The 70,165-nt window shown below is 31.0% G+C and overlaps 9 protein-coding genes across 18 annotated transcripts; 3 read left to right on the top strand and 6 right to left on the bottom strand.

The window, feature by feature from the left end:
• The first annotated feature begins 2,300 nt into the window (after positions 1-2,300).
• LOC130945066 (uncharacterized) lies at positions 2,301-4,818 on the top strand. 2 transcript variants are annotated; one of them, XM_057873727.1, is made up of 4 exons: positions 2,301-2,393; positions 2,482-2,588; positions 3,637-3,851; positions 4,402-4,818. In XM_057873727.1, exons 2-4 carry the CDS (start codon positions 2,499-2,501, stop codon positions 4,673-4,675), a joined length of 579 nt encoding a protein of 192 aa, XP_057729710.1. In that variant the 5' UTR covers positions 2,301-2,393; positions 2,482-2,498; the 3' UTR covers positions 4,676-4,818. The 2 variants fall into 2 exon arrangements, with proteins under 2 accessions (XP_057729710.1, XP_057729709.1); XM_057873726.1 differs by having other exon boundaries at positions 2,308-2,588.
• Positions 4,819-6,707: 1,889 nt separating this feature from the next.
• LOC130943334 (protein arginine N-methyltransferase 1.5) lies at positions 6,708-14,599 on the top strand. The gene is made up of 23 exons (XM_057871175.1): positions 6,708-7,056; positions 7,954-8,071; positions 8,409-8,518; positions 8,947-9,036; positions 9,154-9,219; positions 9,400-9,479; positions 9,585-9,660; positions 9,759-9,845; positions 10,007-10,082; positions 10,449-10,540; positions 10,627-10,662; positions 10,788-10,856; positions 11,082-11,150; positions 11,251-11,304; positions 11,427-11,501; positions 12,168-12,260; positions 12,336-12,439; positions 12,956-13,004; positions 13,089-13,175; positions 13,292-13,397; positions 13,593-13,680; positions 13,974-14,067; positions 14,165-14,599. The coding sequence occupies exons 1-23, from the start codon at positions 6,919-6,921 to the stop codon at positions 14,246-14,248; spliced, it is 1,941 nt and encodes a 646-aa protein (XP_057727158.1). The 5' UTR covers positions 6,708-6,918; the 3' UTR covers positions 14,249-14,599.
• Positions 14,600-18,427: 3,828 nt separating this feature from the next.
• Positions 18,428-20,090, top strand: LOC130944345 (guanine nucleotide-binding protein subunit gamma 1-like). Of its 2 annotated transcripts, none has more exons than XM_057872634.1 (4): positions 18,428-18,739; positions 18,838-18,890; positions 19,166-19,210; positions 19,595-20,090. In XM_057872634.1, the coding sequence occupies exons 1-4, from the start codon at positions 18,509-18,511 to the stop codon at positions 19,680-19,682; spliced, it is 417 nt and encodes a 138-aa protein (XP_057728617.1). In that variant the 5' UTR covers positions 18,428-18,508; the 3' UTR covers positions 19,683-20,090. The 2 variants fall into 2 exon arrangements, with proteins under 2 accessions (XP_057728617.1, XP_057728618.1); XM_057872635.1 differs by having other exon boundaries at positions 18,443-18,739; positions 19,598-20,090.
• A 456-nt stretch (positions 20,091-20,546) lies between these two features.
• LOC130944343 (uncharacterized protein At2g24330-like) lies at positions 20,547-24,951 on the bottom strand. Of its 2 annotated transcripts, XM_057872633.1 has the most exons (6): positions 24,719-24,951; positions 23,773-24,043; positions 23,097-23,241; positions 21,897-22,006; positions 21,386-21,815; positions 20,547-21,219 (listed from the first exon to the last, which is right to left on the bottom strand). In XM_057872633.1, exons 2-6 carry the CDS (start codon positions 24,028-24,030, stop codon positions 20,903-20,905), a joined length of 1,260 nt encoding a protein of 419 aa, XP_057728616.1. In that variant the 5' UTR covers positions 24,031-24,043; positions 24,719-24,951; the 3' UTR covers positions 20,547-20,902. The 2 variants fall into 2 exon arrangements, with proteins under 2 accessions (XP_057728616.1, XP_057728615.1); XM_057872632.1 differs by having other exon boundaries at positions 21,386-22,006.
• Positions 24,952-25,873: 922 nt separating this feature from the next.
• Positions 25,874-32,587, bottom strand: LOC130946643 (polyprenol reductase 2-like). Of its 6 annotated transcripts, none has more exons than XM_057875463.1 (8): positions 31,828-32,587; positions 31,480-31,561; positions 28,073-28,265; positions 27,562-27,899; positions 26,577-26,811; positions 26,396-26,491; positions 26,216-26,287; positions 25,874-26,107 (listed from the first exon to the last, which is right to left on the bottom strand). In XM_057875463.1, exons 3-8 carry the CDS (start codon positions 28,238-28,240, stop codon positions 26,003-26,005), a joined length of 1,014 nt encoding a protein of 337 aa, XP_057731446.1. In that variant the 5' UTR covers positions 28,241-28,265; positions 31,480-31,561; positions 31,828-32,587; the 3' UTR covers positions 25,874-26,002. The 6 variants fall into 6 exon arrangements, with proteins under 6 accessions (XP_057731446.1, XP_057731444.1, XP_057731445.1 ...); XM_057875461.1 differs by having other exon boundaries at positions 31,484-31,561; XM_057875462.1 differs by having other exon boundaries at positions 31,480-31,552.
• A 7,659-nt stretch (positions 32,588-40,246) lies between these two features.
• LOC130946591 (cryptochrome DASH, chloroplastic/mitochondrial) lies at positions 40,247-46,696 on the bottom strand. Its single transcript, XM_057875386.1, has 13 exons — positions 46,329-46,696; positions 44,288-44,427; positions 43,955-44,176; positions 43,724-43,849; positions 43,518-43,592; positions 43,160-43,276; positions 43,033-43,079; positions 42,626-42,702; positions 42,447-42,522; positions 42,103-42,172; positions 41,827-41,950; positions 40,953-41,002; positions 40,247-40,730 (listed from the first exon to the last, which is right to left on the bottom strand). Exons 1-13 carry the CDS (start codon positions 46,615-46,617, stop codon positions 40,533-40,535), a joined length of 1,611 nt encoding a protein of 536 aa, XP_057731369.1. The 5' UTR covers positions 46,618-46,696; the 3' UTR covers positions 40,247-40,532.
• Positions 46,697-49,553: 2,857 nt separating this feature from the next.
• On the bottom strand, positions 49,554-56,179 carry LOC130946087 (glycosyltransferase BC10-like). Its single transcript, XM_057874770.1, has 10 exons — positions 55,784-56,179; positions 54,892-54,990; positions 52,220-52,320; positions 52,060-52,131; positions 51,845-51,935; positions 51,237-51,317; positions 51,034-51,096; positions 50,215-50,337; positions 50,085-50,123; positions 49,554-49,685 (listed from the first exon to the last, which is right to left on the bottom strand). Exons 1-10 carry the CDS (start codon positions 56,177-56,179, stop codon positions 49,554-49,556), a joined length of 1,197 nt encoding a protein of 398 aa, XP_057730753.1.
• A 5,115-nt stretch (positions 56,180-61,294) lies between these two features.
• On the bottom strand, positions 61,295-62,153 carry LOC130943319 (fasciclin-like arabinogalactan protein 3). Its single transcript, XM_057871147.1, has one exon. The coding sequence runs from the start codon at positions 61,936-61,938 to the stop codon at positions 61,300-61,302; it is 639 nt and encodes a 212-aa protein (XP_057727130.1). The 5' UTR covers positions 61,939-62,153; the 3' UTR covers positions 61,295-61,299.
• Positions 62,154-62,624: 471 nt separating this feature from the next.
• Positions 62,625-68,813, bottom strand: LOC130946925 (uncharacterized). Of its 2 annotated transcripts, none has more exons than XM_057875823.1 (12): positions 68,624-68,813; positions 67,899-68,103; positions 67,541-67,746; positions 67,288-67,446; positions 67,071-67,202; positions 66,805-66,955; positions 66,646-66,684; positions 66,466-66,540; positions 66,313-66,372; positions 64,633-64,697; positions 63,737-63,827; positions 62,625-63,246 (listed from the first exon to the last, which is right to left on the bottom strand). In XM_057875823.1, the coding sequence occupies exons 2-12, from the start codon at positions 67,989-67,991 to the stop codon at positions 63,196-63,198; spliced, it is 1,122 nt and encodes a 373-aa protein (XP_057731806.1). In that variant the 5' UTR covers positions 67,992-68,103; positions 68,624-68,813; the 3' UTR covers positions 62,625-63,195. The 2 variants fall into 2 exon arrangements, with proteins under 2 accessions (XP_057731806.1, XP_057731807.1); XM_057875824.1 differs by having other exon boundaries at positions 68,634-68,786.
• Positions 68,814-70,165: the final 1,352 nt, after the last annotated feature.

Genomic DNA, 70,165 nt, shown 5'->3' with positions numbered 1-70,165 from the left:
AGAATTATTTCAAAAGATATCCAATGAAAAAGTAATTGGTAAACAAATGATATTTTCTTTTAGCATACATGGTCTTTTACAGTAATAAAATACAAATGGAAGGAATTAAATTTTATATTTTTATATTAGGAATAGAATTTGATATTTATCATAATAAAATTATTATTATTATTATCAATATAAATGGGTTACCATTAGGGTAACAACTTGCCACTAATAAAATCATTGAATAATGAATAAGAATTAGAAGGGTATCAATATAATTAAAATGTTTAAAATTATTTTCGATTGATAATTAGTTTAACAATGTATTAAATATTGATTTTATATAATTATAATAAAGATAGTAGCAGGTTTTTTCGGACGTTTTCTAGGATCAGCTCTTGAGAAGGGAAATAAGAGGCACGCATTAAATATTAATTTTATATAATTATAATAAAGATATTTTCCTAAATTAGTATAAATACGCATTATTCATTAAATGCATTTATTTTGGAAGGAAAATTGATTCATGAGGAAGTGACACCTCATTTTCATTAGTTGGGGAAAAACCCAGTTTTAGTATATTAAGTAGAAGTAGATAGATAGATAGATAGATAGATAGATAGATAGATAGATAGATAGAGTGTATATATAGATACATAATATCTGAGAAGATTAATAAATCTTACCTAAAAAAATATAGTTAGAGATATCTTTTGCTTGAGATAATAAAAATAATACGAATACGTTTATTTTTATTAAATTAACATTAGAGTGTATATATAGATACATAATATCTGAGAAGATTAATAAATCTTACCTAAAAAAATATAGTTAGAGATATCTTTTGCTTGAGATAATAAAAATAATACGAATACGTTTATTTTTATTAAATTAAATTATTAATTTAAAGTATATTTATCTAAATTTTAAATACAAATTTTTATAATTTTAAAATTTAAATATGTGAATAAAATTATATTAATAAAAATATACTAATACAATTCAAATTGTATAGAAATAGGAACAATTTTATTTGTGAACAAACTCATTATTTTCAATAAACAAAAGAAGATAGTATATAAAATAAATTTTATGAGATAAATTATATTTTTAAACAAATAATTAAAATAAATAAAATATAAAATTATTAATTAATTAGATTTTATGAACTAATTTCATAACCTTAATAACTTATATACTAATAGAGCATATTAAATTTTTTATAATAATTATAATTATAATTTTATTAAAAATATATTTTATAAGTTATAATTAATATGTTTGTAGTTTTAAAAAAATATATTAATTATTTATTAATCTTATCAATATGCATTAAATATTAAGCCGATTAAATTGAATTTTAAATTTTGATAGTATTTTTGTTTGTTTGTTAAAATTATGTGAAAATTTGAAACTCTAAACATCAAAAGAATATTATAACATCACCAAAGAGAGTAAAATACAACACTAGGTTGACTTGGGAGATCTTGAGTGTGAACGAGGATCATCTTTTAACCCTTAAATTAAACTTTCTTTAATTTTCAATTCAAACACGCAATTCTTTCTTACTCTCTTCAAAACTCAAGGTTAACTCTTCTTTTTATACGGTATTTATTCCAAAAATATTATTTATATATAAAAAAATCAGTTATTATATATTTATTGTATAAATAAATATAATATTTAATTTATTTTAATATATATTTAAATTTTAATATATATTTTATATGAATATCTAAATAATTAAGTTATATAAATTAAAATATTCAATTAAATGTGCGAAATAGGAACTATAACATAATATATATATATTGAATCGAATGCACACAAAAATAAAATTAAAAAGAATAAATTTTATATTTCTATCAGTATCATTGGAAAGATTAATCATTTTAATGCAATTAAAACAATTAAAAATTAAGTGAAGTTGGATTGAATTGGATTAAATTTTAAGTTAAATAACTTATTCAAATGCTAACAAATTATTAAAATATAGATTTTTATAAAAAAATGATTTTAGTAGTAGTGCGACTTGTATTTTTTACTCAAACGGTCAAACCTGATCCATCAGTTAAAAACTAAACTTATTTATACTTTTGTGTAAAAAAATAATTGACTTTAATTTTAATGTATTTGATACGAATTTATATATTTTTTTAAATAATAAATTTAAAAATTCATTGTAACTGTCTTACCAAAAAAACAAAATTTCAAATTCAAAGTAATTATTTTAAAATTTAATTTTTATGTATTTAAAAATTAAATCTTTATTTATATATATATATAGAGATCCACTCTAGGTGAACAGAGTTTCAAGATTATCTCTAATCCCTCCCTTTATATTCCTTTATTCTCTCAATAGAATCTTAAAAACCATTAAACCTTATTTGTTTTGAACTCAGAATCAGGTAACTTCCTTTTCCGCTGAATAGTTTCCTCTCACATTCTAACTTTTCTTCTAAAAGGTTACCCTTTCGTTGTTTTCTCCTTTTGAAGAGTTTATCGCACTCACCATGGCTGTCACTGTCAAAACCATGGCTCTCATTGTTTCGTTATTCGGTTGCCTCTCTTTCATTCTCGGTGTTATAGCCGAAAACAAGAAGGTATTGTTCTTAATTTTAATGCAATGATATAATTCCTATATCAAATATCGTTTATATAAAAATTTCAATTTTTTTAATCGCCTGGATTATGGATTTTGAAATTTTGATCCATTAGTAAGGATTGAAAATTTAGGTATGCTTGTTTGAAAATCTGGTTTGAAAGTTTTGTGCTAAATATCTTTAGATCAATGTATCTGGATGTAATTTGTGTCTATATGCATCACATTATTGAAACAGTAGGGAAGTGGGATGAAACATGAAAGATGTATGTACACTTTAATATTTTAATTGCATTATAAAAAATAAATCTTATGCTTTTTTTTCCTATAAAAAATAATTATAAACCACTCATGTATGCTTTATTATGGTGAAGTAGTTTTCAACTTTTGACTTTCTGATTCTTCGGTTTACAAATGTTCAAACATGCTTGACTTTAGTTGGTGCTATCTGACGTGTTTCTAATGAATTGAGAATATGTTAATGTAGATTCTGCTGTGGCTGAAATTGAGAGAACATTTTCTGTCTTCTTGATACTAAGTGGATCTTTTCTCTTGTACCCAATATAGTCTATGATTCTGGAATATAAATTTGTTTTGGTTTCAGTAAACTGTATATTTGTTTTATTTTAATCTCTAAAATTATGTAAATTAATGGTTTTAGCTCTTGAATTTGCAGAAAAATTATTATTTGATTTAGAGCTCTTGGCTGATTTATGCTAGGCCTTTTAACCATCACTTTAAAATCTAAGTTGAACCACTCTTTGAAATTTTATGGACTAGAACATCAATTCCTTAATTATAGATACTAAAGATGAATATTCACTAGAATTTTGTATCAGTGTTTTGCTCTTGGGTTGGGATAAACATAGATATGTCCTGGGACAAGGCAATTTGCTATCAGTTTTATCCATGTTGTTGACCTCATCAAGTGGGATATGATTTTTTTTTTTTTTGTAATTGTTGTTTTATTTATTTTATTTTGGGAATAATCTGTCTTTTATAGCCTCTAAAATTTGTTCTGTGTTTTAATCTTTTTTTTTTTGTTGCAGCCTGCAGCTGGAACCCCGGTACCTGGCAAGGGTGTTGTCACTTGTAAGTTCCCAGCTGATCCAACAGTCGCATTGGGATATCTTTCCTTTGCATTTTTTATTGTATCCACTGTGGCCGGATTTATGTCTCTCTTTTACCCTTACAAGGGCAAGTCGGTTCCACAAACTGTTCTATTTAAAAGCACTAGCTTCTTGGTCTTCTTCAACATTGCAGTGTAAGTGCTGTTTCCTTATACTTTGTTTTTTCTCCTTTTGTTCATATGATGCAATTTTCACGTGCCCATCTCCTTAATAAAAATAAGTGAATGTTTGGTTGAGGGGAATGTCATAAGAAAAGAAATTTGAAGTGGAAATTTTCATGGCTACACTCTGTAATTTTATATATCAAACCCATCTATCGTCCGAATTTATGGGAAAGCTTGAGTTATTCTATTTGTATGAATGAATTTATCATCCAAATTACTTGTTTCTAGTGTCTTAAGGATGGGTCTAGATTGGTCAATGCTAATGTAAAATATCTGTTGATATGCTTATTATTAGTTGACTCGAAACTTAAAATTTATATACTTTGCTGATGTTGGATATAAAACTATTCTTGGGTTCCTAACCATCTCTGCCATTAAGCTTAATCTCTTTGGTAGAGACAGCAAGCGATACTTCAAGCTTAACTGAAATTCATTTCCAATTATATAAATGTTCTTAACTTGCAAAAATGAGATGAACAGATTTTCTTTTTTTTCTAAAATGTTGTGTATACATATATAGGTTCACGACCGGACTAGCTGCAGCTATGCTGTTATGGCCGACGATCACTGAACAGATGCACCTTAAGCGAAACGTGCACAATGATCTCACCTACACTTGCCCTACTGCTAAAACCGGTCTCCTTGGAGGTGGCGCATTTCTATCGCTTGATTCTTCCCTCTTTTGGCTGATTGCTCTTATGCTAGCTGGCAATGCCCGGGAAGATTTCTTGGATGAAGAAGATAAGGAGGGTGAAGTTTCCTCAAGTGCTTATGCTGCGCATACATTGGCTTGATCAAGTCCCTAGGTAGTAGAGGAAGAAGTATATCTGTATATGAAATTATGAATGCACCTTTAGGTACTTTAATAGTTTAATGTGATGATGGATTATGAACTCAATATAAATAACAAGCTTTAGTACTTTGAATAACAAGCTTGGTTGATTTTTCAACTTTTGTTTTCCGGATTTTTTATTTTAATAAATTAAATAAATATAATAATTACCGAAATAAATAATTTAAAAAATTATTACCAAAATTTGTTCTTCTATCTTTCGTGACACGTGAATATCTTGTTTTACTTGTTTCAAATTTTTAACATGCAATTAGTATTTAAAAAAGTCAGTAGAAGATATTAAAATGAATATGTTTGATCGATTAGTACTAAAAAAGAATACATGTTAAAACGTTTATTTCCTTATTCTTTCTCTATTTTATTTATTTCTCTTTTTTTTTCTATTTTATTTATCTCCTATATTTCAATTTTTATAAGTGAGCAATTACCGTATGAATTTTTTTAAATACTAATTGTATATCCATTTTAATGTCTTCTATTAACCTTTTTAAATACTAATTATATACTAATCATTTTGTCAAATCATTTCAGAGAAGCACATAGAACAAACACATGATAAACCGAGCATTAACATAAAATTCAACCAAATAAATAAATTTTAGGAAGAATACCTTCAAATTATATGAGCGGAAGCACATGAGGCTGATTAATTTGGTTATGGAAGTGGTGGGTGTGTTGTCCTGGGTTATAGGATAAGGAGGAGCTAGACCAATATGTGGGACAGCTTTTTTGGTCAGAGTTGTTGATGAGAAATCAGATCTAACGATTTTCTCTTTCAGCTTTTTATGAGTAAATCGGAGGGTCCGTTTTGCATAGAGAGGAGACAAGGAAATTAGATCCTGCGACTTATACATGCGGATAGTTTATTTTTATAATCCTTAAAGGTAATCGCATGGTCCGTTTTGTTTGTTAAGGAAAACTTGGTCCGCATGGTTACTACAAGTTCCTTGGTCTGATTTGCTTATGGCAAGTCCTGGGTCCGATTTGTTTGTGAACTGACACCATATGCATGTAAAGCTCTCCTTTCCTCTATAACACTGTCCAGCACCAACAACCCCTCCATAACTAAATTTCCGAGCACATGATGAATACTAACAAATTATATTTATGGCAAAAATTTATGTGTTATGTGTAAAAATTTTTATATTATAGATAAATTTTTTTGTACTATGTGTAAAATTTTTGTGCTATATTGATAAATTTTTTGTTATATGCGAAATATTTATGTGTTATGTGCTATGTCAATAAATTTTTGTATTTTTCAACAAAAAATTATGTGTTAAAAAAATACGAAAAAAGAAAAAGTGATAACAGGTGTATATATTTTTTTGTTGGACTTGTGTTAATTTTGTTGAATTTGACTATAAAAACATTCTAGCATCACCAATAAATAAGTTAAATCACAAAAAATGTATTCGAATAATTTTGTTACTGACAAAAATGCACTCGAATTTCGTTATCGAAAAAATATCCTCAAATAATTTTAAAAGGCAACAAAAATACCCAATATTAAATATGTATTCTTAAAAAATACTTTAGATATTGAATTTTGATGCTTTTTTTACAAACATAATTAAAAAAAATGAGATATTTTTATCTCTAAAAGTTGGTAATTTTTCACTAAATATATATTTTTTGTGATTTTTTTATCAATAACTAATAATATTTTTTAAAAAATAAGAAAAATATTGAGATCAATTTTTTATCTAGTTTTTGTGTGTATTTTTTAAATTATTATCTAAACATTTTTATAAAATTTTGAATCAAATGCATAAGCAATTTATCAAATATAAAAATAATTTTTTAATATTTTTTTGAATATTTAAATTATTTAAAAATATTTTTATCGATAAAAAAAATAAAATACATTTTTTTCCGTGACAAAAGTATTCTAAATGTACTTTTGATAGTTGTCCTTATATCAGAAAATACCAAAAGGAAAAGTTCATTAGCCCATAGGAGTGAAGCCCAAAGCCCTAACCAGGAATCAGAACCCTAATGGGCATTGGCATTGGTGGTGGTGCTTCGCTCATTTTCAGCTTCCTACAAAAACCCTACCAAAACCCCTTCTTCCTTGACTCAACAATGATTCTTCCTTCATAGCTCTTCCTTCATTCTTCTTAAACAGCTATTCTCATACACACATTTCTCTCTCTGAAACCAAGCAACGGTAGCTCAGCGAAAATGCCTCTCGGAGAAAGGCAAGGTGACAAGAGCGAGTCACGCTATTGTGGCGTCGAAACGGACTTCAACGATGACATGCCTCACGTCCTCGCTTTCAATCTCTCGTCCGGTGGCTTCGATTTCGTTATTGCCCCTCTGGTTCGTCTCCTAACTAACTAACCAACTGTAACTAACTCCAACTAACTTAGTTTTAGGGTGCATTTTTTAATTGGTTAGGTTTTTATGGTGGCCAATTAGCCACTCACACTGTGCAACTTTTAGTTGCGCGCATTTTCTGTGTGTGATTGGTCAGTAAGCTCACCTATAGTGAAATCTTGTTCCGTGGGGCCTTTTACGATGAAACATTGCTTGTTCTATTGGAAGCTTCTGGAGTTTCATTGAATGGGTCTCTTGAGCTACATTTTACCAATACAATTTTATAAACGCGAAGAAATGGTTGGCGTGGTTGAAAAATTTGTTGCCAAACTTAGTTGATTAAGAATCTTAGCTGATATTGTAATGGAAAGCTGATTAAGAAATGGTTTCATGAAACTATGTTCAGTTCACTGATTTCCTAGTTATATGAGTTACTCGAAGAAAACGATTAGTGTCTTAAGCTTTTCGAAGACTAGTAGTGGACTTGCATTGTGTTGGATGTGTTTCCTACGGTAGCCAATTAGCCAGTTATATAGCGGCTTGATGCTGCCATTTCATATGTGACTGGTCAGTATGCTTACCAAAAGAAACTTTGTCTAATGGTTTATTTTGGAAGCCGTTTCAACTTGGTTTCGCTTGAAGAGCTTGTTAGACTACATTAGAGAGACATAATTTTTAAATATGTAATAAAGCTCCCTGATGAAATCGTTTCCTTCCATTGAAGCTTCATTTGTTTGTTTTTATCTGCTAAATTGATATTTATCTTGCAAATGACAAATGGAGTCTGTAAAGTCTAATTTTTAATTGATGGATTTTTATTATATAATTTGTGTTCTGGTGCTGACACATCTAGTTTCTTAGTGTGCTTTGGACTTATATGATTTTAATGGTGCACTTCAGATGGATCCTGCTTATCGGCCAAGTTTAGTTCAAAAGGGTAGTGCAGGGTCTGGTGTTCCACCATTTGCTGGGTCAGACCTGGTCATGAGTCCATCCCAGTGGAGCAGTCATGTTGTTGGTATGAGTTCTATTTATTTTTACAGGCATTCCTTATCCTTACAAGTGGTTTGGAAAGCTGTTTGAATTGGTCTGTGGTGTTTAAAATCTGATTGGATTATGGCTTATTTTTCTTTTTAATTTTTAGACTGGTACAACTCACACTTATTAATATTTTATGATATAATTTTTAGTAATGTTTGTTACAATTAATAGTTTTTTGTGTGTGTTATTTTCAATTAAATATTATTTTATGCATAGTAAATAAGCTATTTATATATTTATTTTGGTAATGAAGCTTCTAAACTGTTGGATTCACGACTCATGAAGCTTCTCAATATGTAATTGCAAATTTTCAGGAAAAATTAGCTCGTGGATAGATTTGGATTCAGAAGATGAAACCATTAGGATGGATTCTGAGACCACTCTTAAGCAAGAAATAGCTTGGGCCTCTCATCTCTCTTTACAAGTATGCTTTGGTACATCCGTATTGCAAGAAATTTGAAATTTGTGTGTAATTGTGTTCCTTGATGTTGAATCAATTCAAAACTTATTATTATGCTTGAATTATTAAAATTAAATATTCATTTCTCTTTTCAACATATTTATTGGACACTGGATTTAGTATACTATAAATCAGACTGTCCAGTTATTTATTATATATTTTTATTTAGACATTATGGTGAAGTACCCTATACAGGGACTATTAACTTTGGCACTTCTCCTGGTGTGCTTAAAATAACAAAGAAGTTACCTTGTATGTGTAGCAGGGGATTCTGTCTGATTTTAATTTTAGTTTTGAAGTTATCTGCATCTCATGATGTTTTGTCACACTTAGGCTTCTAGTTGCCAACAAAATGATTTATTATTTATTATTATTTTTTTAATGTTGTGCAGGCTTGCTTACTTCCAGCCCCAAAGGGAACATCTTGTGGCAATTATGCTAGGTGTGTAAATCAAATTTTACAGGGCCTAAGCAATATGCAGGTGCTATTCTAAGTTCAAGCTCTATGTCCAAATCCAATTCATTAGCCTTACTCTTCTTTATGTTAATTTTTTACCATTCTCACATTTTTTTCAGTTTCTTTCTTTATTGTAATACAGTTGTGGCTTAGGATTCCGTTGGTGAAGCCTGACGATGACTCTGCCGATGGAAAGAATGATACTTTGGTGAGTAATATGATAAAATGATGCTGTGAAGGTCTCATGTTCATCAATGTGTGGCTGGGTTGAAGTCATATATTGTACCATGTACTCCTTTTGTTTCAATGTGCATATAAGCTTTACGTAGTGATGATATTTATTATGACAAATTTAATTTTAGGATCCGATAATCTTGATTTTCTTTAGGTTGACTCCTGGGAGACCTGGAATTCATTTCGACTATTATGTGAGCATCATAGTCTATTGTCAGTTGCACTGGATATTCTGTGAGTATTGTAGACTGCATTCCTTTGATTCATTATATTTCTTACTTTAGAATTGCATTTATGCATTATTTATATGCTGAATGTATGATTGTTCTTGTTCATCAGAGGTACTCTGCCTTCAGCAAATTCACTGGGACGTTGGTTTGGGGAGTCTGTTAGAGCTGCTATAATAAATACCGAGGTAGGGACATTTTCTGGCTTTTAACGGATCATTCAAGCATCAAGTTTGGTTTTCCTCATTCTTGTCTAAATGCATAATGGATTTACCTGTTTTTCCAGGCCTTTTTAACTAATGCCCGTGGTTATCCCTGTCTCTCAAAACGCCATCAGAGATTAGTTACTGGTTTTTTTAACCATTCTATACAGGTAAACCATTCAAATTTGAATATTGGTTTTTGATAAATATGAATTAACTGGAAATTAAGTCTTAGAACCTGTATTGCTGCTCAGTTGATCACATGTTCACAATTTCGTAAATTTGAATATTAGTTTCCTTTTAAATATACCGACTTTGTACATCTGTGTAGATCATCATATCTGGAAAATCAGTTCACCCACAAGCAAATGTAGCTGCAGATGCTTCTCAGAATCATTCTGATGAAGGTAAATTCGTTTATTTTTTATGCACATGCTATTTTTCAAGATATAATTTCATTTTACTTTTCCTGTAAATAAAATGTGTAGATGTTTAACTACGTATTGTTTCTGAGCAGCTTTTCTCTCGTTCTTTTAATTAACTTTTCCAACGGTTAGTTTAGCAGTTAGGCTTCAAGAGCTATCATTTATATATGTTGTACTCTTACATCCCTTGTCTTCCTGTTTCTGTGTGTGCTTCTAATGCTTGTATGTATATAAAGGAAAAGTTGTAATCTTGTGCTGCGCTGTTTTCACAAATTTTGCATCCTGGTTTTTGGCCTGAAGTTTACTTTTGAGTTTTATACTCATTTTTTTTGTGGGGTTGAACTACAGGTTTGCAAAGACATGCCTTGCGGCCATATCTAGATTATGTTGGATATCTGTACCAAAAGATGGACCCCCTGCCTGAGCAAGAACGTTTTGAGGTATCTACTTTTACATGTTTTGAAGGGATAGGCATTGCATTATGTGCTATTATCTTTTGCTTGACCCTCTCAGCATCTTATGCCAGCTTGGTTACAGGGATTTTTTACAGTCACCATTGCAAGTAAGTATTATTCATGCTATTTCTTGCTACTCAATTATTTTACTAAGTTTCTTATTATTGCTGCAACGTTCCTCCGCACCTTCTCTGATAATGGATTTAATTTTTTTTAACCAATTGTTTTGCAGCCTCTGATGGATAATTTAGAGGCTCAGACCTATGAGACTTTTGAGAAAGACGCAATGAAATACATCCAGGTATGGAAATGGAAAATGGTTTCAACTTAGTGCATCCATTCAAATATATTTTTCCTGCAATGTTCCTGGTTGGATCACGATATTGGGCTTTTTCCCAAACATTGAAGGCTTTACTATAATGTGGCATTGTGTTCAAGATCTGAATCTTTAGTGTGTGACGCATAGCTGCAGCTAGGTTTGTTTTTTAGGGGCATAGTTGTATTCTGACCGTTACCTTTTTTACAGTATCAAAGAGCTGTATCTAAAGCTTTGCTGGACAGGGTTCCTGATGAAGAGGCGTTTACAAAAACTACAGTAAGATTTAGTTCAATGTTTTATTCATGACGATGTCTTTATTTTCAATTGCTATCTCTCGGCCATTAGAAACATGAAGTTGTTTTGCTGCTGTGACTAGGTATTGATGGTTGTTGGCGCAGGGCGAGGGCCTCTTGTCCGTGCATCATTACAGGTGTAATTTTGTACCCTAATTGATTTATGTTCGGTTCGCTATTCACTACATTTGGTTTTTGTTAAATGCAAATGTGGGTGTATTTCTTGTTCTTTCAATTGATTCTTTGCATTCTTGTGTAGGCTGCTGAGGAAACTGGGCGGAAGCTAAAAGTTTTTGCTGTCGAAAAGAATCCAAATGCAGTTGTCACTCTCCATGTTAGTTTTTTGATCTTACATATTTATCCTTGCACAGTTTTAGGCCATTATGATGCTATTTGTATATTACAAGAAGTATCAAAATTTTTAAATACATTGGTTTATCTGAATTTTGATGGCAGTATTGCCACTACGATGTGATGTTACATGCATCATGTTAATTTTGTATTTTGTATGCAGTTAACAATTTTTACATTCTTTAATCTTGTGCTAAAAGTTTCTTTGTGGTGGACTTTGTTTTGTTCTATATATATGATGAGTTTTGTTCATGTGCCTTTGCCGTTTAGTTAAAATGTTTGGTTAGGGTTTGATCACTGTTCTCCTTGAAATGGCCTCTTTTGGCTGATAGATCGTAACATGTTATAACACTCAACAACAGCAGTAACTGCTAATCCCTTTACTACACTATTACTAACATGTTTAAATTGCTTTTGACAATAGAATATCTTGTTCTCGTATCTTCTATTTTATTTTTTAACTTTTTGAAGTTCCCGTCTTCTTTTTCAGTGCTCAAATGCATAGACTTCCTTTTTCTGCTCCTTGTATTTTCCATTTTTATGAAAAGAAAAGAAAGAATATTGCATAATGTTCCAATCTCTACTACTGTCTTGCGAATGTTACAGTTTTCTTACTATTATCTCAGACATGACACATTTGTTGGAACAGGCGTTAGTTAAGTTAGAGGGCTGGGAGGATTCTGTTACCATAGTTTCAAGTGACATGCGCCACTGGAATGCCCCTGAAAAAGCAGATATATTGGTAAATTTCTTTGCTCACTTTGTCATTTCCTTTTGTTTGCAATCTAGTCCCTGACTGCTTTTTTGCTGAATCTAGGTTAGCGAATTGCTAGGTTCTTTTGGTGACAATGAACTCTCACCTGAGTGCCTTGATGGAGCTCAGCGCTTTCTGAAGGAAGATGGCATATCAATACCATCTTCGTAAGTAAATTCCTTCATATGTTTAGTTTAGACATATCTGTTCCATTTTTCTTTTGGGGTTATTTAATTTTGAAGTGAAGTATTCTTTGTTCCCAGCGGCTAGTGTGTATGAGCTAAAGATGCTGCATATTAATTGGTTGGTCTTTTGCTGGTCACATAGTTTAAGAATTCTTTATCTATCTTGCACAGTGGTTCCTCTGACAGTTGCTTTCTTGTCTAACAATGACCGTTGCAGCACCCTTGGATTTTTCTTGGAACATTTCACCACCATGAATTTATTTAGCTTTACAAATTTGCAACAAATTTTCTTCATCTCATTCTCATCAACATTAGGTAGACAGCATTGAGGACTTAAATTGTTAGTTGACAATATCCACCGAGATTCACTTGTGTGAATTGATTAACGAAATTGAGTGCTTCCAGTGAGTCATTAATGGTTGAGAATTTTTTGTATTTTAAACTTATTTATTTATTATTATTTTTTAACCAATCATTGTTAACTGCTACTGCCTTCAGGTACACAAGTTTCCTACAACCAGTGACAGCCTCAAAGTTACATAATGATGTATGCATACTTTTGCTAAAAGAAATTATTCATATCTTCATATAGATTTTGTATGTTGAGTTTATGTTTGTGGTTGTATTTCAGATTAAGGCACATAAAGACCTTGTACATTTTGAGACTGCTTATGTTGTGAAAATACACAATGTAGCAAGACTGGCACCAACTCAACCAGTGAGTATCTTTTCTCGCAGTTAGTTTATCAATTTATTTATTAATAATTGCCTGTCTCATGAATTTATCATTAATAAGTTCTACTCATTTTGTTGATTTTGATTTAATCTGTGCAGGTTTTTACCTTCACTCATCCCAAACACTCTGATAAAGAAAGCAATCAGCGCTATAAAAAGCTGCAGTTTGTGATACCTAATGACACTGGGTCAGCAATGGTACATGGTATGTGGTGTGTATTCATTATCAGAGTGAATAAGTTTTGTAGTAAATCATTTATCCAGATTTGATTTTTCTTTCAAAATATTTACTAAACTTGTGAGTCTTTCCTATTTCAAATTTTGTAAATAAAAGAATAGTAATGACATCGGTGTTCACCAACAATTATGGACACTAATATTTTGTTCATCTTCATGATAGGATTTGCTGGATATTTTGATGCTACTCTTTACAAGGATGTGCATCTTGGAATTGAACCTTCAACGGCAACTCCAAACATGTTCAGTTGGTATTGATGTTTACTTCCTGTGTATTCTATTTTTCAAACAAGTTTGGAGTAGCTTTAAAGGAAAGTTTATGCGGTGTATTTTTATTCTGTATTCAGAATTTTATGGAGAAAAAAGAGAAAGCATGAGGTGAAAACAAAACAAGATCTTATTGTTTTTACTGTTTATCACAAAATACTGAAAATAAAAATAGAAATGAAAACACAAACCAAACACATCCTAAGAATGTGAAAAATCTTTTCCTTTTGTTTAAGCCAATTTCTCATGTTCGGGTCTTGTTTGATTTTATACACAGGTTTGCAATATTTTTCCCACTAAGGACCCCTATTTGTTTGAGTCCGGGTTCAAACCTTGATGTACATTTTTGGCGTTGTTGTGGTCCAACGAAGGTGGATTCTTTATTATTTTCAGTTTTCACCCTAATATCTCCATTTCCATTTCTTTTTTGTATTATTCTGACCTTGATGCCTTTATTGAATGTGACAGGTTTGGTACGAGTGGAGTGTTACATCCCCAACTAGTTCTCCAATTCACAACACTAATGGACGCTCATATTGGGTTGGCCTTTAGGGGCTTTAACCTAACCTGAATATATACATGCTTTTGTAGGTGATTTGATATTTCAAGATCTTAACTTCAATCTCAATACAAACTGTTTTTCATTGGATCTTAGTGGATCTGTCCATTTTCATACATATTAGGAAATTGTGTTGTACAAACAGATATCGAGTTTACCGAAAAAAATATAGAGATTATTCTCCTTAATGCATGCATCAGATGTAATCAGTTTATAGCATTCATATAATAGCCACATGTTCTTTTCTGTGGGGTGTTTAGGACTGATAAAATCTGCAAAGAGAAATCGTAGTCTATAAAAAACAATGAGAAATGTCATAGGAGATTTATCGTTTTTAGTTATTATTTTTAGTTATCAATTTAATATTTTTAGTCTAATAATTTAATATGTTTTAGTCCATGTTTTTAAACATTAATTGTTAATTATTGGTAAAAAATAATAAATTTTATTAGTTTTCTAGCATTCCTTCAAAACTATCTAAATTTAAGTAAATTATCATTTTTACTATAATATTCAAGAAAATGTCAGATGAATTTATTTATGAATGAACACAATTAGTTTTGTATTTTCAAAAGTTGGTTTCAGCATAGTAAAATCAAGATATTAATTTTCTTTATAGGTAAATGTGATATATAACATTAATTTAAATTAAATTATTATATAATATAAAAATATTAATTAAAACATAAAAATGTCATATTTCACGAGAATATTTTAGATGTTCGCAGAGCAAATAATTTTTACTCTGTTCCATTTATATTGGGACACATTAGCAATGCTGGAAAGAGAGAGAAGCTAAAATTAAAATATATATTTTATAATAAAATTAGTAATGAAATGTTATGATTTATATTTTAATTAATATTTTTATATTTTTATATTTATTTATTTATTTCATTTAGGTTTTTATATTAACTAGTTAGTATATGTGTGTGTGTTAGATACAAATTTTTTATTTTTTGTGTTTATCTTTAAATGTTTTAAAATAAAATAAAATGTTTAAATATTTTATACACAAAATATGTTATATTTTTTGTCATAATATATATATTGAAAAGTATATTCTAAAATTATGAAAATTTTAATTTATAATTTTGTTTTTGAACATGATTAAATATCAACTTTTTTACGATTTTGTTAGAGAATCAATTTTTATAAAGCAACAATCAACGAACAAAATAATAAACAAGTAAGAATTAAGAGTTTGAATTGATTTAGAAGAAGAGAAAGAAAGATTTAAAGAAAAAAATATTGACTAATTGTTGATAAAAAAAATCGGTTCTAATCTTTTTCCCTTCTTCTATATAGTTTCTTCAGTAATTAATCAAATATTCATTATCTTTCACTCAATTATACACTTCACTGGTTACAATATTTATAGTTTCTTAAGTAATTAACCAAAATAGTTTTTTATAAACAAGATCATTTAAGTGTTAAAATAAACAAGTACTACATAATTTTAAAATAAAGAAATATTAATAGCTAGATAGATAATATATTTTTATTTCAACTAATTTTTGAAGAAATCTCACTGCTAATTTGATTTATATTTGAAAAAATTAAGCTTAAATTTAGAATTTAATTTATTGGTTAAGTCACAAAACTTATTACTATTTATAATTTTTTATATTGAATGGAGTTATTTATTTATTTATATTTCGATAATAGATCAAATTTAATAACATAATTATTATTATATGTTAAGTTTAATAAGATAAAATTTTAACTTCAAACTCAAAAAAATAATTTATATTTTAGTGTGGAACAAACAATATAACAAGAGAAACAAATATATCCATCTATTCTCTACGTAGGTGGGGCCCCTAACACCAATGTTTTGGTATAGTTATAGAATTATTATCATATTATCACAATAGCAAGTTATTATTGTTACATGAGATGTAATAATCAAAGAGACAAGACCAAGGAAAATGATAGCTTGTGTGCTGTTCTCTATTCGGCAGAACATCACCTAAAATCTCAGCTGGCAAAACTATCTCCTGTTACACACTTTACACCTATTTTACAAATAAACAAATGAATAAAATAAAATAATAAATAAAAAGGAGCCGCCTAATTATCATGCCCATGGTGTTATGTTTTTTTTTTTTTTTTGGTCAGGACAATTATGATCAATATATTATATCACTCTACACTTCCACTATTAGTATTTTTTGGATAATTTTATTTGTCTAATACATTAACAAATGTTATTTTACTTAGAAAAAATAATAATATTATTGTTGATAATGATAATTAGGGATGGCAAAATTGATAATGAAACCCCTCATTGGCTCATTCAAATGAAGATCACAATAAACAAGTAATAAATTGGACAATAATTGGGAACAACCATTATAAAACATAATATAACTTCAATTTGCACTAGAACTTTATTTTTCTACCGACAATAGGGTTACTGTAGGAAAGAAGTATCTAATTTCATATAAACTTCCATGGAGCCAAACAATCAAATTTATGGATAAATATTAAAAAGGAGTAAAATGACAAAAAAATCTATGAAGATTATTTATATTTCGAATAGATTAATTTTTTTTAAAAAATATCAATAAATTTTTTTAGAATAGTATATATGAATATACAATTTTTAAATTAACTTTTATGATTAAGATAAAAGTTTTAATTTAAATTAATTTGTCCACGTTTATTATCTTAAAAAATTTTATTAATATCTTTTTAAAGACTAATTTATTCAAAATATAAATTCTTAAAAAATTTATTTGTCACTTTATCCCTTAAAAAAAAAGGGCAATCGTGCACGTCGAAAATTGTCCCTTTAATAATAATAATAATAATAATAATAATAATAATAATAATATTATTATTATTATTATTATTATTTATTACCTTTGGAAGAAGAATAACCATATAGGTGGGTGCCACTTGATAATTAATCACGTGATCCTTTAAGTAACAGGTCCATATCTTTGTCAAACCAAAAAAATTGTTAATAATGCTTTGTTTTTATTTGAAAGTCTGAAGAAGTGCACTAATGCCATTAAAAAATATAACAAGCAGAACAACACAAATCTTGTGTAGTAGTTGAGAAATATGTCTTCAAAAGTATTGCGGTAAACTTATAGTTTTTTAAAGAAAATAAAGCATTAAATAATTTTTTGTAATTTTTTTTTTGATAAACTTATATATAGGTTCTTAAAAAGAATATCAAATTAAATAAGTTTATAAAAAAAATATAATAGTAGATATAGGTCTCTTGTAGAATGAGACGACTGAGAAAAATGAATTATGTCTAAGATAAGAAAATTACAATTCATCAACAATTTATTTGACATTTTTTTCGAGAAATTTAGTTGATACTTATATTTTCCCAAAAGTTTAATTGGACCAAAAAATTTGAGACTTATTTTGCTTGATTTTGATATCATACCAATGAATCACATGATGCTAAAATAGTCAATTGTATTATATAGATACAAAATATTAGTTATTTCATATAAAATAAAATATATATTAAAATATAAAATAATTATATATTTATAATAAAATTTTATAAATAATATAATTAAACTTGATTTGAATTTATAATTAAGCTTCATAAAATAAAATTACAAAATCAATAAGTCCTATTGTCCTAAACCCTATAAATATAAAACACAGCAGATATTGATTTTTGATGTTTATAAAAAATTTAATTATATATATAGTGGTAAATGTTTTAATTAATTCTTAAATTGATATAATTGGATGCCCTTAGTGCACCTGAATCGGGTCAAACTGGGTACATGTGCTTAATTAAATTGAGACTTGGATTTTTACAATGTCAGCTCTTTTAAAGGAGTAATATTATATTGTTAAAAAATATTATGATTTTTTATTAATATTTTATTAGTAATAATATATACTCACATTTATAAATATTTTATACAAAAAAAATATATAATTTATATTTATATTTTTTAAAATTTATAAATATAAATTAATAAAATTTATTTATTAAAAATAATTTAATATTTATGCTAACCAAATAATAAACAAAAATACTAAAAATGAGTTTCTCTTTTCAAAATATATAAACCCATTTATTTCACACAAATACTTACTTCCATGATTATCTTAATTTCTTATGCAAGGCAAGTGGTCCACACTTTTAAGTATAAGCCATGTTCCTACCCTCCCTTTTTGACTCAAATCCTTCTCTTTCTTCCAATTTTTTTGCATATATAATTCCATTTGTAGAATAATCAACTTATTGGTAATATCAATTAGCAGAAATGGAGGACGATGAACGGCAACAACAAGAACAACAAGAAGAAATGTCAACTGAGAATGGAACAACATCAAAAGGAACTGAGAAATCTAATAGTAGTACTCATAATCATAATCATAATCATCATCATCCTTTAGCACAAGCTGCAGGATCTTGCTCTTTTCCTGGATTCTTTGGAAAGCATAGGATGCAAGCTGCAATATCCCACCTTAATAACCAAATCATTATCATTCAGGTCAACATCTTCTTCTTCTCCTCCTCTTAATTTTGTGGTCAATTATTTCCTTTTTGTTATACAACTGTAATCAGTCTATTATTGTTATTATCATGTAGGAAGAATTGGAAGAGCTTGAAACAATAGGTGAATCCTCCACCGTGTGTGAAAAGTAAGCTAAAAAAAAAAATCATTCTTTCTCCTTTGATTTTGTTATATATCCACTCCACATTTTTTTATACCAAACTAACATATATTTCTTTATAAGTAGATGGAGTATGAGATGTAGAAATTATATTAGTTGAATTCCACACGATATCTAATAATTAAGAAAAATGAGTCAACTCAGTGAATACTTTCTAACAAAAATAATACTAATAATTAGGTATTTTTCTTATTTCAATGGTTTCTAATTACCTAACTTAATATCTATTTGTGGTTGTGCAGTGTCATTTCAAGCATTGAATCCATTCCTGATCCACTCCTTCCAATGTAAGTGATCATCTTGATCCTAGCAACATTAAATCTAAATGAACCACGTTGCTTAATATCTATTACAATCATGTTAGGTGTACATTAAAATCAGCTATTAAAATCAATTAATATAGAATACATGTTGTAATATAAAATACACATTAAAAATTAAAAATGTTTGTATAACTTGTCTTATTTAGGATTCAGTAATTGTTACGACAATTAATGAATGCTAAATAAGACAAATTCTGACTGTTTCTTACTTTCTTTTGTCTTCCTAGCATTACCGTTAAAAATAAATTAAACAACATATGTATTTATATACAAATATATAGTGGCTAATTTTGGTGTACAAAAATCTTAAATGTGAATATGATGAAATTAATGAAACATATATGTTAGCAGGACTAAAGGGCCAGTAGATGCTACCTGGGATCGATGGTTCGGAGGAGGCACCAACAATTCCAGAAGTCACAAACGTTGGATTTAGAACTCTGACGATAGCATAATTCAGCATCTGGAAGATTGAAAAATAAAAATAAAAAGGCGATTCAAGTGTACTATAGTGTTGATGAATGTGGTCGTAAAAGTTAGATCTTAATGCCGTTGATGTACCAAAAAGATTGATAATGATGTAACTTCTTTCTCTTTGAATTATTCATTTTATCCTTTCATCTTTCTTGTTATTACTGTAATATACTACTATGTAATATTTATACAACAGCTCATGGCTATGCCACGCTGGAAAGTCAGTTATGCCAGGCTGGCAAGTTAGTTACAATTAGTTTCTCATCCTCTCAACTGCTCTCTCCAACGAGCATTGTAAGTTTGTAACTGTTTTTCCTCACATTGTTCAAATCAGAACTTGTTTAATTGAGTTCGACTTCTTTGATCTCAACTTGCTTCGTATCCTCTCCTTTTGATTTTCTACATTTTTGCGAGTTTATAGTTGTTGCAATGGTGGCACCAAACTCCGGTGTGAATCGTCCTGCCGAGAATCCAGATTAAGTGCTCGATTTTCTCTGTTGACGGAAACAAGCCGCTCTATGCACATTGCCCTACACTGCAAGTCATTCTTGAGCCGCCATATCTCTACCATTTCAGGTGTGCGTGGGAGAGCATCAAGATGATGAAAATAATTTGATGTTACAATAATGAGTTATAATATACAGAGATATGCAATATGTTTTTATCCTGCACTCATCAATACTTGCATTTCTAAATATTCATAATTTATGATTTGTTTAAAATTTTAAACAATCTTAATTGCTATAAATGTATACACAAAATACCAAATAAAAAGTCGCAACAAAGAAATTCTAGTCAAGTACTTCAGACAATAACCTCATCAATGTTAACCAAAACCTGAGGGAATGCCTAATGCACATTCAGAAATAAGATTTCGCTTTCATAATTTCTCAGGTACAATCCAATCCAAGCTTTAAACTGGAGCACTGTCAGAATATAATATTACAAAAGGAAAAAGAAAAAGAATCACCAAAATGCCAAAACTGCCGTAATTCACAAGCAATACGTGTATGTATCATAATCACAAGATGTATCAAAGTATATCAGCACTTCTCCTGTTACAAGCACCAACCAAAGAAACCATTTGCAACCATGCTCTCTGTATATGCATCAGCCCCTACCCTGAACAAGTAGCAAGATATATCATCCAAACCGCAAAAACAACACCACAACAATGCCCTTTTAATCAGCTTTATCTTCCGAACTCGTCCTTTCTGATACTTCCTCAATCTCAGGGCTAGCATTAATGGGGCTATTGCTTGTGATTGTGCTCTCAGTTGCAGAAGCAATAACATCTACGGGGTTATTGCTTGTGAGTAGCATGCTCTCAGCTGCAGAACCGCTAGCATATTTTACTGCCTCACTTTCATAAGCTTTCGGAGACCCCATTCTTGGGGATGCCCGGGAGATATTGCCATCTAATTGCTTTGGTTGATTCAGGGCATGACAGTGGGGGCAATAGTATGTTACATATGGGAAATCCTCCTTCCGAGCTAGACCTGAAAGGACATAAGTATATAAGAACATGCAGTTCTTGTGCCACTTTACTCATATAAGATTATTGAACAAAACAAAAAAGTAGCACTGCTACAATCATCTCTATTATGCTATGAATGCAAAAGCACAAAAGGGTATAATGTCCCATCCAAGTTCCAATCTACTAACCATTATGCATATGGCAGTTGCCACATATGAGAGCATAAGACTGGGTAGGATCCTCGCCCACAAGCAACGCTGCAATTTTAGCAAGCCATCCTCCATCTTGTGAGGTTGAACTTTGTGGTTGGTGATGCTCAACAACAAGCTGATTATACTCAGAAGTCTGAGTTTGATCAAGTCCCCCGGATCCTCCAACTAAATGTTGTTGATCAGGATTAAATGGAGTAGTTGCCTCTGAACTAGAGGATCTAGCGTGAGGTTGTTTTCGATTTCGAAGTCCACTTGACTGTACAAGTTCAACATCATTGCTCCTCCCCATTGTAGCACTGGGATTTAATTCATCTCCCATATACACCCTCAAACCTGATTCTGCACCCAACTTAGATGCCAAAACAGTTGCCGCAGCTGCTTTTGCGGCTGGATCTGGGTCATATCTCTGCAAACCACAATTATGATATACAATGTAATAAACATGATATTGAAAACCATTGTAACAAGCCTTGCTACAAACAATCACCTGAATGAGCTGTTGTGTAGTGTAATAATTTGTCTTTTCCTTCAGCTCATCAATTTTTGCTTGCCTTTCTTCTCTAAGCCTTACAAGAATTTTCTCGTCCCTGCGATCACCTATTAAAAAAGCACAAATAATTATTTGATCTGATTTACCTGGGGCATATTCAAATTCTGAAAATAGGTTATCAGTGCATAAATAATAAATTAGAATCCAATTTTAAAACCGTTAATCATTAAAACTGCTCCTTTTAAAGCATTATGGTAATGAATTTTTTCAATAAACTGTTAATATCAGATGCTGCTCCTTCAATCATTCTCCCCCAAACTTAAGTTTCATTGGAGAGCAAAGAAGATTATACTGAGCTATCAATTTGACAGCGAAGATTTAAAAAAAAAAAAAAAAGAGTAATTATCCAAATTATTTCCTAAAGTTTTTAAAATAGACACTTTAGTCCTCCAAAATTCAAAATACACAAAACAGTCCCCAATATTGATCTCCGTTAGACAATACACCCCCTCCAATTTGATCTGAAGAGTGAAGTACAACAAAGTCCTCGAAGAGTTTAAAAATTTCAAAACAGTTTCGAAAAATTAAAAAATTCCAAAACAGTCATTTTGATTATGGATAAAATTAGAGGATTGTATTGTCTAACGGAGGTAAACGTTAGGGACTATTTTGTGTATTTTGAAACCTGAGGGACTAAAGTCTTCAATATTAAAAACCTCCGGAACTGATTTGGGTAATCACTCAAAAAATAATAATAAATAAATGAAAGCATTCATTGAAGAATGAACTAAAGAAAAGAGTATGCCACTGGCCCTAACAACTATTTAAGTACTTTGATGATTTGATCAATGAATTCAGTCAGCAATGCAGAGAAACTCAATTTTGAAGCTTTCTGATTCTAACTTTCAGATAAATGGCACAAATTCTGATGAAATGAGAGATTTAGAACTCTTTCCATATATACTGTATCTTGAATAAGACCACTGGAAGACATTGAATTTGGATATCACAACACAAAACTAAAGATTCTATTGACTGCCAACTAAGCAACACTGATGTAAACTAAATCAAAGTAGAACACACCCTATTCATCTTAAGTTTTGCTTGTTATTTTGTTAAGATATGTACATGCGTGCACGTCACACATACTAGCTTCTGCAAGATGTGTATGTTAAAAAAAAATATTATGACACTTACAAATCCTCACAAAGCTAACAAAGGTTGAATATGCTGCAGATGCTAATACAGGCAAAAGAAACATTGGCGAAACCCGGACTGCCCTCATCTTCCAATTCATATCCACAGATCTTGTTGTCATGATAGCATAAACTACAGCAATGACCTGAAAGTTCAAACCATTTTAAGCAAAATTATTGTATCTTTTGTTTCCAATACAAGGGGAAAAAAAGGTTACTGTTTAAGACCATGAAAGCAACTTATTTACATATGTTAACCAAATACACACTTTATTAGCTGTTAAAAAAAAGCTAATAATAATAATTTATAAGTAAAACAAACTAATAAATTGAATTGAACAACCACTGTAACTGATTATTATTGGGTTCCTAATATGTAAATAAGTTGCTATGCAGTTCTTATGGTCATAAAAAAGTGCAACTTTCACTAACACAGATCGAAGTATGCCAGCAATGCAGTTCAACATTTTGACTCCATGTAATATTCACATATGCTGAGGGAAAAAAGAATGCTTCTCCAGAAGCCACTCAAACTATCATCTTAAATGCACAAATTATGATAATCTGAAATACACATTAATCTTTAGATTTTGAACGCTATCTAGTAATGCATGGAAAACTGACAAGAAACACTGGCTGGAAGTGTGATAAACTGTCATATAGCAGATATTCCATACCTCTAATATAACAGAAAATACAATTACATTCCAAGATATCTGCCTCCAGGATCGTGACCTCCTTTTCATTCTAGAAAGAACTGCAGCCTCTTCTTTAGATATGTATTGGAGCCTCTTCTCAAAATCATCCCCATGTAACCTAAATAGTCCATTCCAAATTCCAGAAAGGAACCCTCTGCGCTTCTGTCTCACATTTTTGGTGGCAGTAGTACTTGGCTCTTTCTTTTCATCTTCCCCAACTGCTTTATCATCAGCCATCCCTTTTTATTTCCTGTAAAAATCAAACATTTTTCATAATAATGTGCGTTTGTGCCTGTGTGTATATTCAATTAGGACTTTCACTATTAACACACTAAACTTAGATAGCTACAAGTGAACCTTTTATAAGGGGATATGTAATTCAAATCATCATCCCTCAAAAGCTGCGTTTTAAGCAGTTTCCATTCCCTCGCATAGCTCTAATTATGCTAAGCCGGAACAATTTGGATAGTAACCCATTCAATCTGAATTTTCTTTTCCTCCATTTAATTGAATAATCAGGGACAAAATAAGTGAATTCTAATATTGCTCCAATTCGGCTCAACTATGGTATTCACTACTACTTATATTGCTGCAAGTGAACAATTTCTACGATCATCACAAAATGAATAAATACACAAGAAAAAGAGCAATTTCTTTGAGAAATATCAAATGCAGGTAAGCACAATCCAAAAAGATACAATTGAACTAATTCCCACTCCTTTACAATGCCTCGATTGCGTTCATTTCATATTATAACACTCAATTCCAATTTTTCCTTCATTTTTTTTTTTCTTTTGTCTTTTTTCTTCTCCCGTTGATAAATTCAATAATAAGAAGGCGATGGGAGATGGCCGTGAATTGGGAATACAAAAGATCGTATCAACAACGGAAGAACGCCAATCTGAGAAGGTTGTAGAAATTTTACCTTGTATTCTTGTTTCGCTTGGGATCTAACGCGATGCAATGAAGCAAGGTGATTCGATGATGATATTGGAAGCAATGATCAAGATTCAGAAGATGATGATAGCATTCAGGAATTTCGCTTTTCGGGGTTTCTACTTTTCACACACACACACAGAGACACGCAAACACGCACGCACGTTCAGGCTGCCTTTTTGAGACTTCATCTCACCCTCTCTCAAAGCTCCTGTAATGCCTTGTTTGGTGAGTGTTTTTTTTAATTTGAATTATTTTTTTAAAAAATTTAAAATAATTATATTTAAATATTTTATAAATTTTTTTTATTTATTAATTATATTTAGATATAATAATATAAAAATAATTTTTTTTATTTATTAAATAAAAAATATTAAAAAAATAACTTATAATTTTTAAAATAGTATTTTTTTTAATATTTTTATTTTTATTACTAAAAATTTATCAAACACATTAAAAAAAATTATTGATTAATAGCGCCAAACAAACACTTAATTCATTTGCAAGGCAGTAATATAACTAATGATTTTTGTTATAAGTAGATAATTGAAAATTCTCAGAAATTTTGATAAGTTTGACCGAGTTATTTTTTAAATTATTAATTTTATATAAAAATAACTGTATATAAATATATATAATATTTAATATTTTAAGTTAGTTCTTAAAAAAATTTTAATTGTAAAATTTGTTTTAAATACATTTTAATTATTAAATTAATTTTTTTATTTTTTATTTTATTAGATATATAATTTTTACGTTAAATTTGATAAAAATTTAGATAAATTAGTTTTTGTCAATATTTAAAAAATCATAATAATTTTTATATAAATTTCTTCGTATAGATGAATAATCTGATATAAAAATTAATTTGCCTAATAAAATAATAATTTACAGAATAATTGTGATTAAAATTTATTAAAAATTAAAAAATTTAATTAAAAATATTTTAAAAATTGATTTAGGTTATTTCTCATAGAAAAACAAAAAAGTAGTGTTCATATTTTAGTTAGAATAACTAAAAAAGCATCAGAGGCAATAGGTGCCTAAGTAAGAAACTAAGAATCCGGAATATTTTAGTTGTTTAACTTGTTTATCCATTTTTTTTTACTTTACACGATTCTGGAAATGTTATCTTTGGGAAAAAAAATTATAAATAAATTTCGTGTGTAGAAATCCCAATAATATTAAATACAAGTATTTTTCTATAAACAAAATAAGTTCATATGAACAGACACATCTAACATGAAAAGTATTGTCTATTTGTCTCATAATCTCAGAGAATATATGGTATAACAGCAAACCGACTACTTGGATAATCTTCAAATTTCTGATGATACCACCTATGTGTTTCCACTGCTGCAAATGACAAATTTGCCAGCTGAACCAAGTGAAAGAAACATGGCAAAGGGAAAAAAAATCAACTAAACATTTTTTCCACCTTCAAGAATTAGAAAATCTTGCTAATCTAAAATTTATGTATTATTACCACAAAAACAAGAAGTAACCATATGGTTAGATTGGACCATCCAGTAGCAACTACAAAACTGCCGTATATAACCTTCATTATTGTGAAACATTAGGCATATTTAACATCATGGATTACATAATAACATAAGGAAAACAATATGGGAGAAAAGGAGGAAGGAGGGGGGAGGGGGAGTGTTACCATTTCAGAGAGATAATGTGGAGAGGAAACAATTTCAAACCAATCACCGTGAGGAATTGCATATTCCTCTGCTTGTCTTGAATTTCGAAGCGAACCCTAGCAAAATTATAAAATTCAGACAAACACGACAGAAATTTAAAAGAATGTTAAGATTTTAATGTCAAGTTTCAAGTGGACATACAAGAATCTTATGGCATCTTTGTTGATGAATCCAACCCCAAAAAAAAACAGTCGCGCCGATCCAATGTCTCCATCCAAGTCTGAAAAGAGGATTTACAACTTGCCAAAGTTCTACCTCCACTGGTGGCATATGATCCTTGCCTATGACGATGAACTTGGTGACTAGATTTACTAGGAAGTAAAACACATCTAAGGCGCAATCAGCACATAGTGACAGTGGTGCTGCTAGGTAGAAGCTAGCTTTGTAAAAACAAACAAACCAATCATTCCCATTTTAGTGTTTGCTTGTATCCAACCAGTGAGTGATAAATAACAAGCATAGTAAAAGAGAAAGCAGAATTCATTATTCATCTAAGAAACATATCATAATCCTTGAAACTAGATTAAAATTTCAAATCAACGTGCAGCACTTCAAATATACCTAGGAGTAGTTACATATATATGGAATTAGCCATTCACAACTGCAGGGTTCTGCTTGCTTTTCCCATACTTTTCTTAGAGTTTCTCTTATGTTTTAGTTTTCTTTTAGTACGGTACACAAGGTTTCCAGTCCAAACTTTCCAAAAAAATGTATCTCCATGGAGCATAAATCTAAATTCCATGTTGTCACATTCATAAACTAGTAAACTACAAAGCTTTTTGCCAGCTAGAACATTGCCATACCCATCCCCCAAAAAGTTTACGGCAATTTATACACTACAATGTAGCAAATGCATAGTAGCTGAACAACAATTAAATCTTATGTATTAAAATATGACAATATCTGTCATAAATAAATGTTTTGTAGCCTGTAGAAAAGAAATTAAATCAAAGTAATTCAATAAGAACAGAGTAATTCACTATGATTTCAGATTAATAACAAGTAAATAGGCCCTTCACACACACATTACCACATTAGGAATATGTAATAGTCAAAATTATTCTAATAAAAAAGAGAAAGGGAGTTCCAAGGGAGGTAAATTAGAAAGATTATGAAATAAACTTACAACATTCCAGTGAGATAACCAAGGACGTGCATGCAGGCAGAGGGGCTATATTTAAAAACATATATGGTTTCAAATAGGCGTCTCAACACTTGAGCTTCCATTAACAAAAGAAGAAAAACAGCTTGCCAAACAGCATGCCTTTGAAGCATTGTAGTTGAACCAGTTCCCAGAGCTGAGCCTCCGATCAAGTAGCTTGTAATGGTAGAGTATGCAGATGATTCCCTAACCGGTGGCACCATGGTGTATGCATAACACCAAGTTGTAACAAGCAAGAACGTTGTCCATATTGATGCAACAATATAGAAATGCAAGAAGAATCTCTGAGGGAGTGTGAATTTCTGCAAAGTCAAATAAAATATATTGCACACTTTCAAACTTTCAAGTACCCCATTATTCGATGGATCATATATTCACATATATTTTAGTAAAAGGCAAGAAATTTGTACAATGGCAATGATAAAAGTAATAAAAATGAAAAGGGTATATAGGGGAGTGAAACTGATTTATTTACCTGGGAAGATGAGTGCATGATTTTTCCCCTTCTAGCAAAACCCAACAAGATTGTATGGAGAAACTTGAGTTTGGGAATTGGGATTGAAGCGATGAGAATGGGAAGTGTACCAGCGATCCATGCTAGTCTCAACAATTGAGGAAGGACCATATGCATCTCCAACTCCATTACTATAAGATGACGATGATGGAATCTTCAACAGAGAAACATAGTCATTTTTGTGTACAAATTCTAAAAAATGTAGATGCAAATTGTATTGATTAATGTGTGCAAACTCTGGTAAATATAGATGCAAATTATATGTTTCTTGTATGTAAGCACTTGTAAAAATGGGTGCAAATTATTGCTATCAAGTACCGGCCCAAAATCATGTGCAAATTCTGCAAAATATAGATACAAATTGTATTGATTCATGTGTGCAAACTCTGATAAATATTGCTATAAATTATGTTTCTTGTGTGCAAATACCTGCAAATATAAGTGCAAATTATTGTTGGCCAAAAACAATAAATTTTGATGGCCCTCAAACATTCCTCATATATATAAAACAAGTCTTGGATACATATTGTAGGGTAAGAAGCCAGCAGGCTGTTGTATTCGTAATTAGACTCACATGTGTTCTTGATTGGTTATTAAGTGTAGGCTGTGTCCTTTATCTTTGTTTATATATTTTTGGTCTTTGGGCTTATTGCACTCCAACGCCCAAAAAATAATTTCAATTTATGCCACTTAAAAGAAAATAGAGTTACAATACCCAAAAACAAAAATTGACATCATTACCTAATTCCAACTTTGTTTTCATATAATATCTTTTTCATATATAGCCGTCAATAACACTAAATATTTATCATTTTTACTAATTTTATATTTATTATGATTATTATACGTATTATATAAATCTCGTCTATTATTAAAAAATATGGTACACTCTCATCTCAGATAGTTTGAATATGTAGAAAAAAATCGGTAAATCCTATGGAAAGAAAGTAGATCAAATGGAGATAGATAAGTTGAGAAGGATTGAGGATAACCCAAGATGACCATACACAATATAATTAAATAAAATTTATGTATAAACCAAGGTTGAAAAAACCAAACCGGTCAGTAAACCGATCAAGTAACTGGTTTAATAGTTTAGTGGTCCAACCAGAATCAAACCGTGATTGAATCGATTTAATTAAATATAAAATAAAATTATTAAAAATATAATATATAATTTTAAATATTTAAATTCAATTATTTCTACTAATAAGATTCCATACTTCACAATTTCATCTAATAATTTATCTAAAATTTATAATTAAAAGTTCACAAAAAGTTCAAATATAATGAAAAACACACTAAACTAGTCCATGAATCATGATGCATATCATCCTTTTGTGTTTGGAAAACAAACATTGAAAAGTCATCTTAATCTTCATTGTGTTTGAAAATTCTGTTCCTATAACTTCACATAAACGTAAGTCCAATGTCAAATTTCAAAATAAAATAAAATAAAATAAAACTGAAGATAAATAAACGAAGACTTGGTGCCATCACTTTCCCAGAATCATGATGCGTATAATCCTTAGTCAACCCTAACAATTTCAAGGAAGGATTTAAACCCTTGTTATCTCAAAAAAATTAACAACAATCAACAATATTTAACTCAGAAAATTAACTAACTCAACAAAATCACCAATCAACGTTAAATCAGAAAATTAACATTAACTCAGAAGTCAGAACAAAGTTATTATTAACTAAGAAGCAGTGGAGGCAAGGAGAAGGTGACGGCAAGGAGAAGACGGCTGGGCGCAAGCAGAGACGCTCGCGATGAGAGAGACTAAGTTCTGAGAGAGAGGGAGAGCGCTGGAAGAGAGAGATTCCGAGGAGAGAACAAACCACTGCTACACTGAGAACAGGACCGCGACGGAGAAACAAAGAGCACCGGCGAGAAAACGGACCACAGGAGAGATGTGAGAGACGGGAGAAAACAAAGGACCCCGTGGGTTTTGTACACGCGAGCGACGCCAATAGGAGAAGGTGGAGGCTAGGCCGACGGCGACGACACCCTCTGGTTGACAGAGAGTAGCTCCGGGATGAAGAAGGTGGGGCATGGGTTTGAATGGCTGCTATGGTTTAGGTCTCTCTTCTTTGATGTGGTGTGGGAATCCCACATCTTTATCGCTGGGAATCCCACTGTTGATTACACCTGTTACTCGTCTCCTTCTCCACTCACTCAAGTGTTGATTCTATCTAGTCGGATAAAAATTTGTGGTCGTTGTTCTATTATTATTACAAGAAAAAAAGACAAATCGATCCCTGACTTTTTGGTTCGCGGACATTAAAGTCTCGGAGGATTTAAAAATACATTTAAATCCTTGATCTCTTCAAAATCCGGACATATCGATCCCTGAGTCTAATTTATTCAATTTTAAAAATTCTCTCACGTGTGCATCTGTATCAACCAGGTTTCGTTGAGTCTGACAAACCCAAGTGAACATGAGGGATCAATATGTCTAGGTTTTGAAAAAGTCAGAAACTTAAATGTATTTTCAAATCTTCGGGGACTTAAATGTCTGCGGATCAAAAGGTCAAGAATCTATTTGTCCTTTTCTCTTATTATAAATATTTAATAAATAAATAAAAGTAAATTTTACCTATTAATTCATTGCATAGTTATAACTAGTAATCGAACCGATCAAAATATTGGATCGCTGGGTCAACGGGTGGGTCACTAGTTGACCCAGTATCACTTGAATAAAAATATAAAATCATTAAATATAAAAGCCTAAAAGGCATGGTGATATAAACAAGTAAAGAGCCTTTGATACAACAAGACAAGCACTCCTTAATAGGATTCTCTTCTGCAGAATTATGATCCGCATGTTTATATTGGACACTTCCAAACAATGTTTCTTCTCTTATGATATCCACATAGATTTACACACAACTTATTTCCTTGATAGATAAATGAACATCACAAACTTTTCCTCTTTTCATTATCTAACAAAATCTAGATATTGCCAATCTTTAACATGATAATCAGCACTGATGAATTCACAAGCAACCTTGACCATGATAAAAATTCCCTAGAACCAATCATCTTCCTACTTATCACTATTTATAAGCTCAAAACAATGCACACAGCAGCTCCCAAAGTAAGAAACACCTGAATAATTTTCTCTTGAACAGCTTTGTAGAACAATATCAGAACAATCCCTTCGATTAAAACTACCATGAGAGTTATTCATCTTCATGACCTATTATCTAAACAGTATAACTAATCATCAATTTATCTAACGAGCATCAATTTATCTAAACCAATTAGCATCAATTTATCTAAAACTACATTAAAACTGAAAATACTAAACATAAAAAATTAATAGAGATTAAAGAATAACTGAACAAAATAAAACAAAAATCACCTACAGAAGCAGAAGTAGAAGTTGAGTCAGGGACGGAGCAGCTTCGGAGTTCGGAGCTTCATCACAGCCACACCTAAATCAACTTCAACATTACAATTACAGGCTAAGATTCTCTAAATAGGAACTATTTATTCTTAAGTCATAAACCTAAAAAATTTAGTTAAAATTATGGTATCAACCCTTCAACAAACTGTCAATTTGATCAGAAAATTGATTAAATTTCAGTGATGATCAAAATGAAAAATTAATTAATTAGGAAAAAAGAATGCAAGAAGCTGTGAAGTGTGGAATGGGAACTACGGAAGAAAGGGCCAAGGGAAAAACAGGGGAAGGCAGCCAGGGACTCACCACAGCGGCTCGGCGACAGAACCGGCAAGAAGGAGGCGACGAAGCAACAAAGACGAGGACGTCCGATCAAGGGGCAGCGTTTGCTGGTCGCCTCGGTTTCTTCTTGACTGAGCCGGCGACGACGAGACCAAGGAAGGCGGCGACACACGAACTATGGCAGAACGCCAGCGACTATGAATGAAGACGACAAGAGAGTTTGACAGACGGGACGGAGTGCGCCACTGTCTGCGTGAAGATGAGGGTGTCACGGGTGATGAGAGGGACCATGGAGCCCAGTGAAATTAGGGTTTTGGAGTTAGATGATGATGTTTAGAGATTTTTTTTATTTTTAAATAAGCATGACCGGTCTGGGTTTTGAAAACTGGCCGCGTCAAGACGGGTTTCAACGGGTCAATACGGGTTTCAACCGGTCTGGGTTTTGAGACGCTCGCGGTAAGAGAGACTGAAATCCGAGAGAGAGAGGGAGAGAAAGAACCACTACTACACTGAGAAGAGGACCGCGATGGACAAACAAAGAGCGTTAGCGAGAAAACGGACCACAGGAGCAATGTGAAAGACGGGAGAAAACGAAAGACCCCGTGGGTTCTGTACAGGCAAGCGACGCCAACAGGAGAAGGTGGAGGCCAGGCCGACAGCGACGACACCACCTTCTGGTTGATAGAGAGTAGCTCAGAGATGAAGAAGGTAGGGCATGGTTTGAGTGGCATCTGGGGTTTAGGTTTCTCTTTTTTGATGTGGTGTGGGAATCCCTCATCTTTCTTGCCCGGAATTCTCCACTCACTCAAGTACTTACTCTATATTTATTTATGTAGTTGATTCTATCTACCTGGATAAAAACTGTGGTCGTTGTTCTATTATTATTACAAATATTTAATAAATAAATAAATAATTTTTTTATTAATTTATTATATAATTATCAAAACTGAACTGATAATCAAATCTATTAAAATATTAAGTTACTGGATTAATGAGTGGGGGTATCACCTAAATAAAAATATAAAAGGCATGGTGATACAAACAAGTAAAGATGGATCATATATGCACATCCATTTTAATAAATGGCAAAAAATTTGTACAATGAGAATGATGAAAGTAATAAAAATGAAAAGGGTATATAAGGGAGTAAAAGTGATATATTTAGCTTGGAAGATAAGTGCATGATTTTTTTCCTTCTAGCAAGACACAACAAGATTGTATGGAGAAAGTTGAGTTTGGGAATTGGGATTGAAGCGACGAGAATGGGAAGTGTACCAGCGATCCGTGCTAGTCTCAGTAATTGAGCAAGGACCATATGCATCTTTAACTCCATTACTATAAGATGATGATGATGGAATCTTTAACAGGGAAACATAGTTATTTTTATGAGTATTAAGTAGGTGAGGGTCTGAAATGTTTAGATGATTATATAATATGAATACTACAAAAAAAATACATATTTAACTACACTTTTTTTAAGTTATATTTAAAAAATATAGTCTATTTTTAGAATAGGCTACACTTTTCTCTATTATTTATAAAAAAAATTGATGTTTGTCCTAATAATTGCCTCTTCTATAAAAAAGAATTAAAGGATGAAAAATAATATCGTGTGTGTAGAACTTTTCTATATATTAAAAATTCTAGTGATGATAGTAAGAACCAACCCCACAAAAAATATCGTTGTATTCCCGCAAAGATTTTGAGATACTTTTCTATAATTTCAAGACTTCAGAGATTATTTATGTGTTCAAAGCTGACAGTTAGTTTGAGGTGGCCGGCATGATGAGGAGCGCATTAAAAATGGGATGTTAAAGCATCTTGCTGATGGCCTAGCATGGAGAACTTTGATAAAATTGATGAAGACTTTCCAAAAGAATCGCGCAATATTAGACTAGTCTTGTCAAGTGATGAGTTCAACCCATTTCGTAGCCTAAACATTTCATGGAGCACGTGGCCTGTGATGTTGATGGTATACAATTTATCTCTATGGATGTGCATGAAATCTAAATATTGTGTGCTTTCTTTGCTTATTCCTGGACCATAATCACTTGGTAAAGATATTGCTGCGTATTTACAACCATTGATAAAAGACTTGAAGTTGTTATGGAAAATAGGGGTCGAAACTTATAATGCATCAAAGAATGAGACATTTTAAATGCGGACAGTTTTTTTGTGGACAATCAATGATTTTCCTACATATGCTATGTTGTCTGGGTGGAGTACAAAAGAAAAATTGACTTGCCCTTTGTTACAACAAAAATACCTCTTATCTACAACTGAAACATAGTCGGAAAACAATTTATATGGATCATCGTGTCTTTTTACTCATGGATCATCCATGGAGAACCGATACAATGTCTGTCAATGGAAAGAAGGAATTAAGACCCCCTTCACCTGTTATAGAAGGAATAGAAATTTTTGAGATGCTAAAAAATGTTGAGAATGTTCTTCGGAAGAAATAAAGTACATCAAATAGTTTTCCACGAAATTGGAAAAAAAAAGACCAATTTTCTTTGAATTACCTTACTGGCATAAGAATCTGCTGTGTCACAACTTAAATGTCATACATAGAGAAGAACATACTTGATGAAACTCTTTTAGATATTCCAGACAAGACAAAGGACCATTTGAATGCTCATTATGACTTAAAAGATTTGAGAATCTGAAAAAATCTTCAATTAAAAGAGGTGAATAATGGCAAGAGAACAAAGTTGACAAATGCATGCTTTTCTATGACTGCTGTAGAGAAGTCAATTTTTTGTGGTGTTTTGAAAACAACAAAGCTACCTGATGGTAGTGCTTCGAATATATCATGTTGTGTACATCTAGGAGAAAGAAAAGTTTTGGATATAAGACCCATGATACTCACTTTATGTTACAATATTTACTAGCAATACCGATTAAAAGCAGCATTCCTGATCATGTGGCCATTCAGTTGATTCGACTAAGTTCTTTTTTTATCGCTTATGCAAAAAGTTATCATTTGGTTGATAAATTGATTCGCAATGTCTTGACTCTTCCAGTATCTACAACAACAACAGAAAGAGCTTTCTCGGCAATGAAAATTGTTAAAATAAGACTTCAGAGTAAAATGGCAGACGAATTTTTTGCAGATAATTTAGTCATTTACATTGAGAAAGAAATTGCAGCTACTTTCAGTACAGATTCAATAATAGATGACTTCGAATCAAGAAAAAAACGTCGAGCTCACTTGTCTATGTAAGTTGCAAATTTTAATTTATTTTAGCTCTAATAATATTGTTACTAATTTTTTTATTGCATAAGTTATGGTTGTGATTTAAATTATTTACATAAAGGTTGAAGTATAATACATTTTTTTAATAATTTTGCAGGAAACGTCTAAAAAGGAATTGAATAGTATTTGAAGATTCTAAAAATAAGTATGTAACAACTTATATTTACAATATTTGAAAATAGTTTTGAGATATTTGTTTTTAATTATTTTAATATACAATATGTTCAGTTATCTTATAAAAAGTAAATTTTAAGTTTTAGTTGTTATTTTTAATTAAAATTATATCGAGTTATTTTTAACTTTTTTTGTTAAAATAAAAAACTAAAAAAAATATTGGTCCCCCTATTAAATATTGTCTAGCTTCGCCCTTGATGCTGGTGGGTGACACTCTGACCATGGATGAGACGAGAGCATCACTTTTAGCGGATGATATACGTAAAGTTGCTACAAATGTAATGTCATCTCCAAATGAAAGAGAGTATAATGATCAAGCACAAGGATTGTTTGCAGCTAGAGGAAGGACTAATGAAAAAGGAAAAGATAATAAGCGTGAAAAGTTTAGGCCAAAATCTATACCTCACGCGGAGAGAACATGCTTTAAATGTGGGGAGCCTGGACATTTCAAAATAAATTGTCCAAATAAGAAGATAACTTTCAAGAAACAGAATAGTGACAACCCAAACGAAAAGCAAGAAGCAAGCCACATCTCAAATGATGAGGAAGACTATTACTCTGTGAAAAAACAATCTTATGAAATCTTCGATAAGTGGATTCTTGATTCAGGAGCATCTCACCATATGTGCGCAAATAGGAAGTGGTTTACTACCTTTCAAAGCATAAATGGTGACACAGTTTCAATGGGCAATGATCATGCTTGTAAACTGTGGGGTTGGATACTATAAAGAATCAAGATGCATGATGGAATAGTAAGAACCTTAAAGGATGTGAGACATATTCCAGACTTGCGAAAAAATCTTATCTCCATAGGTTTGTTGGAGAAAAATGGTTGCAAAATAGTTGCGAAAAATGGGATACTAAAAGTTATTCGTGGTTCTTTGGTAGTGATGAAGGGAGTTCGTCACGGTAATCTTTATTCTCTTTTAGGGACAACAGTCATAGGTGAATTAGCAGTTGGAATCGGTGGAAGTAGAGATCAAACAAATTGCACAAGAATATGACACATGCGGCTTGGACATATGTCAAAAAAAGGTCTATCATTACTTTGTAGACAAGATTTGCTGAAGAATATGAAGAAACCACAAATGAAATTTTGTGAGCATTGCGTGTATGAAAAGACACATAAGGTGAAGTTTTCTACAAGCAAGCACAATAGCAGAGGGTTGTTAGACTACGTGCATACTGATGTTTAAAACTAAGTATTTTTTTTATTTTTGTTGACGATTATTCCATGTATGTTTGGGTTTACTTCCTCAAGCATAAGAATGAGGTATTCGACACTTTTAAGCAATGGAGAGCAATGGTTAACAATCGAACAGGTAAGAAGCTGAAAACTCTACAATCAGATAATGACATAGAGTACACGGATGGGGCTTTCAAGGAGCTCTATGATCGAAAAGGCATTGTGAGACACTGGACAGTTAGAGAAACACCACAACAGAATGGAGTCGCTAAACGACTGAATCGTACCTTACTTGAGAAGGCACGGTGTATGCTCTCTAATTCTAGGTTAGGTAGAGAATGGTGGGTGGAGTCGGTTGCTACAGCTTACTACATAGTGAACCGATCCCCACATTCTTCTCTAGATGGAGACACGCCTTATAAGGTGTGGTTAGGAGAACATGCAGATTACGAGAAACTCAGAGTTTTTGGATGCACAACCTATTATCATATCAAAGATAATAAGCTTGATGATAGAACTAAAAAGACAATATTTTTGGGGTATCTAAGAGGAATTCAAGGGTATCGTCTTTGGAGTGTAAATAATTCTAAATTTGTAATTAACAGGAATATTACTTTTGATAAACGATCTATGATAGCTTTGTCTAAAGATACGATGCCAGATGATGGTGATGTTGGAAAAACTTCAATACTCAAGTGGTGGAGATAGAGTCTAAATACCAACAAATAGATTCTAATAATGTTCAGGTGGAGCATTCTAATGCTACTCGAGATAATGCAGAGGATGAACTTGATCATGAGGAGACTCAGCGAGAAAATGCACATGCAATACAATAGTAGTAGGAGGATTCTTTGGCATCCACTAGGCCAAAGAGGAATTATACATTCGTTCAGAAATTTGGGTTAGACAAGCCTCTAAGATATTATAGACAGGTAAACTTGGTAAACTATGCACTCTCGGTGGAGGATGATGAACCGGTCACCTTCAAACTTGCTATCAAAGACAAAGATAGAAAAAGTTAGTTGGTCGCCATGAAAGAAGAGATACAATCTCTCCATAAGAACAAGACATGGGAGGTGGTCCCGTTGTCCGTGGAAAAGACTGCAATTGATTGTAAATTGATGTATAAAAGAAAAGAAGATCATACTAAATCAGATGGTACAAGATTCAAAGCTAGGTTAGTAGCAAAGGGATTTGCACAAAAATAAGGTGTTGATTACAACGAGATATTTTCTTCTGTGGTCAAGCACACTTCTATAAGGGTGCTTTTGAGTCTTGTTGCTCAAGATGATATTAAGTTGGAACAGCTAGATGTAAAGACAACTTTCTTGCATGGTGACTTAGAAGAAGAAATTTACATGTATCAACCTTAGGGTTTCAGGGTTGAGGGTAAAGAAAATCAGGTATGTCGCTTAAAGAAACCGCTATATGGATTAAAACAATCTCCTCGATAATGGTATAAGCGATTTGATTCCTTTATGTTAAAACAAGATTTTTCCAAAAGTAATTATGATTGTTGTGTATACATTCATAAGCTTTCTGGAAGTGATTATATCTATCTTTATTGTATGTGGATGACATGCTTATTGCTTCTAAGAGCAAGGTGGAGATAAATAGATTAAAGGTTCAACTTGGTAAAGAATTTGAAACAAAAGATTTGGGTGTTACACGAAAAATATTATGCATGAAAATTAAAAGAGAGAGATCAAGTCAAAAATTATTTTTGAGCCAGAGAGGGTACATTGAGTGCGTTATTGAAAGGTTCGAAATGAAAAATGCTAAGTCAATAGAAACACTGTTGGCTCCACATTTCAAATTCTCTGGTAAACAATCTCCCACAACAGCAGAAAATAAAACTTACAGGAAAAATGTACCTTATGCTAGTGCAGTCAGTAGCCTAATGTATGTTATGGTGTATACACGCCCAGATATTTCACAGGCAATCAGTATTGTTAGCAGGTTCATGGCAAATTCGGGTAAAGCACACTTAGAATCAGTTAAGTGGATATTAAAGTACTTGAAGGGTACCATTGACATAAATTTATGCTTTAGTGAAAAATCATGTCAAATCAGCGACTTTATTGATTCTGATTATGCTGGTGATCTAGACAGAAGACGTTCTATGACCGGTTATGTATATAAAATACAAGGTGCTCCAGTTAGTTGGCAATCGATGTTACAAGCTACAGTAGCACTATCTGCTACAGAGGCTGAGTACATGGCAGTAGCAGAAGGGGTGAAAGAAGCATTGTGGCTAAGGGATCTTCTAGATGATTTGGAGTTTCAACAAGATTGTGTGAATCTGAGTTGTGATAGTCAAAGTGCAATTCATTTTGGCTAAAAATCAGGTTCATCATGCTCGTACCAAGCATATTGATGTAAGATATCACTTCGTACGTGATGTTATAGAGAAAGACAACATTTCTCTTGTCAAAGTACACACAAATGAAAATCCCGCACATATTGACAAAAATAGTGTCAAGAAGCAAGTTCCAACATTGTTTGGAATTGCTCAATGTTGTTCCAAGTTAGGCATGGGAATACGAATACCATACTTTGATCGTCCAAAATTTGGATAAATTTCAAATTGTGACCGAGGTGGAGAATTGTGAGAATAAAGGAAGGATAAGAGTAATTTTAGGAAGTAAAATAAATGAGTTTTAATAGGAGAGAACTCAAAATGTTTAGTAAGGAGCTTTTTGTCGGAGAATTTTATTCTTATTCGTTGAAGTTATAGTATAGAGATACTATATATCTTTAGAATTGTAATTGAAGTCAATAACAATAACAATATTCTTATTCACATTATCTTATAGAGTTAGTTAGAAGAAATATTTCATATTGTTTTTCCTCTTTACAAAATATATAGCGAGTGCATTATTGTGAGTAGTGTTCAATTTCATATTACTTTTTTTTTTGGTAGATTGAGGGGCCAAAAAAGGCCCAGGACAAAGGAAAAACTAAACGGTTACATTACGAGGCATAGAAGCCCCAAAAACATCATTAACAACTATGGAACTAAGCAAGGGTGGAGGTGAGTTCCAGTATCTAATCTCCAGGTTCTGTTTCAGGCTATGGGTAGCAAGTTAATCTGCACATCTGTTCGCTTCTCGATAGATATGTGTGAATCTAATTTCCCAGTCTCCATCGATAAGGGTTCTTATTCTATGATATAGCGCTGAACCCAAACCCGTTACTTTATATCTATTAGAAGTCAAAATTTTGCTATAGACTCAACAGTTACTAATCCAATACTTATTTCAGATCAAAGTGCTACAATAATTTTTGTACTATTTGATGGCAAAGAAAAAAAATTATTAGGCACAACAGCTTCAAATCTAATGACACTCTAGAAAAATTTGTGCAACTTCACACTTATATTTGAAGTCAAAATAAATTATTTTAATTTCAAAGAAGATTCTCAATAATACATTGTTACCAAGACATCATTTTTATTTCTAATTTAAATTATTCATTGATTATAAAAACCAACTTCGCCAACACTAATATCATCAGACGAAAATCACATACCCATCAAGGGATTAAGGAGAAAGAAAACCATACAAATTCAAGACACATCTTCGAAAGAAGAACATACATGCAAAGATGGAACAAACAACACAATAAAAAGTGTATACAACTCAACAATTCATAAAGAACATGCTTTCATAAGAACATAGGACAAAAAGAAAAAAAACAACTCTAACAACAACCAATAAAGAAAAAGGAGGACGAGCGTTACATAAGAAAACTAAGTTCATCAACTAAAACAAATGCAAAAATCAAACCACCAAATATAAAAGTCACTTTGTACAATTCCAACGTCTAAATCTTTTGTACTACAAATTATTTTAAATAAAACACCTTTTAAATTTAACTTTAGTTTACACATATTTAATTTAATTCTACAAAATATAACAATTTTTAATATTTGTTATATACTATCATTAATTTAACGTCCCACGCATGATGCGCGGGTCTCATTCTAGTTATGTTAAAGAGAATATATGGGCTTCAACTAACCTGTGCATACAAGAATTTCTTGCTAATCTACACCCGTGGAAGATAAAATAATGAAAGAAGCTGCCATTCTTCATATCTTCCCTGAATTTAGTTCCTGTTCCATCTTCTGTCATTCCTTCTATCATTGCTGCTTCTTGCGCCGTCATTCTGGAGTCTACCATACTTGAGAGGCACAATTTGACGGATGTATAAATTTCCAGGAAAGTTCCTTTTCTCTTTCGGAATTGTTTGCAGTCGTGGCAACCAGTATGCAACGTATTCTCCTTCCGGATCATATGTTTGTGCCTGAAAAATGGGTGTAAATAGTGCCATTTCAGTTCCAAAGTTTAATCAGTCTACTAAATTGTTGAGCCCTTTTGAATTTGAAGAAGCATGCTTAGAGCTATAGTTCTTTGTTTTGATTGTATATTGACACTACAACTCGATAGAGAGAAATGCAACTCAATCTATTTACAGGATCAATGTTAAATTTTCCATGGAACACTGATACTAGTTTTAGCTACTTACTTGTTTCGGAATGCTGAAATATCGATCTTCTCTTGGATCATTCCCAACTCCTGAACCAGAAAAAGCATGTATTATCATTTTCAAGTTTCATTGTATAGAAATCTATGAACTCAATAATAATGCATGCATGATACAAATGCTTTCTATTTTCAGGAAGTCAGGAACTATGAACCATCCTGCAGCTACATTTGACAACAGCTAGAACTCTGATCAAAGAACTAATTTGTCTGTGTGTGTGTGTTTTGACTCTTTTTGCTAATATTTTTATGGAATTTTACTTCCTTATTCCATAATTAATAGAATGATGCTACACACCTAAGTTTTTTTGTTAACTAAGTCCAACCAAATTGGTTTAACATAACAAAAATCAGTTATGGTTAACATTATTCCAAGTCTTATTATTTAACTTAGTTGGACTTGGTTCATAAAAAGACTCAGATGTATAGTATTACTTTAATTAATATACACTGAGAGGAACCAATATACAGTAATTAACAAAAGTATAACAGATAACACCTAATTTTCCATATATAACAGAATGCTCACTTTCCACCTAGGCAAGTTAGTTACAAAACCTGCCATAGACGTAGTTCACTCAATTACAAGGAGAATTCTATGGTGCCTATAACTTGGTGTCGAACTTTTGCCTAACTTACTTTTTATAGTAACTTTTGAATATTTAATAATTATTAAATATTGATTTTTAACTCTTTTTGGCAAGTTAGATAAACACTTTTAGGCACCATAGCAATCACCCAATTACAATTAGGTCTCTAATTTTTAATTGGCTTGGTACCTTACAGGTACTTGCAAAGTAACCTCTACAAAGTTAGTCAAATGTAGTTAATTAGCTCAGTTATTCAAATATGCTTACCTGAACCATAAGTCCAGTTTCCATAATTAGAACATGGATCATAATCTAGAAGACACGTCTCGAACCACTCTGCTCCCATTCGCCAATCTATGCCCATATCACGAACAAGAAATGAACACACAATCTGTCGAAAAGGTAAACCGAATTTCAAGTTTGAGTTCAGTTGTAAAGGTGGGGAAAATCCCAGAGAATATCATAATATATTAATATCATCTATCTTGGATGAAGAATTTAATTGTGCCAATTACAAGAAAAACACAATGGTTTCCGGCTCACCTGCCGTCCTCGGTTTGACATAAACCCTGTTGTTGATAGTTCTTTCATATTGGCATCAATCAAAGGATATCTAAAAGTTTATGCCCAATAAAAGAAAGAAAAGAAATCAGAGTTAAGTAAAAATGATACACTTGGATAATTCAGATGGTCTAACTCTTTAGTGTATCTATGAGTGACCTATGTTTCCAACAAAATACCTATGTTTTCTAAAACTAAACAGATTCTAACAAAGCCTATATATTATCAAATTTATGATATCAAATTCGAGGTGGTCAAATTTTGGGTTAGAGTTTGTAGGACAATACACACAACATCAAGAAACATTGTGTCGATAGAAGCTGTACCCGGTACAGCCGTCTCTCCATGATTCAAACAAAATCTTGTCTTGGCTCCACTTCTGCTGAACCTTCCTAGGGCCACCTTTAAGAAAAGCAGATTATAAGCATGATGATTCATTAGTAGAAGAATTTTTGAAGCCTAACTTTATAAAATACCACAGGCATAAAAGACTTCAGCAAATTACCTAAATAGAAAATTGAATTCCCATATTTCACCGATAAAAACCGGAAGTAATCCCTCCATATCAACTCGAACAAGACCCTATAAAGCAGAGATGGGTTCAGAAGAAGGGTGAAGATGTCAACCCATCACTATGTTTAATAACCACCTTCGGTTTCAAATAACTTTCTGGTTTTAGATGTTCACATGAATTGAGAAAATGATTAGTAAGTATTTTAGTTAAGAAAGAATGAAAGATATTTTATTTACAACATACATTACTGTTAATATTAATCTCTCTTCCTTAAGTACTTTTCTTACTTGTTCTCTCGTCTCGTGCTATTCCAGTTGTGTTATTCAATATGGAAACTACAATGAGAGAATGCATAGAGAAACAAACATTAACGAGAGATATGCAATGTTACCACTTACCAGTATGTAGAACCATTTGCTATCCTTTCATTCTCATATCTCTTCACCTATTAAAGAAGAGGATAAGCTTAGCTTAAAGAAGACATTAGCACGTAAAACACAAAAAGAGATTATTGACAACTTGAACCTCTTCATGTATTAAACGAGGAGACAAGCTTCCAAATGCAAGCCATGGTGAGAACTTAGTGGAGTAATCAGGTCCTAACATTCCATTTCTGGTCTCTTTATATACCTTTAGCAAATCCTACAAATGTGAAATCTCACAATTGCGTTAGATAACCCAATATAACAAAACATAGATTTTCCGAATCGACCATAGTCTCCATTGGCCCCTTGAACCGGTCATGCAGAGTTATTGATAAATTCTCTATATGAAATTCATAACTAAAAGAAGTGAAGAACTATCCTAATGAAATATCAGTTTGGAGTTGGAGCAACAATTTCATAACATAGATTTGCATTAACAATTTGATATAACTTCTTACCTTCTTCCAAAAGTATTCATATACTCTGCTCAACGCCGCAGTTTCACCTCCTACAAATTTCATCCCCTTGCTAACCTATATCAAAAGGAAGAAAAATAAATAAAATAACCAAATTCATTAACCTTTCATAGTTTCATTGTCTATCAGTTAAAAAATACTCGAGTTTCTTGTAAGTGAAGTCATAAAAAATGTATGGAAAAACCTACATTCTGTGAGCTAAGTCCCAGCTTCTCTAATGTAGGAACACACCCCCAATCCTCAACAAGTGGAGGAGGTCCAAGCAACACAGGAAGTTTGATGCACGGACGTATCGAACACTTCGCCTCGACAGTCTGCAAGTTTTGATATCATCATAAGTAGTACTAAAAATCGATTGCCCGATTCTTATCGGTTATATCTATAACTCTCGAAACAAATTGTCATTGACAGCATCATGCCTTACGAAATTGAGTATACACGTCCGGCAAACTACCAGCATCAAAAGGAAGGTCATCTATGTGGTACAAGGTGGTACCCCAAATCAATTGCAACTTGGGGAAGTTGTTTGAATTCGTCGAACTACTGGATTCCCCGGATAGCATTGCTACTTGTCGAAGACCTTTGCTGACTAATCTTTCAACATTCAGCTCCTCACTGCAGGTTTCTTTCTGGGCATACACCTAACAATATTATACTATTCATTAATCAGCCCTGTAGATCCAACAAGAAAATATTGAAATTCCCTAATTTGAAATAATTACTGAACAGGTATTTGTACTTTAAAAACTCACTGTATGAGCTTTGAAAGCTTTAGCTAGAGAAGGAAGAATATCTTCAGGCTTTCCGTGTTGTATAAGCAAATTAAGTCCGAATTTTGTCAAGTTCTTCCTCAAGTCGGCTAAGCATTCGACGAAAAATTGTGCTCTCAATGCTGCCAATAAACCATACCACAAGAAAAAACAGAATAGTAAGCAAATTTAAATGCTGATTCAACATTCCCTGCTCATATTCTAACATCTACCGCCTCAATTTGTGATACTATGTCCTCGCATATTCAATCCATATGAAAAATGCATATGGCTAATCTTTGTTCCAATATGTCAATCTTATATTCTAGAAAGTCAAAATTATTCATCATTTAACTGACATAACATCATTGTAGTTTATAGCAGCCACTTTATTATATAGTATTATAATAACAAAAATGCACATTCAATAATCTCTTAGACATAGTTCATTTTAGTAAGCAATTCACTACTTTTGGAGATTATATTACAAGTATGTATTCCTGCAAATAAAAAGAATTTGCTATGCGGTATGCAGATAAAAATGACAGAATCAAGTTATTTAAATATGCTTCAAAGTGAAAGTAACCAGAAATACTCTATCCTCTAGAATTATTGCAATATCAGTGTATCCCATAGATTCGTTATTTTAAAAGGAAAAAAAAAAAAACACAGAAAGTCATACGAGTAATGGATGCATGCAGCTATTGTTGCTAACAAATTAATTAGAGTTTAATTTTTATGCATCGAAAATATTCAACCATGTTACCTATGCACAAGAAATCAGCCGTCAAATCAGTCATTCAGATAAGTTTAAATACAAAATACATTAAACAATATATAGTAGCTGGTTATTTTTCATTGGTGGCTAATTTGGGACTCATTTGTTTAGATATGGAAAAAATATTGGTGTTACAATGGATGTTTATACAGTATTTACACTGCTATGATGTCAGTGCAAATTGTAATTTGCATTTTATTTTTTTTACCTTTTTCTTTTTTTTTCGTTTTTGAACAACACAAAAAGCAGGTTGCATTTTGTTTAATTTTTTTTTTTGAAATAAAACGCAGATTGCATTTTGCATTTACTTTTTTTTATCTGTTTTGAACGCAAAAATACACAAGAGTACATAGGAATAAACCGTATTTAAAAATGATTTGAAATTTTTGTACTTTTACATTAGTGTTTTTAAGAAGACATACTCTTGAAAATTCATAAATAAAAATAAAATGAAATCATATATTCAAAGTTATTATTTGTTTAGTTGTGTATAACACATGCATACAGGCAACCATGGTATAGTAGGGATGGTGCACCCTAACACGAAGAAAAAGCTTGGGAAAAAGTTGGATTCTACCATATAAAGTTAGATTTTTTTTTTTTTGAAAAATAATTTTTTTTATTTTTTAATAGAAAAAATTTCCACCATAATAATAATAATAATAATAATAATAATAATAATAACAACCTGTTGTAGTGCTAATAATAATAATAATAATAATAATAATAATAATAATAATAAAGAAAAAATCTAAAACAATCTCTGACAATTAACTCAAAATACAACGAGACTCTTGACAAAAAGAATACCAAATCTGGTCCCTGAACTTTATTTTTATGAGACTGATTAGCCTTTGTGCCAAAAAAAAGTCAATGTTATTTTTTTGGCACAAGGACTAATCAATCTAAAAAAAGATCATGAGCCGGGTTGGATGTTTTTTTTTTTTTCTTGGGGTTTTATTGTCCTTTCGAGACAATTGCCGGACCGAGGTATTCACTCATAGTAATATAATAATATTAAAAATACTAGTAGGAGTGTAGGACTGTAGATTTGCGGGTCCATAATTTAGCATAACACAACTGATATAATATGTGTGAATAATACTATTTTTTCTCCCGTTCTTAAATTATTTTCTGCTAATTTGGATGAACAAGAAATAGTTATTTTTCACTCACGGTGAAACAAAATCAAATCCTATATTAAACCCAAAAAAAGCAACAAGTAATGAAGAAAAACAAAAATAAAAAAGATTGAAAGATATATACCTCCAGTTTTGGGAAAACCAAAGTGATAAGTGGTGGAAAAGAGGCGAGGATCAACACAGAAAACGGGTAAGAGAGTTTCCGAAGAGAGCCACGCTTTGTAGAGAACTTCATTGTCTAACACCCTCAGATCATTTCTGAACCACACAATTGCCGTCCCTTTACCACTTCTCTTGGCCACATTTGCATTGTAGGTTCGGAAAGTGTGGTCTGCCACACGGTCCATATCGTTTGCACCTAGGTCTGGCACGTGGTAGATCGATGGTGATGACGGTGATGGCGATGAGTTCATTGTTGAGAATGTGAGGAAGCGAATGAAGGCTATTGTGGACTTTGAAGGAGTGATGCGAGATGGAACAAATGTTGTTTTGAAGAAGGGAACGGCCATGTGAAGCTACGTTTCGTTAATGGTTTGGTTTGGTTTTGCAGAAGGAAAGGAGGGATGACCATGACACGTGGCGACCGTATGTTTCGTTATACGTGGACACATGTTAGCCAATGGATACACTTTATTTTTTTTGGTTTAATGGATGCACTTTTTAGAATTACAAAAAGCTTAACTATCAATTCCTATCCAAAAAGTTGAGCAGCTGACAACAAAATTTTTAAAAAATATTATTAATAAAATAATCACTAAATAAAAGTACGAAAAAAATTTAATAAATATTATATTTTTTATAAATAATAAAATTTTTTATATTTAACAAATAATTTATTTATTTAATTTAAAATTTTATGATAATATTTAAATAAATTTTTAAAAAATATATAAATATAAAATTAAAAAAAAATATTCACAGTTAATATATTATTATAGTAAATGAATATTTATTATGATATATGGTCAAGGAAGTTAATATTTAAAATAATTTCTGAAATTTAACTTTCAACTTAATTTAATATTTTAATTTTTAATAAACTTAAATTGTGCTCTAAAATTTTAAGGCGTCGCTCAAATTAGTCTCTTCGTCCATTTTTATCACTAAAAAAAGATGACATAACATGATTAAACGACGTCGTTTTGCTGGTTGTGCCTAAACAACATTATTTTACTCCTCCTCTTCTTCCTTCTCAATATCTAAACCTCTTAACACTCCATTGCCACCATCCCCAATCATACATTTTTAACCCCACCACCCTCCTCCTCCTCACTTCTCCCTTATCTACCACTCCACTGTCACCCCACCATCCCTTTCTCCATCCCCCTCTCTTCCTCCACCTCCTTAGCTAGTGAATACCGCAAAAAAAAAAGTGGACCATCCAAAAAATTTTCATCCTCATCACAGCAAAAAAAATCGACGATGAGCGAAGACAGAAAAATCCTATTATTATCGTCGTTATCATCATCAGTTTCACCTGTATGCACTACCACCCCAATAAGTAAAAGTAGCGGCGAGTTAAAGTGGAAGCGAGTTGAAAATTATTGCTGGAGTCATGGCTGCTTGAGATCATAAAATCAAGTTGTCCCATTTATCATTGTATTGATTCTATGAGAAGAAGAAAAGAAAGGAAGAGAAAGAAAAAAAAAATTATTGATCAAATTGAGGAGAAAGAAGAAGAAAAAGAGAGAAAAGAGGCAAAGAGGAGGAGGGTGGTGGTTGTTAAATCTAAGAGAAGAAAATAGAAGAACTACTTATCGTTACTTTAATAGTGGTGAGGGTGGTAGGTTTGAAAAAATATGATTGAGAGTGGTGACAATAGAATGATGAAAGGTTCAGACATTGAGGAGGAAGAATAAATCGACATTGTTTAGGTAAATAGTAAAACGACGTCGTTTAATCATGTCATGTCATCTTTTTTATGACGAAAATAGATAAATAAATCAACTTGAGTCATTTCTTAAAATTTCAGGATATAATTTGGGTTAATTAAAAATTAGAGAGCTAAATTAAATTGGAGTCAAAATTTAAAAGTCATTTTAAATATTAACTCATGATTAGAGTTTAAAGTGAGCTAGCTCATGAATTTGCTCATATTCAATCTATTAAGTTTCATAAATTGAGTTTATAGATTAAAAGTTGAATTTAAATTTAAACTTGTATATTAAATAAGTTTAGTTTATTAATTTATAAGTTGGCTTCATTACATTAGATACACAATAAAATAATATATATAACTGAAGTTTTTTCTGAATATAATTTATAAAATTCTTTCAAATTATATTTATGTTATTTGAATTACTCCATACAATTTTAATAAATTGAGCTTAAATTTCAGAATCGAATCGTGAAACAAAGAACATTCAAAGATTTTGATTTGCGAAAGTCATCCAAGAAATTACGTGTTCTATACTTGGTTCAATATGTAAGATTTTTTCCCAACTTCTGTGGAGTAAAAATCAAACTATTACAAGTCTATACAGTTTAGAAACACTATTTGACATAATCACATTTTCACCTATAATTACATGGAAAAAATTACTAGAAAAAAATTGCTTAAAAAGTTCAGATCAAATATTTTCCTACTTTAATTTGCAAAGTGGAATAATGTACTCGTGTATTTTGAATTTTACAGTGTTCACTTAATTAGGATGAGAAGTTAGTCACCAAAAAAAATTAGGAGAAGTTCGCAATGCAACAAAATTTACAACAACTATTAAAAAAAAAAAAACAAATTGCAAATAAATTTAGCAACTAATTCACTATTTTCAATGGTTAGTGCAAAAATTAGTCTCATACTTTCTGAAGCATTCACCTATTATAATTTAAAAAAAAAAAAGTGTGACTATTGAACATTATTTTACATGCAACTACAATTAAGGCCAAAACTTTCCATCCTTCCATATACATCAAGGTTCACCAAACTTTTTCACCTATAAGAAAAATCTCTAATTTCACTAATAAAAAAAATTAAGTAATTATCCCCAAAATAAAAAGCTAACTGGTAATTGTCCATGCATACAATTATAGCAAGGTAAAAAATTAAGTGCAGTCAATTTACGTGAAGTTAATAATTGAGAGCAGTTAAATAATTTAAATGATTTAACTAAATTTTCATCCAAAACTCTCATTTATTAACTTCACGTAAAGTTGATTGCACTTGAATTTTTCACCAATAACAATTTGCGTCAATCGGAGGCCAAGAAAACTGTTAGAATAATGAACTAGTGGTGTGGCCTTGGTTTGTTGTAGAACTTCATCCAATTACCTTTCGACATGTGGCGCATCATAAAACCTTAATTATAAGGTAATAAGGTTGTGAATTGGTTACCAAAGAATGATGCAAACACTATAATAATGTTGAATAATTTGAGAAAAGTGCCACCAAATTATCAAGAGTTTCAGGAAAAAATTTCCTAGCAAATAGATAACATGGTCGTTTCGATCCTTTCCACATGCAAGGTGTAAACCTTATTGTTCTCTGCAAGGCATGCCAAATTCAAAACCAATAATCATTCTTTCTTTTCATAATAAATTAAGAATTTAATTTTAATACACATTCAATTACATAATGACACATTAGTAAAAATAACTACTTTTATATTAATCACATAAATAATTATTTAAAAAATAATGTAATTGTACAAATGTGTAAAATGTTATGCACTCTCAGTGCATCAAAATTAAACTATCTGTTTTAATTATAGCTCGTTGAGTACTTTTGTCGAACTAGTCTAGCCTTTAATAAGTATGATGTTAATTTATATCTTTTATCATTAAAATTGTCCAACTTTTAAATCTTTTATGATTGAAAATAGTAGTTAATTCGTCTTTGAATAAAACCAAAAGCAACAGAACTCAACCTTTTAGCCATACATACCTTTTCATCACTTGTAATATGTGGACATACATCAATGGACTGCAATGAACAAAATCATTATATGATTATGAAAAAAAAATGTACATTTTGGATAAAGGACAAATATGATTGAATAAATTGTTTGACATACTGTTAAGGCTTCGAGGAATCTATTATTAACTTCCTCAGCAGTGAATGACCTTGGATGCCATTTTCCTTCAGACCAATCAACATAGGTAACTGACCAATTTGAAATTCCACCTGGATCAATCATCTGAACATACATACACCAAATCAGTTGTATAAATTCAGTAATAAATTCATTCAATTTCATTTCAAAGAATAGAATATATATTTTTTAAAGGGTAGAGTATATTTTTTGTTTTTGAAGATTGTCTAAGAAGTTTTCGATTTGGTGAAAACTCAAGTGCAGTCGACTTCACGTGAAGTTAATAGCTGAAAGCTGTTAGATGAAAATTTAGAAAAATCAGTCAAATTATCTAACGACTCTCAGTTATCAACTTCTCGTGAAGTCGATTGCACCTGAGTTTCTACCTTTCGATTTATATCAAATATATTCCTGGAAACTAAACTTTAAAAAAATTTAGGACTAATCCAACAATAATGCATAATAAATATGTTTGATTTGCTTGTGTTAAAAGTTGTTCTTGTGAAGTGGTCATAATGTTTTTTGAAAAATGAGTCGATAGAGATAAATTTGATGCAAATCGAAAATTTTTAAGACAAAATTGAAACAAAATAAAATTTAGGGATATTTTTGAAATTTTTAGCAAACTTAAAAGAAAAAAAAATATACTTTACTCATTTTTAAAAAATACTATATACACACCAAAAATTAGCCATTAAATCAGCTATTATATATTCGTGTATAAATATATAATGTTTAACTCATTTTTAATATATATTCTATACACATAATTGATTTAGTGCTGCTTTTTTATGCACTAACATGGAAAAAAGTTGGAAAGTAATGCTCATCAGAATAGCAGTTGCGTCCTCCTTCCATACCTGGCTGTGTAAGTATAAAACATGAACAACATTAGTAGTATGTTTGTCATTTAGGAAGCAAATATTTAATTCTCTATATATAACAAATAATCTATCTAATTAGGATTAAAAAAATGAAATGATTATAAGTAACATATATTGTACCCTGCAATGGTCCCTAAATTTTCTAAGGTAGAGATTGTCTGCCATAACTATTAGAGCATGCTGTCGCTTCATTGTGAACCACTGCATTGGAAACATGATGTAAGGTATTAAAATTATATGCACCTAAATGCCAAATGCAGAAATCAGTTAAGTTAGTTAGTTTTACAGCTGTCAAGTTGGTTGCTAGTTAGTTATTTAACTGAATCGAGAAAACATAAAATGAAAAAACACCATATTTAACTAAGTTAATAGATATCTCATTTTATAAACTCCTTACTCTTCCTTGCTTTCTTCAATATGAAACTAATTTCATACACTATCTCGCACACTTGAAACGTGAACATAATTGTAGAATAGTGTTTATGAAACACTTGAATTACAAGTATTTTAAACTTGGCTCTGCCCAAAACTTGGTCAAATCCAAAACATTTTTGCCCAAATTTGGCTTTAAAATTTTGATTTGATGTATTTTTCAGGTTAAGTTCAAAATATATTTAGATTAGCACGGCCTTGTGCAATGTCATGTATATGTTTAAAAATAATTATTTTAAACAAAATTTATGATAAATTATAACACTTTCAGGTATCAATGTTTAGAGAAGTTGTACCTGTGAACCTTTTCGAAAATCCTTCTCCTCCACTTCAGGCATCATATAATCTATATATCTTCCATTTCCATGAGGACCAAGATCAAGATAGCTTTTGTTTTTTAAGTGAAAAATTAATGGGGGAAAAGAAAAAACAGAAATCAGTAACAATCCTCATTAATGTGTATAAAATTTGATTAACTCATAAACATAGAATTTTATATACATTATCTTACCAGTCTAGGAAGCTGATATTTGAAAACAACAAGTATTTGTAAACAAATTGAAAGGGACGTACAGGTACACAGCTGAAACAATATTTAAAGATGTAATTAGCTACATTAAATTCACAAACAAATCTGGACTCCATATCAATTTAAAAAACAAAAAAAATACCTTTCCGATAGTAGGACAAAATGTTGGTTATCAGGGTCTAAAAGTGCGTTACCCAAAAGTCTTTTTTCTGCTTCAACCATAGAAAATTTTCCCCAAGCTACCTAAAAGAATTTTGTTAACACTATAGTAAGAAAGATGTTATGCATTGTTCAACAGAATTATAGGAATAATTAGAGAAACAGCTATTAAATTTCTCGCTGTGAAGCGCATACATTTCAGACACAATATTTATTTGATATTTATCTGACACGTGTGCCTTCGGTATTCAATTGTGTTTTAATAAAAAATAAAAATATTTTTTTGAATACGTTTAAACACACTTAAATACATCACATATATTCTTGAAATGAATTTATAAATAATATATATTATTATTTATTAAAATAAAAAATTATTTTAAATACGTTATATAATTACAAAAAAATATTAAAAAATTAATTTATATTTTAATATCAATAAAATATCAAAATATTATTACAATTTTTTATCTACATAAGGTAAGATTTGAATCTCCAATACTTATTTAAGTAGACTAGCAAACTAATCATTAAACTTATATATATGTCACGTCTTCATATCTTATAAAAAAAAAAAAATTTGTGTATCCGCGTATTCCGTATCTATATTAATATCCATGCATCATAAATTTTTTAGGCATATAAAAAAGGGGTCTAATTGAATTTTGTTTTTGTTTTTATATGTTTATTCATATGTGTTTTTTATTTTTAAAATTTCGTAAAATAATTAAAAATAATAAAAAATTATTTTCACTATTTTTTTTACCAAATTTAAAAAAAAAATATTAAAAATAAATAACAGGTTATATAACCTAGTAACTAGGAATGCATTTCCTCCTCTTGCCTTCGGATGAGAATGTATACTGTTAAATTTAGAAAATTAAACTATGAATAAAATTATAACTAAATATTATTAGGATAATTATCAAATTGGTTATGTGATGTAGTTTGTTTAGTGTGTAGAAAAATGATTTAATCAAACTGGCCTATTAAGCATAAACAAATCCACATACACATACATTCAGGCCCATTATTATACTCAGCATAACCAAACTATGATCTACTATAAGATGTTAAACTATATGAAAGAATAGAGAGAAAGTAAGTCCATATCTATTTCAAACTCATTCAGTGATTCATAACCAAAATTTCACTTTCAGAATCTAAACTTCAATCCATTTGAATACTTTCTCAAATTCACCTAACCAACAAATTTTCTCTTTTTTTTTTTTTCTCTTTTCTTCTTTTTCTCATCACACCATTCTCTAAAATAAGAAGAAAGAAAAAGAAAAGTTCTGGAGCTAGTGCACGATCACGAACAAAAAAATTGTTTTCAAATTCAAGCAAGAAAAGAAAGTAAAAGGGTTACAACAAATGAAAGATCTCAACGCAACCGAAGATCATAAAAAGTGATTCTCCATTTGTGCTTCAACGAAAAACCTTGAAAAAATTCTCTATATCCCAAACACCGTTTAAAAAAATATGAAGGTTGTGAAATTAAAGGTGCTCAGTGGTTCATCAACGGCTAAGAAACAAACTCGGAGCCAAAGCAAATATCAACGGCTTTGAGTCAAGAAGTTTGAAGAAAAATGATGAAAAAGAAAGGTATGGTTGCATGTCAATGCCTCGGTCCTCTCTCTACTCTGACCACGCCACTGCGGATTCTGATTGCTGGAGAAGAAGACAAACTATATGTTGAAGATGCCTCAAGTCATGGAAGTTTCACTCCTCTATAATAGAGGTGAACGACCAAAGATTGATGCAAGAGAGAAAGAGCACTGGTTTCGATTCCCATAGCTCTTTGAAATGTTCTTGTTCTTCTCCATGGTTTTCATTTAGTATTTCTTTTTCTCAATTTAGTATGTCTGAGTTTCATTGGAAAAAAGGTAAACATCGTGAAATTTGTAAGAAAAAGTCAATGAGTAAAAAAAAAAGCAGAGAGTTAGACTTAGAAAAAAAGTCTAAGTTATTTCAGAAATCCTTTGTTAGTATTTTTATTTTGTGTCATGATCCTGAAAAAATTCTTTTACAAGTTGGGTTAGTACTTTGCAGTTGAAAGTTAGGGTAAGTCCTAGTCAAGTTCAGGTTGGGTTAGAATCTGAACTTATCCCAGATAGGATTGGGTAGATTCTAAGGAGAATTGGTGTTTGTAATCTTTTGAAAAGATAGTAAAATTCCATCATTATTGTGATGAAAACTGGATATAAGCTACATTGCACTGAGTAGTCGAACCAGGATACATCTGTGTGTCATTCTCTACTCTCTTCTCTATTACTGGTTTTGCTACATTGAAAATAAAAGTAAAATATCTCCTGATTTCTCTACTTAGCAATATTTTTTTATTACTATTTTTTCAAGCAAACTCTATTCTAACTTCTACCGTGTTAGGACTTGGGAGACAAAATTAAAATACCTTTCATATTCTCTTAACAAAAAACAAAGTTATAAGCAAAATTCAACTTTCATTCTTTTAATCACGGATTACCATCACATACATTTTAGTTAAACTACATACATATACATAGTAATAAAATTAAGCAATATTACGAGTTATTCACTGCAAACCTAGCATGTCATATTAACTTCTTTGGCAATAGTAATCAATCATTTATGAAATTTATATCTAAAGCAATGTTCAATTAATATGGTACATACCGGTTCACTATGAATGTCTCGACCAATAAAATAATTACTGAAATGTATTGGTGTTTCCCTTGAAGCATGCACATAAACAGAGAATTTGCCTTCATGACCCTACAAGCATCAAATATCCATTATCATCTTAAGAATTAATCATGATTCTTGCTAGCATATAATAGTCAAGAATTATACAAATAAAATTGGAATAACATTATCACAAACTAAAAAGAAGAATTGCCACCACTTGGCTTATACTCTAACCAAGATAAATAGCATCATGAATATTTTTTATAGACACAAGTTTAATATATTTTATGGAGTCATAAAAAATGACAATACCTCAACTAAATATAAGAAATTAAAAAAAATTGTACCTATATATACAAAAACTCTTAGCAAATGTCTATATATTAAGAAAGCTTTAATGGCCAAATTATCTTTACATTTCCTATAAATTTAGTGTCATAAAATTATTTATTTCAAAAGTCTAAACAATTAGGTAAATTTACAGAAATTATTATATGTATCTAACACGCTTTTGAAGCACAAATTATGCATAGGTTTAGAATAGAATAATAAAAATTGAATTTTAATTTTTTTATTAATAAAATTCTAATATCAAAACATATTACGAAAATAATTTAATTTTAATATACTATCAGTTCAGTTACGTAACACCACTACATCAGTCAAAATAATTACCTTTTACATTAACCGCGTAAATGATCATCCAAAAGAACGGATGTAATTGCGCGACTGTGTATTAATGTATCAAAATTAAACTCATATGAAATTAGTTATCCTACAAATTTGACTTCACAGGTAAAATTTATCTTAGAAAAAAATACAGAGACAAGAAAATACTAGTATAAAATTGAAGATGAGAGATTATGGGGGTATGTCTTACACTAAAAAACATGTGCCATAGTTTCTCAAAAGGCAATGAACCCTGTGTTAAGAACATGAAGGCAACCTTGGGCTTCTTGGGTTGAAGAGTTTGAAGCCTGAGTATATCCTTAACAACAACCCTAGATTCCATTTCTTCATCAGTTAGTTCCCTTGGGACTAGTTCCACTTCTTCTTCCTTATTATCTTCAACTTTGACTAATTGAACATCATTTGTGTTTGTGCCACAACCTTGGGAACTATAGCATCCTTTTTGGCTTGCTTTTAGTTTTGGTTGATAATAGTAGGCAACAACCAAAAAAAAAGACAACACAAAAACGAATGCAATAATCCAAATTGATCTCTTTATTAGTGATGATGATGATGATGATGATGATTGTCTTTTTGTCCCTACCATCATCAGAATATTAACCTCTTATGCACCTTCCCCACACATTTATTTATCAACCTATTTGTTTATGCTTTCAATTCTCTCTTTCTATCTAATATTTATACTGCAAAAGAAAATATCATACAAATTCATAAGCATAAAATTGTAGAAAAATAACACCATTTATCAAGCAACAAATTGGTAGAAGATGAAATTTATAAAACAAAACTTTTTTCTCTCAAAACTACATTTTATAACATGAAATCTACTGGGATAAAGATGCTAAAAACATCTTTTTATAAAAGTATCCGTGTTAAAAGTGTGATTTGTTTGTATAGTCGTATTTTAAATAAAGATAACACTTTATAACATATCAAAATCAAACCCTACAATTCATAATCTAACGATAAAAAAAAAGCATCTTCACATAAAGAAAATTATAGAATCTTCATTGAAGTATCCACCTTATACATGATTAAAATCTTTAGTTCAGCCTTCAATCCAATATTGTGTCTTAAATGATAATAAAATTAAAGATATATAAGAATTAATTAATGACAAGAAAGAAAGGGAAAAAGGCAAAGAAATGAACACAAAGTCATTACATTGAAATTATATTAAATTTGACTTAGAAGAAGGATAGTAGCAATGCCTGTGATTCCAACAAGGTGGATCCAAGGAAGACATAAGATCTCAGAAAAAAATCAATACACTCGTCTTAGTGTTCAAAAAAAATGAAGTATGAAGTTGGTGGAAGGTTTAGACTTTGGAGAAAACTAAAATGGATGGTGGAAGAGAAATGTGAATTTGTGTGTTGCTTCTTCTTAGGATTGCCAACAGAATTGAAGAGAATTCATCAGCAAACTCCGCTAGTATTGCCACATTATAAGAACTTACAAACCCATAAATACTCTTTTATTTATTTTTTTTATTTCTTTTTTTTTTCTTTTTCTTACAGTAAAGTTCGTTGCTATTTATATATAATCATTTGTTATTTTATAATTGAGTTTAATTATAAAACGTTTTACACATTCGTATAATAATCATATTAGATGATTATTCACACGGTTAATATAAAAAGTAATTATTTTTGCTGATGTGACATTAAGTAATTGAATATACCTGTAAAACTACTTTACACGGACAAAATTAAATCTTTTACGATTTTATGTCCTAAATATTTTAAAAGTATATATTTTTTTAGATCTTTTGTTATCTGAAAATATAAATTACAAAATAAAAGAAAAAAAGTCATATCTCATATATCACTTCAACAATCTCATTGGTCAAACTAATTGAAATTTAGCATTTCTTATATCAATTCCAAAAATATTTTATTATGAACACACCCTTTAAGAAATATAAATTATAGAATAAAAAGTAACAAAACCTACACTTCATGAATCACTTCAGCGGTATCGTTGCTCGTCTTCGCAACTACAACATCTGAATTGAAATCTCATTAATCAATGTTGATATTAATTAAAGATGTCATTAAAAAATAAAAATAAAAAATTATTTGGTGCGTCAATGGAGTAGATTCAGGGAATGAATTCTTTCAATTGTTAAAAAAAATTGAAAGTGTAAAATGTGATTTTTAACGCTTCATTATTCTATCTCTCATATTTATTCTTAGTCCCACTTATAAAACTAATGATAAGAGATTATATTTTACTCCTTCAATTGTTAAAAAAATTGAGATGATCCATTTCCTAAAAGTATAACTCATATTTTGAAAATGATGCAGGAATTCTTTAACCGAACCATAAAGCCAAATAAAAAGTTTGTCTAGATGAAAATTAAAGATAAAGCTCTAGTAAAAGTTTTGGGACTTATCGTTTGATTCTCGATACTATACATCATTTAAATTTGTTAGATACTTTTTATGTATCAAGTATTTCTAGGAATTTAGTTTCTTTATCTAAACTTAATGTTACTGGATATTCTTTTAATTTCGGTAATAATTGTTTTATTTTGTTTAAGCACAACTACATAATTGGATCTGGCATATATTTTGATAATTTATAAAAATTTAATCTTGATGATTTATATGATGAATCACTTATGACTTTGTATCATAAAGTTGGCATTAAACATGATTTAGTGAATGAATGTTCTGCTTTCTTATAGCATAAACATTTAGGTCACATTTCCAAAGAAAAAATAGATAGACCAATAAAAAATTACATCCTTTTAAATTTAAATTTCACTAATTTTAATATTTGTGTGAATTGTATTAAAGAAAAGCAAACAAAACACACAAAGAAAAGAGCCACAAAAAGTACCCAACTTCTTAAAATTATATACACCAACATATGTAGATCCTTTAATGTAAATTTTTTAATAAAAATAAATATTTTGTCACTTTTATGGATGATTATTCATGTTATGGCTATATCTATCTGCTTTATGATAAATCTCAAGCAGCTAATGCTTTAGAAATTTATATAAATGAAGTTAAGAGGCAGTTGGACAAAAAGTTAAAATTATAAATCTGATAAAGGTGGTGAATATTATGGAAGATATGACGAAAGAGAGACAAAACCCAAGTCCATTTGCTAAATTCTTTGAAAAATATGGCATATGTGCTCAATACACAATGCCAAGTACACCTCAACAAAACGGTATATTAGAAAAGTGAAATCATACTTTAATAGAAATGGTTAGGACAATGATGAATAATGCATGTTTATCTATATTATTGTGGATGTATACTTTAAAATCAGTTATATATTTGTTGAATATATAGGGTTCCTAGTAAGGCAGTTCCTAAAACTCCTTTTGAATTATGAATCGGAAGAAAACTTAGTTTAAGACATCTATATGTTTGGGGATGTCAAACAGAAATAAAAGTAGGGGTGTGCATGGGTCGGGTGAAATTGGATTTGATATGACTCAGATCCGACCCAAAATATATACCGGGCCGATTTATTATACCCGAACCCGACCCTAGACCCGATGAAATCTATACACTTTCGGGCCACGATTATACCGGGTAAAAACCGAGTGAAAATCGGGCCGTTAACATTACATTACTTTGATACCTTCTTATAAGCTAGCATGTGAAAATATCCAAATTTCTAAGATTCCAACATTATTTGACATAGTAAAATTCACTTAGAAAAATATAACAAGAACCAACTCTTCTCTAAAATTAAAGCATAACCATAATTAATACTAATATTATCTAATAACACCAAATATTTAAATCAATACAAATAACACAATATTATGCATTAATTAGTCTAAAATCTTATGCATTTTAAACATAAAATATTAACTTATAGTCTTATAATAACTAATAACACAAAATATTAAGATTTACAATATTTAAATTCCACATAAGAATAGTCATCATCCATCACTAATAACACAAAATATTAATTATGTATGATGACCAGGCCACCGGGCCGATTTCGGTTGACCCGAGCCATAGTCCGGATCCGATCCGAAATAATGACCGGGTCTACTTTTGAGACCCATACCCGGCCATTGACCCGATCAAATCACACCAAATTAGCCCCTAAAGTATTTGAAGTCGGACCGAATCTTCGGGTCGGATCAGATCATGCACACCCCTAAATAAAAGTTTATAATCTACAAGAAAAGAAATTGGATACGAGAACAATCAACGGATATTTCATTGATTATCCAGAAAAATCTAAAAGATACAAATTTTATTGTTCTACTCATAGTACAAAAATAGTTGAAACTAATAATGCATGGTTCATTAAGAATGGTGAGATCAATGGGAGTTTGTTTGAATATGATTAAATTGTTAAAAAGTTATTTTTTAATGTGTGGCGAAATTTTAATAACAAAAATAAAAATACTAAATTTTTTTTCTAGAAGTTACCAATTACATATTTTTAAAATATTTTTTATATAATAAATAAACAAAAAAATACGTTTATACTGTTGTATCCAAACATAATTATTAGATAGAGTAAAATATTTTTTTGTCCCCAATGTTTGGAGTAAGTCCTATTTGTATCCCTTACATTAAATCGTTCTATTTGTACCTCTAATGTTTGCAAAACTGATTCAATGTTATCTTGCCGTCAATTACACATCATGAGCTTTAGTTTGAGTTTTGAACATCTCTTTTTGAAGTTACATAATTTACTTTTTTAGGGACATAATTGAATCTAAACACAAACAGTGGGTACAATATTGAAATCGAACACATTCAAATGAGACCTAATTGAAAATGAATACATTTAAGTGGGAATAATTAAAAAATACAATTTGATTTAACAGTATAATTGACGGTAGGATAACATTAAATCACTTTTATAAACGTTAGGAATACAAATATGACGATTTAAACGTTAGGAAGACAAATTAGACTTACTCCAAATATTAAAAACAGAAACGATCCTTTACTCTTATTAAATAAAAAGATATTTTTATATGAAATATCCAAATATAAAATTACTTTTATTTTTTTCTTAAAAAAAAAAGATTACTTAAAAAATATTTTTTAGGAACTCATTCAACAAATCCTAAAAAAATTACTTTGACATTAAAAAAGAAAAATTTAATGTACGTCATTATATAATATCACATTAATAAAAATAATAAAAAATATTATTTAATTACACACTAAAATTAACTAGATAATCACTAAAATTGGTCATTATATATTTATGTATATTATATATATAATTTAATTTATTTTTAATATATATTTTATATTCTAATGTGTATTCTATTTTAATGATTATTTGATATACATTTACTATAATTGTAAAAATAATTATTTTTATATATTAACTACTTAAATAATAATAAAAAAAATGAATTCGATTGAATAAGTTTGTAAAAATGTTTTAAGGATGCATCAAAAAGGAAAAGAAAAAGTCAAAAAGAGCAGAAGAGCGAGAGAAAAAAGAGGGTGACAAAATCTGATAACACAAAAACAATTCACTGTCTTAACCGTATATAATAATACAATTGAAGTATACAAAATTATATTCTGATAACGAATAACACATCACAAGAACATATATGTATACATGTACATATATATATAAATACAGATACAAACATTTAAAAATTTTACCATACTTTTCTCTTATCCTCGCTATAACAACAAAACAATAGCATTATTTGCTACGTTGTTCATGTCATCATTAATCATAACTTTACAATGAAGCAAAGAGCGAAACCAAGGCAATAACTACTCCGCCAAAGAGCCCCATCTCCACGCGACAACCGCCGCTAATACCGGCTGCTGCTTCTTGAACCTTCTTCCCTTCCGACGACACGGTGGCTGCGACGGCGTTGGCAACGGCGGATGGAGCAAAAATAGGCTGATGAACCTCCATGATTGAAAGTGATTCGGGTTGAGTGTCAACGGTTCTGACGAGCTTGCTCTCATACTGTTCTTTCTCGGCGGGTGCAAAAGCCACCTCGCCATCGTTGATCAAGTTCACGAAGATTCCAGAAGATGAGAGTGTGGCCAACTTCTCGTGGCTACCAACTGCTGCGACGAGAAGCTTCTCGTCGTAGTAGTTGGTAATCACGTGGTTGGCCAGGACTGCCTTGATGTAGTCCTGGGGCTTCCCGTCAAGGGAGGCGAGTGCGTCGTCGCCGAGGGCGAGGACGGTAACGGCTTTCTGGCCGTTTATTTGATCAACAAGCTTGGTTTCGGTGAGGTACTTGCTGAATTTGATGAATTCTGGGTATTTGCTGAGTGCGCTAGTGATATCTAAGCCATGAATGCATGAAGAGAAAGCAAGGAAAAGTGCCAAGCACAGAACAGAGGTGTTTCTCGAACCCATTTTTTTATTATTTTGTTATTGGTTTTTTATTCGAAAAGAAAAGGGGTTTTGTTTATTTCTCCCTTTTCTTCTTCTCGTCAATGTATGAATACCGAAACCAAGCTTAGCTTGATTATTGAAGGCAGTAGCAAGGGTTCGTTTATATATTGTCTGTTTTGGTTAAAAATAGGGTTTAAAAGAGGGAAAAAAATTAGTGGCTTAGGGTTGAGTTACTATATTTAATAGGGGGTTTTAATTTGGATGGTTGAGCATGGTTTTTGGGATGAGTAGAGTTTGTAATTTTGGTACATGACTTATGGATTGATTATAATTTTACTGATTAATGGTGATGCGACTCATTTGACATTTAAAGGGAAAGAATATGGTGTTTGGTTCATGTCATAGATTCGACAAAATTGTATATTTGTTATTGAGGTCCTAACATAATCCTTTTTCTCTATCCAAGTTTGAGATTGGTTGTCTGAAATAAGCAAAGTTGTACAAGACATCTATATCTATTAAAGTTTTTTAAAGAAAGGTATATTTATAGAACATTGATACTGATTTAAAAGAATGGTATATTAGGCGATCAACATTAGCTAAAGGGAAAGATGGTATTAATACTTAGCTTTGATCCTGACTTGAGTGATGAATTTAACAATTAATGTATAATTTCTGAGTTTTCCTTGATCATCAAATGAAAGCTCTTGATAAAGACATAAAGTGGTATATTGTATACGTGGTTCTAGAAAGTTAAATAGGCTTAAATAACCAATCATGCATCACGTAGGGAAAAGAACTTCAAAAAAAGAAAAAAACAAAAACAAAAAACAAAAACAAAAGTACCCAACATGGTAAAAAAATTTAAAGATTATGTAGCTGGTGCTCTATAGCCAAACAGCAGCAGGCATATAAAGAACAGAAAAGAGACATCTTTTAACCTAACTAACAAACCTTCTGTGACTAGTAGGGATTGTTTGGGAGTCGAAATTTTGAAGGAAAAGAAAAGAGGGAAGACTTGTAGTGTTAAATTTCAAATTTACACTACAACCTTCTTTAACCTTTTTTTCCCCTCTAAAATCCCAACTCGCGAACAACCAGGTAGATACTACAAATTTATGAACTAAAACTTGATTACTTCCTTGTTGTCTTGTCCAACTAAGGATGTCAAACTAAATCTCCATTTTGGAAGGACATAGTTTGCAGTATAACTATTTACTTGAAGATTGACATTCCTCCAATGCTTCAACAAGGCTCGATTCCATGAACGAAGTTCGACTACTCATCAGTAACGTCAGCTGGCAGTCTGTAAGTGCGAATTACTCGAATCTATAGCAACAACAAAGTGGTAGTCAGAAAATTAGCAATAAGTGCTTAGCAGCAATAATATTTGACATTATCACTATTTCACTAGTATAAATCTACATTAAAATTGAAATTGATAAGGTCCACCATAACTTGTCCAAAACTAAAATACAGTGGCACTGAGTTCTTCACATGGAATAGATAGTTTATGCATGCAAATAAAAGAATTGACGTATTAATCAATTCAAATCGTATTTGTATATAATCATTGCAAGTATAAGAATTAACTTATAAAAAATAATTAATTCCAAATAAATTGCCTTAAATGATCTCATATTTGATTTTTTTTTTAAATATTTTTTTAAAAAAGGAGCCGTGTAAATATGCAAAGGGAAGTAATAAATCAGCAAATAAGCACAACATATTTAGCAAATCAAATCAAGTTGGGGAAGCAGATAAACCCAGGATATAGCAAAGTTAATACACTAACATGTACGACAGAACCGTATATTACCTGAGCGAAAGCATAAATTGCACGCAAGAGTCTAGCATAATCTGTTCCAAGCATTTGAATGACCAGATCTGCCAAAAATGTTCCCCAGAGCCTATTCAAAAGACCAAATAACATGATTAGAAATATCCACTAATTATGTCTCAAAAAATAGCAAGAAGGAAATGGAAATCCAGCTGAGAAGTGTTAGTGGTGTATTTAATCAAGAGAGTGAATAGCATTTCCTTTATTTGGTAGAAGTGGAACCATAGGTATCCCCTTATCGAAGTTATCTTGTTTGAGAATTTGCAATGCTATACCCAGGATTTGAATTCAACACCGTTGCCTAAGGGGAAGATGTATATACTATATACCACTTCAATGGACCATAAATTAGCATTAATACCACCCAAAAGAGTTTGCTGATTTCTTAATACAAAGCTGTCTAAGGAATGCTTATGTTAATGAAATTTAAAGAGGGTTCCTTTGATTAAGGAGAGAAAGGACAAAAAAACGAGGTAAAACATAAAGCACCAGACAAGGAGTAAAGAAGAAGAGTTTGAAGCTTTTTCTTTCACTTTTAGAGCCTCACCCCCAGAAAAATGAATATTGCACAGGAAACCATCACCAACTTGAAAAGTTGCCTATTGTCTTTAAGTGAAAGTATGAAACAAATAATGCTGCTAGGAGGCCAAAATTAGGCAAGTAATGTTAATATTTTTGTTCTCCTCCCTTGTTGGTGTGAGTATGTATGAGAGAAGTTAGGTTAAGCTGAGAAACACAATGCTATTTGTTTTGAGGAAAGCAGATTTTGACAAGCATATTCTTGTCAAAAGAACTGGAAGTTAGCACTTAGCAGATCGATTCATAGATATACAAAAAGTATGCAAAGAACTTATATATCAAGGTCCAGAACATACACAGGTCCAAGTAATGTGATCATGCTTCTAAAACCGAGATATCTTGATGCAGCACCAAGAAAACCCTGGAACACCAAACTTAATATAAGAGACATACATACTTAGTATCAGAGACACAGTCGAAAATACAATAAATAAAAGTAGTTCATTTGTTGCACAAATAAATGTACATCCGAAAGGCTGTCAAATTAAAACTGCAATATTATCATCCCTATGCATAAGGTGATTAGGAAATGTCAACATTAAAACTCTGAACTCTGAAGCATGGAATCCCGTGCTGGATTTAATTTTCACATTCACAGCCATGCAAGAATATCAAGGATAGTAGAGAAGAATTAGTCAAAACAGATTCACATGCTAAAACTGAAAGTAGTTAGAGGTTGTTAGTATGGTTAGAAAGCTGTTATAATAGTCTAAGAGAAATTATTAGAATCTTCTCTCTTTCTTATGTATACATAAGCCTAGTGCTTCTCATGTATTTCAGAGTTTTTAAATCAAAGAATGGAAGGTCTAGAATATTCAGCATCTTTCTCATTCTCTCTAAGATAGTGATTTCTTCATAAAAAAGCAAACCATCATCCTTTCATGGTATCAAAATTTCTATGGCCAACATGTCAAAAGTTCGATCTTTGTTGCCCTAAAAGAAAAGAATTTAACCATAAGGCAAACAAAAAGAAAAAAGTCCATGCACAATTCATGCTTCGAAGAGGCTCTTGCATGATGAGACGTGTTAGATATATAACCATTCATATACATCTATCTATCAACTTTGCCATTGTTGATCTATAATCAAAATTGACTTTGTTGTATAGTCTAAGAAATGGATAGCATGAGCACCCAAAGACCCTTAAAGCATGATAATCAGGTTGCTGAGAGAACAACAGTTCATGAGGAGATTTGTTTTGTAAAATAGATGAGGAAATTCTATTTATAAGATCTGTAGAAGTTAAGAAGTCTTCATCCCATAAGGTTAATGGCATAGAGGAAGTGAAAAGCATTGCGAGGCTCATGAACAAATATGGTTCCTATATCAATCATATTAACAACGCTGCTTCTGACCTCAGACAGCCTATTAATGATACTGCTTCTAATCTCATGCTGCAGAATCAAAACAAGACAAATATGGTTCCTAAGAGTGAATTTATGACCCCACATATTAGAAAATCTGTCAAATCTTCTACTGCAAAATGCTCTATTACTCTAATGAGGTAAAAATAGTGTATCATATACGATGTCTGTCATAAATCACCTTTCCTAAAAGCTTAAGCAATTGAGCATTAGATAATTAATGATTTTATACTTTAATATGCTCCCTCACACAAGCGTGCTTTTGGGCTTAAAGTATGCACAATGCATAAAACCATTCTACCTTGTGTTAAAATTCAAACTTGTTTAGGATAATATAGGGGAAAACAAGGAGCAAACTTTAGACACTAGGCCATAAAAGCTCAATACTATATCCTAAACCATCTTTCTCAAAATATTAAATCATTGGATAGGATAATTTAACGGTGTTAAAGAATGACAAAAATCAACAAAGCCCCTTCACATTTGGCTATTCAACTAATGCATGTGAAATTGGAATTTCCAAACTATTTGTTACTTTGTGATCATTTACTTCCTATAAAGGAATCGCATAAAGTTAGACGCAATTCCAATTTGTGCTATAATATAAGGCACCTGTTTAGCTGCAAGCAAGGCTGCTCGGGATTCTAGATTCGTAATAGCTAACTGTCCACCCTGGAAATTATAAGAACGACAGGCATGTTTAAGTTATACGTGAGAAATATTACTCATGTTATTGAAACAGCCACCAAAGACCAATATTTATACCTTCTTAATTAGCTCTTTCTTAATCTGGTAGTTAGCAGCTTCTGCAAGCACTTTGCCAGATAATTTCCCTGCTAACTGCAAATCAGCACCTTGTCATGAGAGAGACTGAGAGAGAGATGCATTCTTTTGGAGAGAAATTAGAGATAGAGAACAAACAAATGCAAGATATCATTGCCTTACCAATTGATATATCTTTGCCAATGTGAATGCACCACCACCCTTTAATTGACAACAAACAATTACAAAATCAGAAAGAAGTAAGAACACGTCAAGTAACATTTAAGAACAAATTAAGGAAGGTTACAAAGTGAATCATACACGAAGTAACATTTAATCAACCTTCAAAATAATTGATCGAAGATCTTGTGCCCCAACTTTCAAAGCGGCCAGAGATTGAACTTTCCACTGACTGAGTCCGCCTTGTAGACTGCTCTGGCCATCAGACGTTGTGCTTATGTCCAATAAACCTAGATAATCTTCTGATTCCTTCCTAAAAGAATTTTGATGGTATAAGTATAAAAAGATTTTGAATTCCCCCCCCCCCCCCCCCCCCGAGACAAAAAAAAAGAGAGAAAGAGAGCATATATATATATATATATACAGACCCTGAATTGCAGTGCAACAGGTGGAGGAAAATCTCTAGTTCAAGGTCTTCAGTTGACAATTTGGTTGAGCAAGTAATGTTAAGTTTTTTCCTGAGTTGAAGCAATACACTTCTATAAGATGGTCTCCAACCCCTGCGAATAACAAATGAATGTAGGAAACATAATGTAAAAACGGAAGCAGAAAAATAAATGCAAAATAAATAAACAAAGAAACAACCTTAAGGTAGAGCGGGCATCAGCAGCAAGGAAGAAAAATCGGGACTCCAGAGCAGCTATGAAGTGTTGTCGTTGCTGAAGGTCGATGCCAATCATGGTTCGTTCAACATCCTCTACTCTGTTTGAGCTTGTGATGGATTTTAGCAAAGGGCTCAGGTAGCTGCTTGATTTTTACTATAATTTTCAGTTTCCAGTTCATGATTTATTAACCAATGAATCTAAAGCAACATTAGAATGAAGGAAGTTAACCTCACCTGGGGCCAAAAAGAATTGATTCAATTTCACACAACTCTGACTCGGTGGCAAGTTCAAGCACTGAGTGGAGGTCTGGATCAAAGGAATGACTGTCACTGGAATAAGAAATTGCATTTGCATTTGAATTTGCAGCTTCCACCCGAAATCTTAACCCTCGTTGAAATAGTTCGTCATTCGCACTATTTACCGAATTGCAATTGAGCATCTAAAATAATTCAATTGGGCTCTGGGTTACTGAATGCTCTCTATCAATTTACTTCAAAGAGTGATTGATTATAATTGCAAATAAAAAATCGAGAGAAAAGAAATATACATCATACTGATACAGATGCTGATTCTTGCTACAGTGATACTTACTGGGTAATAGTAAGTGTGAGCACTAAAAACTCTACATCTCTCTATACAGCACCACGACGACGATAACAAGCACAGCTTCGACGCCACACTCATCTTCTCCGGCGCTTTCTACCTTCCTTTCATTCTCCGTTCTCCGCAACACTGCTCATGCTATCCTGCTTCTTCTTTATACCCTCAAATGCTCATCCATCATCAACCATGCATACTTAATCGATAAATTCAGAAAAATAGGTTACAAAAGTGTAAAAAATATTTTTAAACATGGCACTGTGCAATGCTGCCATCAATCAAGTGTGACTGAGTTGAATTGATGGGTGTATTTATTAGTAGGGTTTGCTATATGCTTAAAACTAGTGATCATTTCGTATGTGATGCGTGTATTTATATTTTATAATCACTTCAGACATTAAAAACACTACATATATAAACTAATTATACAAAATTCAATATACTTGTACTAATTCAAGCCAGTTTATTATCACTAAGGACTTCAATCCCTTCCTTTCCGTATTGGAATTCATATTTTTAATTCAATGCGAGATAGTTTTTCATCCCTTAATTAATCTTTTACTAGTTCAACCTAAGTAGTGAAGTAGTGAATAACCCTTCTTTTTTTTCAATCATTTCCCATTAGCTTAATTTAATTTGTGAGAATCGGGTAACTGAAACTCAAACAAATCCAATTCTATTTCCAAGTGTAAATTGAAGAGAGCAAAGGGAATTACCAGCTCATACTTTAGGATCTTTATACGAGAGGAGAAGCAAAATAACAGCGGCGAAATTCGTGAGTGAGAAAAAGAAGGGCTTGGAGAGAAGAGAGCAGAGTGGAGTCAGAGAGAGAGAGTGTTTTGAGGTTTTGTGAATGAGCTCTTCTGAGAGTACACAGTACACACATGGTGGGGATAATGATTAGTGAAATTACACAAAAGCATATACTAGTTAGGGCACTACTCAAATGAAGACGGTAAAAATATCTTTTTATAAAGATGTTCTGTTTTAAAATATGATTTATTTATATAGCCACACTTTAAATAAAGAATATTTTTATAAATATCAAAATTTAACCATGTCTAAGAGTAAAAAAATATATTCACATGAAGATAATTATAAAGTTTTTATTGTAATATCTATTACTAGTTAATTTGTATAATAAAATGTATAAACAATTAAGAATATTTTAATTTAACCTATATTATTTGGATTCACATCCTCTGAACTTATGAAATTGATAAAGTGATAAGATGAGAAATTAATAATTTTTAAATTAAAATAATAAAAATAAGTATTTTAAGAAAATTATAAAATTAACATTAATTAACTTTTTATTTTATTATTTTGTCAAGTTTTTATTTTAAAATATTTAAATTTATACTGTCTATGGTCTATACTTTCATACTTTTATATCTATTTTATATATAATAGAAATATAAAAAAATTAGTATACAATTTTCCATTTTGAAAATATAAAATAATATTTAATTTAGTATCTAAACTTACACACGAATTTTAATGTAATCTTTAAAGTTTTAATTATCTTTATTTAGTTCTCAAATTTTGCAAACATGACTCATTAATTTTTAGAATAATTTTTGGTATATAGACGTTAATGAAGCACTAACGTGGATAGCCAAATGTCACGTTATAACTTATAAAATAATCTCGTTTTTGTTTTGGCGCTCAAATAATCCAAATATGATACTGTATCATTTATTTTAGGAGAAAAAATTTAAATAAATACGACTTTTGAGATTATTTTAGGCTATTTAAGTATTAAAACCAAAACAACGTCGTTTTATAGAGTCCAGCATGTTATCCAACTATTCACCTCAGTCATTAATATTTATTCTTTAAAATTATATCTCAAAGACAAATATGAGTTATATTTACAAAGTTTAGAGATTAAATAAAAATAATTAAAAATTTAAAGACTAAATTAAAATTCAGATACAAAATTTAATAAACAAATTAAATATTATCTTTTATAAATACTTTCTATTATATGTATTTCATAAAAAGATTATTTTAATTTTGTCTATTTTCAATATTTAAACCCAACTCCTCTTAGTTAAAGTCACTTATTATATAAAAAAAATATTTTTATTATTTTTAAATAAAAAATAAAATAATATATTTAATGGACATAAAAAATATTGGTACACAATTTTCTTTTTTAAAATATTTTGCATTATATATAAGTCGTATATAAAAAATGTTATTTTCGAATTTGTACACAAAAAATTTTAATTAAATAATAAATTTGTCGTCTC

This window comes from Arachis stenosperma, chromosome 8, assembly GCF_014773155.1.
Source record: "Arachis stenosperma cultivar V10309 chromosome 8, arast.V10309.gnm1.PFL2, whole genome shotgun sequence".
NCBI classification, from domain to species: Eukaryota; Viridiplantae; Streptophyta; class Magnoliopsida; order Fabales; family Fabaceae; genus Arachis; species Arachis stenosperma.
This window is presented reverse-complemented; position numbering and strand designations above follow the sequence as displayed.

Coding starts and splice junctions, on each gene's coding strand:
- LOC130945066 (XM_057873727.1), top strand. CDS start 2,499: ATGGCTGTCACTGTCAAAACCATGGCTCTCATTGTTTCGTTATTCGGT. Junction 2,589..3,636: donor TTATAGCCGAAAACAAGAAG/GTATTGTTCTTA, acceptor TTTTTGTTGCAG/CCTGCAGCTGGAACCCCGGT. Junction 3,852..4,401: donor GTCTTCTTCAACATTGCAGT/GTAAGTGCTGTT, acceptor ATACATATATAG/GTTCACGACCGGACTAGCTG.
- LOC130943334 (XM_057871175.1), top strand. CDS start 6,919: ATGCCTCTCGGAGAAAGGCAAGGTGACAAGAGCGAGTCACGCTATTGT. Junction 9,220..9,399: donor ATGGAAAGAATGATACTTTG/GTGAGTAATATG, acceptor GATTTTCTTTAG/GTTGACTCCTGGGAGACCTG. Junction 9,846..10,006: donor TTTTTAACCATTCTATACAG/GTAAACCATTCA, acceptor ACATCTGTGTAG/ATCATCATATCTGGAAAATC.
- LOC130944345 (XM_057872634.1), top strand. CDS start 18,509: ATGGAGGACGATGAACGGCAACAACAAGAACAACAAGAAGAAATGTCA. Junction 18,891..19,165: donor TCCTCCACCGTGTGTGAAAA/GTAAGCTAAAAA, acceptor GTGGTTGTGCAG/TGTCATTTCAAGCATTGAAT. Junction 19,211..19,594: donor CCTGATCCACTCCTTCCAAT/GTAAGTGATCAT, acceptor CATATATGTTAG/CAGGACTAAAGGGCCAGTAG.
- LOC130944343 (XM_057872632.1), bottom strand. CDS start 24,030: ATGGCTGATGATAAAGCAGTTGGGGAAGATGAAAAGAAAGAGCCAAGT. Junction 23,242..23,772: donor TATTTTCTGTTATATTAGAG/GTATGGAATATC, acceptor TTGAACTTTCAG/GTCATTGCTGTAGTTTATGC. Junction 21,220..21,385: donor CAACTGCCATATGCATAATG/GTTAGTAGATTG, acceptor ATGTCCTTTCAG/GTCTAGCTCGGAAGGAGGAT.
- LOC130946643 (XM_057875463.1), bottom strand. CDS start 28,240: ATGGAGTTGGAGATGCATATGGTCCTTCCTCAATTGTTGAGACTAGCA. Junction 27,900..28,072: donor TCATGCACTCATCTTCCCAG/GTAAATAAATCA, acceptor TTGACTTTGCAG/AAATTCACACTCCCTCAGAG. Junction 26,812..27,561: donor GGTTATCTCACTGGAATGTT/GTAAGTTTATTT, acceptor TTACAAAGCTAG/CTTCTACCTAGCAGCACCAC.
- LOC130946591 (XM_057875386.1), bottom strand. CDS start 46,617: ATGAACTCATCGCCATCACCGTCATCACCATCGATCTACCACGTGCCA. Junction 43,593..43,723: donor TGGGACTTAGCTCACAGAAT/GTAGGTTTTTCC, acceptor CTTTTGATATAG/GTTAGCAAGGGGATGAAATT. Junction 41,003..41,826: donor AAACTGGACTTATGGTTCAG/GTAAGCATATTT, acceptor TTTCTGGTTCAG/GAGTTGGGAATGATCCAAGA.
- LOC130946087 (XM_057874770.1), bottom strand. CDS start 56,179: ATGGTAGGGACAAAAAGACAATCATCATCATCATCATCATCATCACTA. Junction 51,936..52,059: donor AATATCAGCTTCCTAGACTG/GTAAGATAATGT, acceptor AAAAAACAAAAG/CTATCTTGATCTTGGTCCTC. Junction 50,338..51,033: donor ACTTTCCAACTTTTTTCCAT/GTTAGTGCATAA, acceptor ATGTATGTTCAG/ATGATTGATCCAGGTGGAAT.
- LOC130943319 (XM_057871147.1), bottom strand. CDS start 61,938: ATGGGTTCGAGAAACACCTCTGTTCTGTGCTTGGCACTTTTCCTTGCT.
- LOC130946925 (XM_057875823.1), bottom strand. CDS start 67,991: ATGAGTGTGGCGTCGAAGCTGTGCTTGTTATCGTCGTCGTGGTGCTGT. Junction 67,203..67,287: donor GATGCCCGCTCTACCTTAAG/GTTGTTTCTTTG, acceptor TGTTATTCGCAG/GGGTTGGAGACCATCTTATA. Junction 66,685..66,804: donor TTCGATCAATTATTTTGAAG/GTTGATTAAATG, acceptor TGTCAATTAAAG/GGTGGTGGTGCATTCACATT.